A 72,089-nucleotide genomic window follows, 5' to 3' on the forward strand; every position below is an offset into this window, starting at 1 on the left:
CTACTATATGATTCACGTTCGACCTTTCGGTCTCTAGTGTTCCGAGGCCATGTATGTACATGCTAGGCTCGTCAAGTTTAACCCAAGTATTCCGCACGTGCAAAACTGTCTTGCACCCATTGTATGTGAACGTAGAGCTTTTCACACCCGATCATCACGTGGTGTCTCGGCACGACGAACTGTCGCAACAGTGCATACTCAGGGAGAACACTTATACCTTGAAATTTTTAGTGAGGGATCATCTTATAATGCTACCGCCGCACTAAGCAAAATAAGATGCATAAAAGATAATATCTCATGCAATCAAAAATGTGACATGATATGGTCATCGTCATCTTGTGCCTTTGATCTCCATCTCCAAAGCACGGTCATGATCTCCATCGACACCGGCTTGAAACCTTGATCTTTATCGTAGCGTTGTTGTCGTCTTGCCAACTATTGCTTCTACGACTATCGGTGACGCATAGTGATAAATCAAAGCAATTACATGGCGATTGCATTTCATACAATAAAGCGACAACCATAAGGCTCCTGCCAGTTGTCGATAACTTTTACAAAACATGATCATCTCATACAATAACGTATATCACATCATGTCTTGACCATATCACATCACAACATGCCCTACAAAAACAAGTTAGACGTCCTCTACTTTGTAGTTGGAAGTATTACGTGGCTGCTATGGGATTTTTCGTCAAGTGTGCTGTTTTAACCTTCAACAAGGACTGGTCGTAGTCAAATTTGATTCAACTAAAGTTGGAGAAATAGACACCCGCCAGCCACCTTTATGCAAAACAAGTTGCACTCCTATCGGTGGAACCGGTCTCATGAACGTGGTCATGTAAGGTTGGTCCGGGCCGCTTCATCCGACAATACCGCCGAATCAAAATAAGACGTTGGTGGTAAGCAGTATGACTATGATCGCCCACAACTCTTTGTGTTCAACTCGTGCATATCATCTACGCATAGACCTGGCTTAGATGCCACTGTTGGGGAACGTAGCACGCAATTTCAAAAAAATTCCTACGATCACGCAAGATCTATATAGGAGATGCATAGCAACAAGAGGGGGAGAGTGTGTCCACGTACCCTCGTAGACCGAAAGCAGAAGCGTTAGGTTAACGCGGTTGATGTAGTCGAACTTCTTCGCGGTCCAACCGATGAAGTACCGAACGCATGGCACCTCCGAGTTCAGCACACGTCCAACTCGATGACGTCCCTCGAACTCTTGATCTAGCAAAGTGTCGAGGGAGAGTTTTGTCAGCACGACGGCGTGGTGATGGTGATGTGATCCGCGCAGGGCTTCGCCTAAGCACTACGACAATATGACCGAAGGAGTAAACTGTGGAGGGAGGCACCGCACACGGCTAAGAAACAAATGTTGTGCTTTGGGGTGCCCCTACCCCCGTATATAAAGGAGGAGTGGAGGAGGTCGGCCCTAGGGACGCGCCCAAGTGGGGGGAAACCGACTAGGACTCCCAATCCTAGTCGACCCCCCTTTCCTTTCTTTCGGAGAGGGAAAAGGGAAGGAGAGGGACAGGGAGAGGGAGAAGGAAAGGGAGAAGGAAAGGGGGTCGCGCCCCCTCCCCCTTGTCCAATTCGGACTCCCATGGGGGGCACCCCTTGCGGGCTCCCCTCTCTCTCCCCTATGGCCCATGAAGGCCCATTACTTCTTCGGGGGGGTCCGGTAACCTCCCGGTACTCCGAAAAATACCCGAACCACTCTGAAACCATTCCGGTGTCCGAATACCATCGTCCAATATATCAATCTTTACCTCTCGACCATTTCGAGACTCCTCGTCATGTCCGTGACCTCATCCGGGACTCTGAACAATCTTAGGTCACCAAAACACATAACTCATAATACAAATCGTCATCGAACGTTAAGCGTGCGGACCCTACGGGTTCGAGAACAATGTAGACATGACCGAGACACATCTCCAGTCAATAATCAACAATGGAACCTGGATGCTCATATTGGTTCCTACATATTCTACGAATATCTTTATCGGTCAAACCGCAATAACAACATACGTGATTCCCTTTGTCATCGGTATGTTACTTGCTCGAGATGTGGAGGATCTATGTAGACCTGATTGTACCCCTGATTTATGAGTAATACAATAGTTTTTGCAAAAAATATTGTTGAAATTGTTACTCCGTTTAACCTTAAAAGGTTACATATGTACCCCACAAATAAAAAGTTTACATACTCCCTCCCTCCCAAAATAAATGTTGCTGATTTAGTACAAAGTTGTACTAAATCAATGACACTTAATTTTGGACCAAGGGAGTATTTGGTTTATAAGATACTTGCATACTGCCTTCTTTTTTTAGTAATAAGATACCACTTCTCTATGTTTCTGCATTCAGCAACTCCTTTTGAGCCTAGCTCGGTTGTTGTCTTTGTTGTTGTTATTTATTTATTGTTGATGGTTATTGTCTTCATTATCATTGGTGTACTACTTTATCTCCTTGATAATTTGGGTGGTGCTAAGCAGTGTGGCGAACCTAATAGTTACCGCATATAGATTTGTATGAAAACATAACAAAAAACAAGCCCAATTTCATAGTTTATCTCAATTTAGGAAAATGAATTGTCCGATTTGCTTTGTATTATTCGTAATTTGACATCATATGGCGTACATATATGCGAGACATGGGTCATCAGTGGATCCCGTTGGGGGTGGCATGACACCTCTCCCCCCAAATAAAAAGGACCCTGTTAACTGGTGAAGGTTCGCCAGGGAGGGTGGCCTTTGCGAACGTTTTAGATGGTATTTTTAGTTGTGAGGGGATGGCAGTTGCTTCAGAGCGACATGACAATTTCTTCAAAGAGTGCATGTTTCTTAATTGTCGTCGTTTGATCTTTCCTCACAACTAAGACTGCCATCAAATAGCGTTTGCTTGCCAACCCTCTCCCAGCCGACGACGTTCGCTGGGTAACATTACCGAATAAAAACATATTTGCTAAAAATGCACTTAATGACATATCATTTATGATAATGGCCAAACATTACCCAAGTGCGTAGCTAGACCACAAAGTCAAGAGCCAATCGTTCTAAACTCTGAGCCCACTAGGCACTGTCCTTGTTAGGAATTGATCGAGATCAACTCATGTGGTTGGACGAAAGCGAACCACACCACAAATCAACACCCTATGCGCCCTCACTCACAAAGCCAAACTCACAACAGCTCGTCTAGTGTGTGCCGATGACACTTATTTTGTTAAAAATGCACCAAAATTCCTGTGATATAGGTATCTCAAAGTTTCATAGTAGAACTAAGCTTATTCTTTTTTTATCAAAAAGTCTGAAACAATATCAAAATTAGTACCAAATTTTGGTCATTTTACGAGCACCAGACTTTCTGTTATATTTGGAAATGTAAAACTATATATTCTAATATTAGCAAGTTTATTAACTTATGTTTTCATATTCAGGGTGCGCGTGTGGTACATGACAATTAATTTGTGAGTGTAAAACCAACGGCTGAACCCTACAGGGCCAGTGATGCGAGACATAAGTGTGAACATGATAACATTTACCTTGTAGCTCCTTTTGGAAGTAACCACAAGTTATTTTACATGAGAGTCCATTTTGTAAAAAAGAACTAAGGTTAGTGAAAAGACAACGCAGCCGCCTCCTCCTCCTCCACCAAAAAAGCTAGGGTTTGTGCCTCTCGCCGGCTCCGCTGCAGGTCTGCCTCATCTCCGGTGGCCCTAGGGCCATGGAGGCGAGGTCGATCCTAGCAAGGGCCGGCGAGAGGGCTCCGTTGTTAGTCGTTCCTTTCAGATTTGTAAGGGTTTGTGTCCTGCTCAGGAAGACGAGACGGCGGCGGCTCCCTAAAGATGGAATAAAGGTCTCCCCGCCTAGCCCCCGTTCCAGTGGTGCGACTAGCATCGTTGGTGGGCGTGTGGAGGTGTGTCTCTGGCGGATCTATCCTCGGTGGATTTGCTTGGATCTGGTTGTTTTTCGTCTATGATCGTGTGTCTTCGGATTGGATCATTTCGATCTACGTTATCCTTCATCGGCGGCGGTTGCTGTTCTGGTGCGCTGGTCCTATGGGACCTTAGCACGACGACTTTCCGACTGTCTATTACAACAAGTTGTGCCCGACTCCGGCGAGGGAGGGGCGATGACAGCGGCGCGCCTTCAGCCCGCTTCAGTGCTTGTAGTCATAGCTAGGTGGTCTACGGATCTGGATGTAATTTTTATTATTTTTAATGTTCGTTGTACTGCTATGATTGAAGATGAATAGATCGGAAGTTTTTCGAAAAAAAAGAGTTCATTTTGTAAGGAGCTAATGAGTTGGAAGTAACCACAAGTTATTTTACACGAGAGCTCCATTTGCTATATCTCTGAGCTTTCAAATTTTGTATTGACAGGTTTTGAGATAGCTTAGAGCAACTTCAATCGGTCGACCCAAACGGATGACGCTTTTGTCCGCTTTTGTCCGTTTGAGTCGGTCAGACGGACACGAACGTTCACTTCTGCGTTTGGGTCGGCGCGTGCGCCCAACGCTGGCCCGACCCATTTTTGACGTAGCGAGAAAAAAAACAAGCGATAATTATACATTAAAGCCGGCCACGAAGGCTGGCGAGAGTCCACGCGTCCACATTAGCATTAATAAAAACTTAAAGTAAACTAAACTATGAGGTGGCGCACTGCCCTAGGCGTCGTCGTCGTCCTCGGGGTCCGTGATGTCGATGAGCGTCGGCGCAGGGTCGGCCCAGGAGAACGTCGAGTTCCAGAGGGCGTTCATGTCGGGTGCGGGTTGTGCCGGCGCCGGCGCGGGCTCTGCTGCCGCCTGTGCCGCTGCGGCCTGGCGCGCCTCCTCCTCGGCGTCGCGCTCGAGCATCTCGAGGTACTCGCCATCGCGACGCTCCTCGGGCAGCCAGATGTGGCGCCGGTGCTCGAGGTACGCCGCCTCCTGCGCCGGCGTGGCCCTCACCCAGACCGGCGGTGCGTGGACGCACTCGCGCACTACTCCCGTCCAGGAGTAGCGCTCTATGGGGGACGGCTCCGGCTCCGGCTCTGCTTTCACATAGGACGGCGGGGATGGCGGGATCACCAGCGGCAGGACGCAGTCGCCCGCCGCGGAGAGGGCCATGGCCTGCGCCATGGCCGCGTCGTACGTCGCCTCCTCTTCCTTTGCCGCCGTCGCCCTATGCCGCTCGTCCTCCTCGCTCTCCCGGTGGACCGCCGCAAGGGCAGCCTGGTAGGCGGCCTCCGCCGCCTGGTCCTTCTCGCGGACGATGAGCGGGGGCGGTGGCACGGTGCGGTCGACCTCGCGGACGCTGCGTGGCCTCGCCTCCTCGTGCTCGAAGGCGAACCAGCGCGCCCAGTTGGGCGAGTCGGAGGCGTAGGCGGCGTCGCGGCGTTGCTCCGGTGTCAGGAGCGCCCGCCGGCGCCGCACCTCCTCCACGTTGCCCTGGCCGACCGTGGGGCCGCTGGCACCGGGATCCTCTCCGGATCTAGATGCCAATCATGCGGCAGGGTGGCATCGGGGTACGGGAGAGGCACGCGGTGCTGCCAGTAACACTCCGCCTGGTGCACCGGCACGTTGACGCGATGCCTCGGCCGGCGAGCTGGCGCCAGCGGCGGAGGCAGGAGAAACTCCGGGGGAAAGGGGATGGCGGGCGACTTGCCCTTGGCCTTGTTGCTGCTGCCGGCGCCGGAGAAGAGCCCCATTTGGCACGGCCGGGGTGGCTAGGGTTTGCCGGCGACGAGGGAGCGAGTGTGGCTAGATGAGGATGTGGGCTGGCTGGATGAGGACGGACCCGCCGCACAGTCGGCTTAAAAAAGGACAACTGCCATCGATGACGTGTGGGCCTCAGGTCATAAATTAAGCTGACCAGGTAGGTGACGGGCGGTTGAACGACCGCCAGGTGGGGCCGCGGCGGACACCGAGAAGACGCGCGTGGCGTCCGTGCCACGTCCGTGCCGACACATTTGGGACGTAAATTTGGGTCGCAAATGCGTCAGTGCGGACGCGAAGCGGACTTCATTTGGGTTTGGGTCGCCGTGTTGGGGCTCTTTTTTGTCCGCGCCGACCCAAACTGACGGCGGCGGACGAAATGGATCGCCCCATTGAAGTTGCTCTTAGTGCTCGTGCCGTATCATAATTTGTGCCAAACATTCGTCATATCTGCCCTTCTTTCTTCATGTATCGTCATCATTCCAAATGAACTCAAAAAACATGGCCATGTACATCGAGATTTATTCAATTCTGCGTGCCTGATTTACAAACTATACAAACAAAACTGTCCTACAATAATTAATCCAACTACGAGAATCAAATCCTGAAAAAAAAAGTTAACCAATGGCTACCTCACAACCAGGGGCGGAGCTGGAGCAAATGTTACCCGATGCACCACTTTAACAAGGAGTAAAATTTTCAGGCAGCGATGTATTGAATAAGGGTTTGTTTCACAGATTCTAGCACATTTTGTCGGATGTAATAGAAGGCAGTGAGTAAAAACAGAATGTAGCCATCAAAATGTTTACTATAATGCTAAAAAAAGGGGGCAAAATTACTTGAAAAGGTTGTCTTGCATTTTGAAATTCCAGAATACATCATCCGACAGCAGGGCACATAATGTACAAGATAAAAATGGAATTAAACTTTCTAGTAAAACATAATAAAATGTCCATGAAAGTATTTAAATGGCTAAAAAATTGGAAATTACCTTTAGTACGTTTGATCAATTTTCTCTTGCCCGGATGATATTGAATCTCCTCTTCCCTATTTATGTGTTCCGGAACATCCTGTGATGATGCTTTTCTTTTGAGAATAAATGAAATATAACCTAATTAGAAGTTATAGTATTTGTATCTGACAATGAATGAAATATAACCTAATTAGAATTTAGAAGTTATAACCCTAGAAAATGTCTCATGCTTTGCCAAAACATAGTGGTTTATTCTATTTGTTACTAGTTTATACATAATTGACTAATCATTGCAGTTTGTAAACAAAATTAGGAACGGCAAGACAAAGGCGTTACCATTGTGGCCTTTGATACGCATGGAAACGAGGACTCAAGATTGGAAAGGTTGCCAAATTACGGAGCGCTGGACCGGCCGACGGCGTGCGGCGTCGCTCGCGTGCATCGCGTCATCACCAAAGGACTCGGGGTTCGTGGCCTGCGGCGTCCGGCGGCCGGTGCCCTGCCGCCGCCGCCGCCGCCGCCGCCGCCTGTGTACGCGAGGGCGAGGCGTATGGAGGGACCGGATCTGTACGCGTCTAGTCTACACAGACCTGATCGATGGATGGATTTTTTTAGTTTTTTAAGTGGAGGAAGTTGGATCGATTAGGCTACGGGAGGGGAGGTGCGTATGCTCGCGTTTTCCGCACTGGCCCAACACGGTAACGCAGCAGGCCGGAGGAGTGGCCGAATAGGGCCGACCCTGATGCACTGCTCTTGGCCCAACCTGATGCACTGGGCCTTTTTAGTTGATAAATACTACTAGCAAATATTTGGACCCGTATTCCTGTGCATACGGGACGGCCCAATGGGCTCCGCCCATGCTCACAACGCACAGAGCGATCACAAAAACGCCGAAAGAATGAATCACTGGAGGGAGGACACGGCGCGGGCGAGCCTGCAGGCGCCGATCGCCGGCCCCGCGGCCCTCCACGGCGCGCCCTCCTCCGCCTTCCACAGCCCGTCGTCGAAGTTGCGCGCGTAGCCCTCGGAGTCGTACCCGCACCCGGCCGCCACCCTCCTGCGGCCGCGCCAGCTCCTCCCCCGCGCCCGCACCAGCATGCCCCTCGCCGGCGCCCACCGCCCGCGCCGCGCGGCGCACAGCCGCGCCAGCCCGCGCCTCAGCGCCGCCCACGCCCCGAGCCCTCCCCCTCCGCGCCCGCTCCCGGCGGCGTGGCTCGACAGCCTCTCGTACGACGTGGCGCCCATGTCAACCGACCGACAGGACAGGAAGCCTTCCTCTCCGCGGCTCGTGCGATGGATGATGATGTGTGGTGGTGGCGTTGGACTAGCGGTCGCGGGCGGTTTTATAGACGTGGCGGCAACGGCGACGGAGGACGGACGCGCGTTTCCTGCGGGGGTGTGTCGTTCGAGGGAGCGTTTCCATGGTGCTTTCGCCCGAGCTGGGCCGTGGGGCCCGTAATTGGCCCGGAGGACGACGACCGTTTCTCCGCTCGCTTGCCCAGCTGCCAGATGGGCCAGCCGTTGATGGCGCTCCAAGCCTAAACAAATGGCCGTTCCCAAAGCTGGAATTTTTTGGTGCCATCTCAAGAAGACGTGTGTACGTTTGTATAAATAAAGTGGCGTAAAGTGCTCTGGTACACAGGCTGTTGGTCACATTCTGTGGACTAAACCGAGCAATGTGCTGCACCACACTTTGTTTACAAGGAAATTTCCAGGAGTAGCCGGGAAGATTGCTAGTTTTCGTAGCTGTTAAGAACGGGGAGCTTAGTTAATTGATTGAGCTGAGATATATATAAGTTGGCAGGAATATCGAGAGGCTGTCATGGCCGCTGACAGTTTCTTAGCGCCCAATTAGCTGGAACACCGACATAGCCTGATATGCTAATGCTGGTCTAGAAAGTAAGGGAAAGAAATATTGGAGAATTAATACCGGAACATTCGTACCGCCAGCACTGAGCTGGTCTAGTGGTTAACGACTTGCTAGCATAGGTGCATAGCTGGGCCTGGTATGGTGTACCAGACAAGACAATGACAACTGACAGGCGAGCTTACATCAGCTGAGTTCCATTTGCAGCTGCTGCACTTGCACACCACCCGCCACCTAAAAGAAAAAACTTGCACAACATCCATAATGCACACAATGAAAAACTGAAAATCCTTAGCTCGGCATGAGCTGCTATGCATTTTATTGCGCACATCTTCAGAATTCCCTGTACAGAAAGAATTCAATTTGAATCGGAATCAGGCCCAACGCTGGTGATTTGGTGGTACACAGATCTATGCCTAGTTCAGTACACGGAGGCCTCCTCAGCGCCTCATTCGTCCATCACTTCTTTGCCTTGGAGAAACGAAGGCACCTGTACTTCTCGCCGCTGACGGTGATCTCGAGGGCTCCGTCTTGGTTGTCTTGATTGGAGGCGGTTCCCATGAGGACGCTCTTTTCCTTCTCCAGGTTCTCCTTCTCCATCTTCAGCCTCGCCTCTTGCCGCGCGATCTCAGCCTGTCAAAGATGAGTAGCCTGTCAATCAAGCCATGATAAGAAGACGCTGCTGGTGTTATCGTTTCATTTGGGAAGGAATGGATACGTTTAGAGTTATCGATCAAGAACTCTTCACTTTTGTCTATCGAAAAATCTTTTTAAAAATTATAAGAAGCTGATGTTTAAGTCTGGTTCTAAGTTCAAATAAATGTCTTAAGGTCTGAGAGAACAAAATGTGCACTTAACTTATCCTGCTCCTAATATGACAAAACATAGTCATCGCAGCAGGGCTCGCTACACTAATATAAAGCCCAAAATCACTCGTAATGAACAACAGAGCATAAATGATAAAGCACATCATTTTCTCTATTAGATACCTTGTTACAATCAGAAAGATAATTATTTACGAATTACATTCTCCCTGGACAAGTTTTGTGTGCAGGTTCAGATACTGGACATCCACAATTTTTGTTTTAAGATGGACATGACACTCTGAAATCATGCGTGCCAACCACACAAGCCACAACATTTTACCCAATTAACTGAATAGTGCTCAGAATATGACAAGACACCACCACATCTTTCTGATATCACAGCACAAAATATGCTTGCAATCTACAAACACTATTCAGTATTTCCTCGAGTGCTGGCCAGCCCAGAATCCATAGACACGAGCACAACGTGCCGAGATATAACCAAATTAGCAACAAAAAAAGAAAAACATGCAGGAAAACAAGTCAAAGGGTGCATTCAACTTCAGTAGTCAATTTCCCGCAAAGAAAAAAAAACTTAAGCAGACAATCAATAAGAGAAGCAGGTATCTTTGGCTGGTGGCCTCGTGCTAGTCATGCAAGAAAGCAGATAAGAGCACTTTGGTCAGAAGGAATCCCAAATATGGACTGAGCCACAGGCTTCAAGAAATCTACTGCTCTCTCACAACAACATAGTTGTGATTATACTAATAATAAATTAAAGCGTGGTTTTACTCCTATATTAAGATAATCCTATGCATAGGCTCACAATTTGACATTCGCACCACATCACTAAGGATCTATCTGTTCAGCAACAGAAAAACATGACATTTTTCGAACAAGATAAAATCCCCCCTTCACATTACTTGGAACTGAAAACTATGACATGAGCAGGAGTAATCCCACTCACATCACTACGGTATAGTACTATGGTAATCATGACACCAATTTTCATCCATGTGCAAGAACCTGGCTAGCTCATATCTAATCACTGAATACTCAGAATTGATAACTATGATAAGAGCAGTAGTAGTCCCACTCACATCACTAGTGTATATCACCACAAATTTTCATGCCTGTGCAAGAACCTGGCTAGTTTACATCCAGTCACTGACTACCACAGCGTAACCAGTGCACCTGAACCCCAGACCTCAAAGATGCTCATAGTAACCGTAGATGTGAAATTTGCTCCCAAAGCGCAGCGATTACTGATTAATCAACACCTAACATAGCAAACACCTTCTACCAAATTCGACCACGCCACTTAAACTTCAGAATTACTTCCGGATATCGAGCAACTACAGGAGATCACTGATAAATCTGAAATGCACCAGCATTCAGCAGCAACCGATATCTGAACTACTCTGAAGGCATCATGCCATGGACACCACCACCAACTGACTCAGCACTAGGGCATACGCAGGCAGATGAATCAGAATGGTGGGGAAGGAGACAGAGATTACTGGGTGTTGGATTACTACCTCGCGGCGGGAGAGCTCGGCCTTCCAGGCGGCCTCCCTCTCGGCGACCTCGCGCTCGCGCTCCTGGATGTAGCTCTGCATCTCCCGCTCCTTCATGATGCGGTCCTGGATGTCCGCGTCCAGCGCCTCCTGCAGCTCCTTCACGAACCTGTCCACCACCGCCTTGATCCGCACAGACATCTCGCCCCCTCCTCCCCTCCTAATCTACACCGCGCGGGTTCCGCTTCCGCTCTCCTTCTCCCCCTCTCGTCTCCCGCTACTGGCGCCGCCCTCCGGCGATACCCAGGCTGGCTGGCTGGCTGGCTAGGGTTCCGGCGTGGCGAGGTTGGTGGGCGCCGCGAGTCTCGTGCGCCGATGGTGTCTTCTCTTCTCTTGGCCGTCTTCTCGTTTGGGCTGTAGCGCCCTGTGCTGTGTGGAAGAGAAGATGTGGGACCCAGCAGCAGCGAGCCGACCCAGCATCCGGACGCCTCCCGTGATCTCTGAACCGTCGCCTTCTCCTGAAGACGGAGTCTCCAAAGCCAGTCAACTTCAGCTGAAGACGTACTCCAGCAACCCAGTAACATCAACATACGGATCAACACCAGCAGCAGGAAAAATTGCGCAAAAAAAAAAACATCCAAACAGAAAAACCATCAGCACCACGGGAGCTACAGCAGAAAGATTAGCAATACCACAGGAAAACTTGCAAAAAACAAAAACCAAAAGGAAAACCATCAGCATCACAGACATACACACAGCAGAGAACAACCAAATGTCAAAGGTTCATAAATTTATGATAACCACCGGTTAAACTCGACGACGACGACGACACGACGATAATCCGACACATTAATCCACGACATCCATCCGGGCTAACAATAATCCACGACTGAGACACATTAAACAGTTCAACGCCTAAACAAACAGTCTCGACCACGAAATTACGCTAAGACGACGGTGACATCTAGTTCAGGTTTTTTTTTCTTCTTCTTCTGCTTCAGAGTTCTACGTCAAGCTGGTCACTGACGACGATGGCATGCAGAGCTCACTTCCAGGGCATGCTGGACAGGCCGCTGTTGCTGGGGGTGGCCGCCGCCGGGACTCCCTGGTTCATGGGGCTGCCGGAGGACTCGCTCAGCGTGCCCCTGGACGGCGGGCTGTTCTGGGCCATCCCCACGCTGATGGGAGCGGGCGCAAGCGGCGGCACGGCGATCGGCGCCGGCACGAAGCTCGGCGTCATCCTCGGTGGCGCGGATGCGGGCTCATGTGCAGCAGCAGCAGCTTGGTGCTTCGGTGCCTTCTTCTTCTCGGCCACGGTGTTGAAGGTACCCACCACAACCTGCGGGTGCAAGGATAGCACTGGTTAGTCATTTCTCTAGTGTGTAATGACTTACTAATACAAGTGGATGCCAATGATGTGGAGAGTCTAGGAAAGTAGTTGGACATAACAGTCTGGCTAGTGAGAAATAAAATCATGAAGCTACATTCAGGTTTCAACAGTGTCCCCAGAATTTCAGTCAGAGAGGCATGCCCTTTTCAAAACATCATGAAACGAAAATCCAGAAGACAGATCATTGTGCTAACATCCTTGGTTATGAAGCAGTGAAGAAACTGAAGAATTCTGCTAATATACTGAATTCATTTCACTTTGGGCTAGGAAAGATGAGCAATTATCATGCACAAGCTACACATGTACAGCTATGCATCAAACGATTGCTGCAGTAAAGAAGAATCAGAGGAATGCTAATGCACTCAAAACGAAATTATGCAAAGAATTTTTCTTGCTAATAGAGAACTGATCTAGTAGGTGGATGCCAATGATGTGGAAACTCTAGGGAACTAACTGTAAATAGCAGTCGGACTACTGAGGAATAGAATCATGAAGCAGCATTCAATTTTCAGCAGTGTGCACAGAATATCCGTCGGAGAGGCATATGGCCTTTACATACACATCATAAACCAAAACCCAGGAGACAGACAGCTGTGCTAGAATGCTAACACGATGAAACCGAATTATGCACAGAATTTTACTTTTCGCTAGTATATGAGATAGAAAAGATTGGCAATTGTAATTTACAAAGTAACATAAGTAAAGCTATTATTCTCAGTTTGAAACGGTAAAGAAACTGAAGAATGCTAACACACTGGGACGAAAATATGCAAAGAATTTTACTTTTGGCTGTATTTTGGCATATGCAATGTAGAAAGTTTCATTAGGAATGCTATGCATGAAAGTGAAACTATGGCTGCACATATATGATTTACTGAGATTTGAGGTTGGTGTGAAAGAACAGACCTGAATAGGTGTGCAGGCAATCAGAAGTCCAGCAATTCCGCCACCCAAGACGCGGCCATCAGGACTTGCAAGTGAAACACTCAGCCCACCGGTTCGGCTACGATGGCCTCCAGTCTCTTGCACGGTGAACGATCCGGACAGCGACAGTATCTCAAATCGGCCCTGTGGCAGAAAACAAGAAGAACCATCAGTTACAAACCTGTCGTAGACAAGCCGTCCACAGTGATTCCAACACAACTACCATTTCAGTTTTTTGAACTTTTGTATATTGGCAATTGCCATTTCATCGAAAGAGATGCATTATCTCGAATAAGAAGTGCATACCTCGTATGTGACCGTCCCACCTGAAGTGGCAGATTGCCGAAGGGTAACGTTTGAAATGGCGCCATTTGCTGAAAGAACCACAACTGCACGAACTCCATGCTGCGCAAATGACAGGATCTTTGCAGCCACATCCTGCAATGCAGCACTCAAGTTATTCACAAGTGCTGTGGACAATTTGTTATTTGTAGTTACAATGTGAAAATGCACAGCTTTTTGGTATGTGCTCAGGATGACATGCGAAAATACATATTATAACAGGCACTGCTACAATGTGAATGTGGGATTGAGGAGGAATTTTTACTACCTCTCCAGCTTGAACAGCAATGACATGTGGAGTAAAGCCAGCTCCTGCAGTCCCTGCAGAAATACAAATTTCACCAAGAGCATGATCAAACACACCCGTATAGAGATCTCAACAGAAGCAGTGCGACACATTTTAAACTTCAGTCAAACAGACATGTAAAGCTTCAGTTAAAAAGTTAAATTTCAGCTGGGTGATGAAACTGTCAGGCAATAGGGATCCCTAGCTAGTAGCTACACATTATTTCAAATATCACAGCAATTATTCAATTAAGCTTGCCTGTACGACAGTTACAGTAAAGAGGCTACAGTTTGAAAAGCAAGAAGGGTACAGCAGTAATTTCCACCTGCAGTCTGCACGCAGTACAACACCCCAGATCTAGTCAAAGCTAATCAGTATGTCCAGAGGCTAGGCAGTAAATTTCGAATTTCTCAACAGGAAATTAAATTAAATAAATAAAGGGCAGGTAAATAATTCCTCTAATTGCTTCACAAAAGTAATTAAACCGTAATAACAGAGAAATGGAGAAGGTTAGAGAGAGATTTACCGATGAAAGCAAGCGCAGACATGACCTTGTCCTGCTTCTTCACCTTGTTGGTGGAGCCCTTGGGGCGACCCCGCTTCTTCATCCCCGCCGGCGGCACCGCCAGCACGCCGCCCGCCGCCGGTTTGACGGCAGGCTGCGGGAAAGCCCCGGAACCACAGGGCGCCACAGCAGTGGGCTCCTCGGGCATGGGCACGGGCACCAATGCCAGCGACGTGTTGCCGTCGTCGCCGTACTTCATTGCGCGGCCGCGCTTCTTGGCGGCCTCCTCCTCCATGTTGAGCTCGAACGCCGGCCCGCCATTGCCCCCCGCAGCAGCCGCGTCGGGGCCAGCTGGCATGTCGAGGCCAGCGCCTCCCCCTGGCTGGTACGCCTCCGCCGGCGGCGGAGCTGAGCCCGGCTTAAGGAAGTAGGCGTTGCCGTCCTCGCCGTAGGTCATGCGCATGTTGGGCACGGGGCCGGAGGACTGCGGCGTGGGCGGGCTGCTGGGCAGTCCGAACGGCTCTCTCCCGGCCATCCCTCCCTGCTGCTCCTGCGACGCCCTCACCTCCATCATTCCTCAGAAAAAGCAGAAGCGAAGCTCCTACCCAGAAGCAGAACAAGCAAGCTCGGCAGCAGCTATAAGAAAACCATAAACCCTACGCCGCGCGCACAGAGCTCGAAATCTTTGACGACGAACAGAGCTCACACACAGTATCTTGGGACGAGTGGGACGAGGCCGCAAATGACGGGAAAAAATGAGGAGAAAACGAAAAGAAAACGGGAGCAAGAAACGGTAAACCGGAGCGAAATGGAAAAATAATGCGGGGTGGTTGGTAATCCAAGCCCCGGCGAGAGGATTCGGCAGACCAGGCGCAGAAATTACAGATCCCCCGCCCGAGCGAGGGCGCGGCAAAATCACCGAGAAATCACCGCAAATCAGGATAATACCGGGAAAATACGGACAAAAGACAAAGAAAATAATCAGCCAGGAAACACAAAAGCAGCAACAAAGCCAAGCCCTCGGCGTCGGCTGCACGCTCGCACTGCGCGCGGGGAAGACGGAGCTCGGGGGCGCTCGCTCGCTCGCTCGCTCGCAGGCCACTCGAACGACTGCGGACGGGGAGGGGAGGGGGCGAGAAATTTGGGGATTTCGCTTATCTCCTACGTAATTTGGGAGCCCTCACGAGCTCTCCTCCCAATTTCGTTTCTTTTTTCTTCTTCTTCTTCTTCTTCTTTTGCTTTTCTTTCTAAACTCCCCCGCTGTCACGTAATCTTTTAGGAAAAGAAAGGGATTAAATTTGTGCCGGGGGGGTTAAAAACGGGCAGGTAAGTGAGGCGCGTCAGGGCTGCATTGGTAAGGGTCTACATTATTTGACCCCCCCAGGGCACTTATTATATTTACTTTGTGACCTCCTCTGCTTTTGGCTTTATCCGACCCTGTGTATATATTTTTTTTCCCTTTTGCTGTTGTCTGTTTTTCACTGTGCACATGGACCTAACCCAAAGCCGTTCCCCTCCCTACCACCACATGCCAACTGGCTAGCAAAGCCAATAATAAATTATACATAGCATGCATTGCTTTGACCAGACTAGTATGTGTTTCAAAAAACTTAGCAGATTCATATGCTAGCCAAAGGATTTCGCCTGGTTGGTATGTCTGTGGAAGGGTTTCACCACATCAATAAGTTTTTAAAAAGGTTATAACGGTTATAACTAATTTAATGTTTTAATGAGATTTGACCAAATGTAGTTGTCCTAAAAATGTTTTGGCCGGAATTGGACTTTTGAGACGGCGTATTGACAAGATTAACATGTTTCAAAGGAATTTCACTAAATGGCGTTTGTTTTGAGAAAAAAACTATGATTTGACGATATTCTTATATGCTCAAAAAGGATTTGATCATATTTATATGTTTCCCAAAAAAATTGACCAGATCTATACTTTTGAACGGTTTTGACTAAATTATCATGTTTTCAATGGATCTTTTTCCACATGCAGACATTTTGAAAGGGTTTGGCCAAATCAAGATGAAGGATTTGACAAGATCCTTGTTCTAAAATGGGATTTCACTAGATCCCTGTGTTTTGAAAACACTTTGACCACATTGTATGCTTTTTAAGTATGACAATAACCATAACATTTCAGAGTGGCTGGACCGGATCCCTATGTTTTCAGAAAATATTTGACTAAGTTATACGAGAATTAACATCTATCACATATATTGTCGTGGCGGCAATTGTTTAGATCATGCTAGATGTGAATACGTATTGTCATCTATGTTATTCATGACAATATTGTATAAAGATAGTACGAATAAATGATCATGATTTATCACTGCAGTCAAGGTAAACATCATTGTGTAAAATCTGATAACTATGGAAAAGAGTTGAACTATATACCTTTTATGATTCGTGGGGATACATAAATGAACAGTAAAAACATTACAGTCAGGAAACAATACAATCATATATGTCACTCATGGCTCATTCGGATCTGATCAAAGTAATCACTAAATAAATGGCCATGTCAATAAACAAACAACCTATGCATGAAGAGTTGAATGGTTGGGATGAAGATGGAGCAATGACATACCGAGATGTGACAAGGTTAATATGGCGAGGTGAGATGGTTGTAACTCGAATGGTAGGGTGGAGTTGGAAGAATCGAGGCTTAGAAAAAATAGGTGACAATGGAAACTATTAATGATATGAGAATAAAACTTAAGACATTTCATGGTGAACAAGATCATTGAATATGAATTGAATGGGTATTCTATTACATACATCCAAAATGAGCTGAAGAGTTGCTAGTCCTAGTCAATAAGATACGACCAACTGTGTTCTACAGTACATATTTCGGTTACCAAAGCCATAAATTAGCTAGTATGCTTTTCTTTGACCAGACTAGCGTGTATTTCACAAATAAATACCATACTAATATGTTTTTTGCGAGTACCACACTAATATGTTAACAAATATATTTCACCATGCTTGTATGTATATGGAAAAAAAATTCATCGATCAATATGCTTCCAACATATTTCTTAACAAACAGATTTCACCATGTTTATTTTAGTGGAATTTGACTAGATCCAATTGTACTTGGAAAGATCTGACTAGGATCATATGTTTTCGATAGGTTTTGACAAGTTAAACATGCTTTCATACGGTTTTCACTATATTCGATTCTTTACTAAAGATCATGATTTGTCATATTAAAAAAGGATGTGTGCAGATCTACTATTTAATTATTATTTTGTAATATATTAACATGTTTAAAAAATATATGGTTTAAAAGGTGGCAAATCTAGATAAAGGATTTGACAAGATTCTTGTTCTCAAATGGATTTGACCAGGTCCATGTGTTTCAAAAACAATTTGACCACATCACATGTTCTAGAAATCTTATGACCAGATCCAAATGTTTCAAAATGACTTAACTGGATGCATATGTTTTCAAAAGTATTTGACTCATTCATATGAAAATTCACCTTTATCACATGTATTTAGTTCATCGTGTAAATCTAATAATTAAGAGAAATGTTTAAAATACTTTTTTATGTTCGTTGTGATAGACAAATCAACAACAACAACAATAATAAACTAGGAAACATATGCGAGTAAACATACTCATGGTTCATTCGGATCTAAACAATGTAGTGACCAAAAAAGTGGTGGAGCCAATCAATGAACTACATGGAAATAAACAATGGCATGGCTAGGAAGAAGATGGAGTGAGGGCATACCGAGCTCTAACAAGATTGTGATAGCAAGGCGTTAGATTGACGGGGTGGTTGTATTCCGAATGCCAATGTGGAGCAAGAAGAACCGATGGTGATGTATTAATATGATATCTGAAATACATGATAATGAGAGAGCGAGTAATTATGTGAGGAAAATAGTTAGTACACTGAATGATGATCAAGGTCATAAAATATGAATCGAACATGTATTTTATTCCATATGCCCATAAAAAGATCTAGAGAGATGTTAGTCTCAGCCAACTGGATGCAACCAACTGTGTTCTACAATACACATTTCTATTTCAACTCTTTGATTCATTTTTAGTAAAAAAACACTTCGATTCCGTTTCCTTGAATTTCCATGTTTGTATGAATGTGGAAGGAAGTCAACAGATAAATATGTTTCCAAAGAAGTTCAACTAGTTTAACTATTTTAATGGGATTTGACTAGATGCAATTGTCCTCGAAAAGGTCTTACCAGAATTAGCTCCGCTTGATAGGTATTGACAAGATAAACATGCTTTAAATGGAAATTCACTAGACTATGTTGTTTTTGAAAGAAAAACACTATGCTCTGGCAAGGTTCTCTCAAAACGGTTTGAAAAGATCACATGTCTGTGAAAAACATTGAGAATATATATATTTATTTGGAAAAAAATTGACTGCATTACCATGTTTCCAAAGTTTTTTTATATGCAGCTAGTTTAAAAAGGATTTGACAAGATCTAGACGAAGATTAGACCAGACCCATGTGCTTTGAAAACAATTTCACTACATCGCATGTTCCTGAAAGAGTATGACCAGATCCCAAACATTTCAAAATGACTTGGCCGTATCCATATATGTTCAAAGATGATTTACTCATTTATATGAAAATTGACATCTATAACATATACTGAATTCCTCATGTAAATTTCATAATTATGAGATTTTTAACTATTTTTTTGTTTCGGTTAGATGTGGAAATCAACAATGAGCATAAACATGAAGAGCATGAACATAACTCATGGTTCATTCAGATCTGAGCAGAGAAATTGCCAAACAACTGGTGGCACCGATCAACAAACTAAATGGCCATGAACAGTGGCATGGTTGGGAAGAAGATGGAGCAAGGACCTACCAAGATTTTCTAAAAGAATAGGACCTACCAAGATGTGACAAGGTTGCGATGGTGAGGTGATAGATTGACTGTATGGTTGTATCTCAAATGGGAGTGTGGAGTAGGAAGAACCGAGGGTGTTGTATTTATAGGAGAACTGAAATACATGGTAGTGGAGGGTATGAGTAATTATATGAAGAAACGAGTTAATACATGGTGATCAAGATCATTAAAGCTAAATCGAATGGGCATTTATTTCATGCATAAAATACTAGCCAAAGAGTTGCTAGTCTTGGTCAACTAGATAAAGCAACCGGGTTCTACGGTACATATTTCAGTTTTAACTTGTTGCTTCAATTTCCTTCTAAAATTGGACATAGTTTGATACCTATCGTTTCCGCAAAAGACGGTCATAAATATAATGTTTAGTGTATTGTGCAAAAGGGGCTTGATCAAACTATTATGATTTTCTTATTTTAGGCCTGAAACGCCTTTTGCAATTATTGTTCTTCATACGTTACCTTATCATATTAGCGTGCTTCTTAGTTTTCTTCACCCTTTTCACATATCTTCTAGACTTTTAGGAGTGACATGGAGAAGTAGGGGGTAACCTCCTCTATGATGTAGATATATACTCCCCATGGTGTTTTTTCATGTATTTTTTACAAGGCAAAACACTTTATTTCACTAAGAAGTGTTATAGATGAGCACATTATGTAGCCATCACTTTCAAAGTCTATTGATATTCTTAAGATGATATGTTGGATTATCCCCTTCATTGCCTATTAATCACTACTCCCCTCCCTTTGCCTACCACATTCTAGTTTTTAAGGTCATTCCCCCCTCCGGCAGGGTGCCGGAATGGGTCTAGATTGGCTTTCGGTGGCTACAGAGCCCTGCGGCGGCGGAACTTTTGATCTAGGTTAACCCTGAGGGGTTTCTGAAATTTGGGAATGTATAGTGCAAAGAAGGGGTACGGGAGGCCACCGAGGTGGGCACAACCCACCTGGGCGCGCCAGGGGGCCCTGGCGCGCCCTGGTGGGTTGTGCCCCCTCGGGGCACCCCCAGGTGCTGCTATGGCCCATCAGGAGTCTTCTGGTCCATAAAAATCCACAAAAAGTTTCACGGTGTTTGTACTGTGTTTAATATTGATTTTCTGCGATGTAAAAACAAGGAAAAAACATCAACTGGCACTAGGTCAATAGGTTAGTCCCAAAAAATGATATAAAGTTGCTATAAAATAATTGTTAAACATCCAAGAATGATAATATATTGGCATGAATATTTCATATATTATAGATATGTTGGAGACGTATCACCCATGTGTAGTTCGAGAATCAAGAGCGACCATCAATTGCCAGCGAATGTGGGTTATGTGCCACCAAAATCATACCACTAAATTTATATTCAAGCAAAGTTTCTAATAGTATAACCTTTAATCACATGAATTATATTTTTTGTCTATTTGGTGACCAAAGTTAATTTTTAAATGTGTGCACATCTTATGTACTATAGTTTGGGGGTAAATTTGGATGTGCAAATCCCCTTGTGTTTGTTATTTTGGTGCAAAAATGGGGGAATGAGGGGGGTAACTGTGGGTTAGCAGGAGTAACTGGTCGGGCAAGGACAGTATGTGGCTGCCTTGACTTAGATATATGTTGGTGCTTAAAGTTTTCTGAGGAAACAAACCATCGAAGATGGGTCCAAGGTGGCCCATGGGGCCCCCACACTACCAAGCTATATGGCCACCTGGGGAGGCCGTGTGGTACTCCAATTTTTTACAGACGACGTCCTCACTACAACGATTTAGTATTTAAGACCAACCCATATTGTCACCTAATATCAAAATTTGTCACTAATTTTGATGTTGGTGATGGTTTTGGACCATTGCTAAGACCGTCATAGAAGTTATGTCATAGATTGCTCTCGGTGACAATATTTGGGGAGATATCATTGAATATCATTCATTTTGTGGAATCCTCATGCCATTGTTGAACAGGTGTATATATGTGAACAAAATATTCCCTAGAGGAAATAATAAAGTTGTTATTTATATTTCCTTATATTATGATAAATGTTTATTATTCATGCCAGAATTGTATTAACCGGAAACTTTGTACATGTGTGAATCCATAGACAAACAGAATGTCCCTAGTATGCCTCTACTTGACTAGCTCGTTAATCAAAGATGGTTAAGTTTCCTGACCATAGACATGTGTTATCATTTGATGAACAGGGTCACATCATTAGAGAATGATGTGATGGACAAGACCCATCCGTTAGCTTAGCATTATGATCGTTTAGTTTTATTGCTATTGCTTTCTTCATGACTTATACATATTCCTCTGACTATGAGATTATGCAACTCCCGAATACCGGAGGAACACTTTGTGTGCTATCAAATGTCACAACGTAACTAGGTGATTATAAAGATGCTCTACGGGTGTCTCCGAAGGTGTTTGTTGAGTTGGCATAGATCAAGATTAGGATTTGTCACTCAGTGTATCGGAGAGGTATCTTTGGACCCTCTCGGTAATGCACATCACTATAAGCCTTTCAAGAAATGTGACTAATGAGTTAGTTACGGGATGATGCATTACGGAACGAGTAAAGAGACTTGCCGGTAATGAGATTAAACTAGGTATGATGATACCGACGATCGAATCTCAGGCAAGTAACATTTCGATGACAAAGGGAATGACGTATTGATACGTCTCCAACGTATCTATAATTTTTTATTGTCATGCTATATTATATCCTGTTTGGACATTATTGGGCTTTATTATACACTTTTATATTATTTTTGGGACTAACCTATTAACCGAAGGCCTAGCCCAGAATTGCTATTTTTTGCCTATTTTAGAGTTTCACAGAAAAAGAATATCAAACGGAGTCCAAACGGAATGAAACCTTTGGGAACGTGATTTTCGGAACGAACATGATCCAGAGGACTTGGACCCTATGTCAAGCAATCAACCAGGAAAGCACAAGGTAGGGGGCGGGCCACCCCCCCCCCCCCCCCCGCGCGCCCTCCACCCTGGTGGGGCCCATGTTGCTTCACCGACGTACTCCTTCCTCCTATATATACCTACGTACCCCCAAACTACCAGATACAGAGCCAAAACCCTAATTCCACCGCCGTAACTTTCTGTATCCACGAGATCCCATCTTGGGGCCTTTTTCGGAGCTCTGCCAGAGGGGGTATCGATCATGGAGGGCTTCTACATCAACACCATAGCCTCTCCGATGAAGTGTGAGTAGTTTACTTCAGACCTACGGGTCCATAGTTATTAGCTAGATGGCTTCTTCTCTCTTTTTGGATCTCAATACAAAGTTCTCCCCCTCTCTTGTGGAGATCTATTCGATGTAATCTTCTTTTGCGGTGTGTTTGTTGAGACCGATGAATTGTGGGTTTATGATCAAGTTTATTTATGAACAATATTTGAATCTTCTCTAAATTCTTTTATGTATGATTGGTTATCTTTGCAAGTCTCTTTGAATTATCAGTTTGGTTTGGCCTACTAGATTGATCTTTCTTGTAATGGGAGAAGTGCTTAGCTTTGGGTTCAATCTTGCGGTGTCCTTTCCCAGTGACAGTAGGGGCAGCAAGGCACGTATTGTATTGTTTCCATCGAGGATAACAAGATGGGGTTTATATCATATTGAATGAGTTTATCCCTCTACATCATGACATCTTGCTTAAAGCGTTACTCTTTCTCTTGAAGTTAATACTCTAGATGCATGCTGGATAGCGATCGATGTGTGGAATAATAGTAGTAGATGCAGGCAGGAGTCGGTCAACTTGTCTCGGGCGTGATGCCTATATACATGATCATACCTAGATATTCTCATAACTATGCTCAATTCTGTCAATTGCTCAACAGTGACTTGTTCACCCACCGTAATACTTATGCTCTCGAGAGAAGCCTCTAGTGAAACCTATGGCCCCCGGGTCTATTTTCCATCATATTAATCTTCCAATACTTAGTTATTTTTTTGCCATTTATTTTACTTGCATCTTTATTTCTCTTTATCATAAAAATACCAAAAATATTATCTTATCCTATCTATCAGATCTCACTCTCATAGGTTACCGTGAAGGGATTGACAATCCCTTTATCGTGTTGGTTGCGAGGAATTTATTTGTTTGTGTAGGTGCGAGGGACTCATGTGTGGCCTCCTACTGGATTGATACCTTGGTTCTCAAAAACTGAGGGAAATACTTGCGCTGCTCTGTTGCATCACCCTTTCCTCTTCAAGGGAAATCCAACGCAGTGCTCAAGAGGTAGCACGTATGTTGTTATGCGGTTTGACCGATAAAGATCTTCGTAGAATATGTAGGATCCAATATGAGCATCCAGGTTCCGCTATTGGTTATTGACCAGAGATGTGTCTCGGTCATGTCTACATAGTTCTCGAACCCGTAGGGTCCGCACGCTTAATGTTCGATGACGATTTGTATTATGAGTTATGTGTTTTGGTGACCGATGTTTGTTCGGAGTCCCGGATGAGATCACAGACATGACAAGGAGTCTCGAAATGGTCGAGAGGTAAAGATTGATATATTGGAAGGTTATATACGGACACCGGAATGGTTCCGAAGAAGATCGGGGATTTTTTTTGGAGTACCGGGAGGTTACTGGACCCCCCCCCCCCCGGGAAAGTTATTGGGCCTAATGGGCCATAGTGGAGGAGAGGAGGTAGGCAACAGGAGGTGGGGCGCGCCCCCCTTGCCCCAATCTGAATTGGAGAAGGGGAGGGGGGCGGCCCCCCTCTTTCCTTATCCCTCTCCCTCATTTCCCCTTCCCCCCTCTTCGTTGGAAGGAAAAGGGGGGGGGGGCGAATCCTACTAGGTTTGGAGTCCTAGTAGGACTCCCCCTTGGCGCGCCTCCCCCTTTGCCGGCCTCCTCCCCCCTCCTTTATATACGTGGGCAAGGGGCACCCCAAAGGCACAACAGTTGTTTCTTAGCCGTGTGCGGTGCCCCCCTCCATAGTTTACCACCTCGGTCATATTTGTCATAGTGCTTAGGCGAAGCCCTGCGCGGATCACATCACCAACACTGTCGCCATGCCATTGTGCTCACGGAACTGTCCCTCGACCCTCTACTGGATCAAGAGATCGAGGGACGTCATCGTGCTGAACGTGTGCTGAACACGGAAGTGTTGTACGTTCGATACTTGGATCGGTTGGATCGTGAAGACATTCGACTACATCAACCGCGTTAACTAAACACTTCCGCTTTCGGTCTACAAGGGTACGTGGACACACTCTCCCGTCTCATTGCTATGCTTCTCCTAGATAGATCTTGCGTGATCTTAGGAATTTTTCTGAATTACTATGTTCCCCAACAGTGGTATCAGAGGCAGGTCTATGCGTAGATGATATATGCACAAGTCGAACACAAAGAGTTGTGGGCGATAATAGTCATACTGCTTACCACCAACGTCTTACTTTGATTCAGCAGTATTGTTGGATGAAGCGGCCCGGACCGACATTACATGACCACGTTCATGAGACTAGTTCCACCGACGTGCTTCGCACACAGGTGGTTGGCGAATGTCTGTCTCTCCAACTTTAGTTGAATCGAGTTTGACTACGGCCAGTCCTTATTGAAGGTTAAAACAACACACTTGACAAAAACTGTAGCGACCCGGCCTCAGGCGGTCAAGTCTTTGTGTTCAGTGTCATCCCTGGATCGGTAATGCTGACACACACAGTACTCGAAGGATTTATAACAGAGTAGCAATCACACACTTATTACATCGAATGTCTCAAATGAGAACTTATTGCAATAAATATGGCTTAAGGCCATCTAAAGCAATAACAGCGGAAGGCTTGGAAGATAAAGTGAGTCCATCAACTCCAACGGCATAGCTGAGTGCATGACAAACGACCTACCTCATCTTACTCCTCGTCTAAAAAGTCTGCAACATGATATGTTACAGCCCGAAAACGGGTCAGCGCATGGAATATGCTGGCAATATAACACAGTAGAACAATGAACAGGTAAATGCTATCACTACATGCATATTTGGCTGGTGGAGGCTCTATGGTTATAATGTTTTTGCGAAAAGCCAATTTTCCCCTACAACAAAGGAATATACTTTAGTTAACTATCATGGTGGTTGAAACATTGAGAATGGTACCCCCATATCAATACCAATTAAAAGTAATTATCAACCCAACAAATTAATTTAGAGTGATGAGATCCATATGATAATCCAAGAACTAGATACTCAAGTTGTCCATAACTGGGGACACGGCTAACCATGCTTAGTTTGTACACTCTATAGAGGTTTGCGCACTTTTCCCCAGAAGACTCGATCTCCTCCGTTGGATTTCTTGCACTACATGGTGTTTGAGAAACAGATGACCGAGACATAGTCTTTCAGAAGCATTAACTCTAACCCCGGGTAGACCGTACCAACCTACATCCCCTACATCTGCTAGCCTACCACTGGAAGAGGTCATGCAACATACTCAACTATGCTAGAGCCCATAATAGCTTGTGCCTGCACACGGAAGTTTCTAGCATGAATAATCTTATGATCCCTTTGAGCCTGGGTGGCGGACCATAGGAGGATCACACGGTATAACCCCGGGATCTCCTAGGACAACACTGGTATAACCCCAGGTGCCCAAAACCAACAATCCACCCAGATGTGTATTAAAGTTGCCACCTTAGAATTGAACCATTAATTAAACACTCACATCTGTCATGGATACACTCAAACTCAATCCACGTCTACTAGCATAGCATAGCAATATAAGCATAACATAGAAGTAACCCCCAGGGGTTTGATAATGAAACAGGTAATAGGTTCTACCTCATCAACTACTTCCCAATACCCACATGTTAATCACATCCTAATCATGCAGTGTTTGAGGATTGTAACTAATGCAAAAAAACTGGGTATGAAAGAGTATGATCAATGTGTTACTTGCCTTGCTAACGATCTGCAAAACCTAGTGACTCGTAGTAGCACGCTTCGCACTCCAGGTGTTCTATCGCAAACAAACAATAGCATACATAAGCAATCAAGCAAAGATGCACGGGGAAACTCAAATAAGAAGATCTAACCAGAAAGTTCAACTGAAGAACTCCGGTTTGCAAAAAGAATCAAATCAAATGGAGCAACGAAACACAAACTATGAAAGAAACAAGATCCGATTACTAATCTGGACTAAAGCCAATTTTTACAGCACCAAAATCTTGTTTTAGTTGGTTAAACAGAAAGAGGACTTCGAGACGAAGATCGAGGCACTTGTTTCACCCGATTTGGATAAACGAGCGAAAAGATATACTAGATCGAAGATTATGGCAGAAATCGCGATCGGAAATAATCGCGGAAAACCCTGGAAAAGGAAAAACTGACGAACAGGATAATGAACGAACGTTCGCTATCTGCGACTAACCAACGAACACGTTCGTTAAAACGAATGTACGGACGGACGCCCACTAAATAAATAAACCAACGGAAAACCGAACAAACCGATCTATTTAAAAAAAAACTAAATCTAGGGTTTTCTGAAAAAAAACAACGGTTTTCTCAAGAAAACTGAACGGTGGCGGCTACCTCGGCGTCGGCAGGATTGACAGCGGCGGGCGGCTCCGGCGGGATCACCGGCGGTGGGAGGCGCTGGCAGCGGCGGGCAGTGCTAGGGTTCGGGCGGGCTGGCGGCTTCACAGGCCTCGGGCCTCGCCTTAAAAAGCCGGCCGGGCGGTGTCCTAGTCGGGCACGTCCCGTTAGGTCGGTGCTCTCTCTCTTTTTTAAAAAAAACCTGACACGGAAAAACAAATAAAAGAAATACTAAACGGACTCCAAAAATCATGAAATAAATTTTCACGGTCCTCTAATAATATTCCGGACAAAGTGAACATTTATTTGGGCCTCTAGTGCAATTTTGAAAATGCATGTTTTTTCCTAATTCAAATAAAATTGCAATAAAATCCAAATAAAATTTATCATTTGATTTTAATATTTTTCCTCGAATATTTCACTTATTTTTTTGGAGAAGTCATATTATCTGCTCTCATATATTTTAATATGAAATATTTTCGGAGAGAAAAATTATTAAAACCAAAATGATCCTTGCCTCAATATTTGATAAAATTCAAATATGAAGAACGTGAAATCCCCAACTCTCTCCGTGGGTCCTTGAGTTGCTTTGGATTTTCGAGGATCACGAAACGAAATGCAATAAAATATGATATGCATGAATGACCTATGTATAACATTCCAAATTGAAAATTTGGGATGTTACAAACCTACCCCCCCTTAAGATGAATCTCGTCCTCGAGATTCGGGTTGGCTAGAAAATAGGTGTGGGTGCTCCTTACGTAGATCATCCCCTCTTTCCCAGGTGGCTTCCTCCTTGGTATGGTGGCTCCACTGAACTTTGCAAAACTTGATAACCTTGTTGTGAGTAACTCGGCTAGCAAACTCGAGAATTTTGACAGGTTTCTCCTCATATGTCAAATCACTATCCAACTGAATTGCTTCCAGGGGTACTATATCTCTCAGATGAATATCGGCCATCTCTGCATGGCACTTCTTCAACTGGGAAACATGAAACACATCATGAACTCCTGACAGTCCTTCGGGTAACTCCAACTTGTAGGCAACCTCTCCCATGCGTTCCAAAAGACGGTACGGTCCTACAAGGGGCTAACTTTCCCTTGACTTCAAAATGTTTAACTCCTTGTAGGGGTGACACTCGCAGATATGCTCTATCTTCGATTCCATAGGCTACCTCCTTGCGTTTCGAGTCTGCGTAACTCTTCTGTCGGGACTAAGCTACCTTCAGTCTATCTCGAATCAGCTTAACCTTCTCTTCAAACTCCTTAATCAAATCCGGTCCAAACAACTGGCGGTCTCCAACTTCATCCCACATCAACGATGTTCGACATCTTCTTCCATACAGGGCTTCAAACGGTGCTATCTTCAAACTGGCTTGGTAGCTATTGTTGTATGAGAACTCCGCGTAGGGCAGGTTGTCATCCCAACTAGATCCATAATCTAGCGCACAAGCTCTCAACATGTCCTCCAGAATCTGATTGACTCTCTCAGTCTGTCCATATGTCTGCAGATGAAAAGTTGTACTGAACTCTAGCCTGGTACCCAAAGTCTAGTGCAGCTGGTGCCAAAACTTTGAAGTAAATTGTGTTCCTCTATCTGATACGATGGTCCTCGGGACTCCATGCAGACATACGATCCTGGTCATATATATCTTGGCTAACTTCACACTTGTATAGGTGGTCTTCACTGGGATAAAGTGAGCAACTTTGGTCAAATGATCCACTACTACCCAGATAGAATCATATCCCGATCGGGTCCTGGGTAATCCGGTGATAAAATCCATGCCAAGTTTGTCCCACTTCCATTCGGGTATCGGCATAGGCTGCAGTAGTCCTGCTGGCTTCTGATGTTCTGCCTTCACTCTCTGACATACATCACATGCGGCTACATACTCGGCAATATCCTTCTTCATTCCAGTCCACCAGAAACGCTCCTTCAAATCCAAATACATCTTGGTGTTTCCGGGGTGTGTCGAGTATGGCGAGTCATGGGCTTCCCGAAGTATCAACTTCTTAATCTCTGCATTATTGGGCACATAAACACGGTCCTCGAACCACAAGGTGTCGTGCTCGTCCTCCTGTTACTTCGGTATTGGCATAACCCTTTCGACTCAAAGCGTCTGCTACGACATTGGCCTTGCCTGGATGATAGTGCAACTTCATATCATAATCCTTTATGAGCTCCAACCATCTCCTTTGCCCGAGGTTCAGCTCCTTCTGGGTAAAAATGTACTTCAAACTCTTGTGATCCGTGTACACATCACAATGGTTTCCAATAAGAAAATGTCTCCAGGTCTTGAGCGCATGCACTACGGCTGCTAACTCCAAATCATGCGTAGCATAATTTAACTCATGTGGCCGAAGTTGTCTTGAAGCATATGAAACAACTCTTCTGTCTTGCATAAGTACTCCTCCAAGTCCTAAGCATGAGGCGTCACAATACACTTGGAAATCTTTGCGTATATCCGGCAGGATTAGCACTGGGGCTATAGTCAAACGTTTCTTCAACTCCTGGAAACTTGCTTCACATTCCTCTGTCCAATGGAACTTGTTTTCTTTCTTCAACAATGCCGTCATAGGCTCCGCAATCTTGGAGAAATTCTCAATAAATCTCCAGTAGTATCCCGCAAGTCCAAGAAAACTGCGGATCTCTCCAACTGAGGTGGGTGCCAACCACTCGATGACTGACTGAACCTTGGTAGGATCCACTACTATAACTTCTCCTGATATAACATGTCCAAGAAATCCAACTTCCTTCAACCAGAACTCACATTTGCTGAACTTGACATATAATTGATGTTCCCTGAGCTTCTCGAGAACCAAACGCAAATGCTCCTTGTGTTCCTCTTCATTCTTCGAGTATACTAAAATATCACAATAAACACCACGACAAACTTATCCAAGAACTCCATGAACACCTTGTTCATCATACTCATGAAATAGGCAGGGGCGTTAATCAGTCCAAATGACATAGCCGTATACTCATATAACCCGTACCTTGTGGCGAATGCTGTTTTTGGTATATCCTTTTCTCGAATCTTCAGCTGGTGATATCCTGATCACAAATCGATCTTCGAAAACACTTTAGCTCCTTGCAGCTAGTCAAACAAATCACTGATCATCGGCAGTGGGTACTTGTTCTTGATCGTCACTTCATTCAACGCACGATAATCAACAACCATTCTCAATGATCCATCCTTCTTCTCAACCAAGAGCACTGGTGCTCCCCATGGTGATGAACTTCGTCGGATGTAACCATTCTCCAATAACTCCTTAATCTGTTTCTTGATCTCTTCCAGATCATTTGCGGGCATCCGGTACGGTCTCTTTGGTATTGGTCCGGGGCCTGGCATTAGCTCTATCAAAAACTCAATATCTCGATCTGGCGGCATGCCTGGTAAATCCTCTGGAAATACATCAGGGTAATCCTTCACTACTGGCACTTCCTCCTGAACAACTCCCGAGAGAGAATTTACTTGAGTCCTCCTAGGCGCATGCCTAGGTACATACTTGATCCTTTTTCCCTCCGAGGTGGTGAGTAGAATTGATCTGCTAGCACAGTCAATGTTCCCTCCATACTTTGATAATCAATCCATTCCTAGTATCACATCCAATCCTTGTGACTCCAAAAATACTAGGTCTAAGGGGAAAACATGGCTACCAATGGTTATGGGTATCCGATCGCACCATCGGTGGCCATATACTCTGCACCGGGTGAGCTCACTAGCAAGGGTGTCCTAAGGGCTAAGGTGGGTAACTTAAACTTGTCCACAAATCCCCTTGAAATGTATGAATGCGATGCACTAGTATCAAATAAAACAAGGGCGGTAAATGACTTAACCAAAAACTTATCGATAACTGCATCAGGCTGCTCTTCAACCTCCTCCACGTTCACGTGGTTCACTTGTCCCCTGTTGAAAGGGTTGGGCTTCTTCACAGCGCTTCCATTTCCATTTCCATTCTTCAATTCCAGACAATCATTGGCATAGTCCCAGTCTTCCCACACTTGAAATAGGTAATGTGACTTTGATGCTTCTTGGCGGGTGTGGCTGGGTTAGAGCGGTTCTAGTTATTTCCTGCTCCATTCCCGTTTCCATTCTTGGGGCCACTATGGTTATGCGAACTACCACCATTGTGAGTGTGGCCTCCATGGTTATGGGTCAATCCTCCAGAGTTCGGGGTGAAACGAGGCTTCTGCTGAGCTCCAGAATTGTACTTTCCTTGTCCATACTTTCTCTTGCGACTCTCAATCTGCTGCTGCTTCCCTTCAATCATAAGAGCCTTGTCTACCAGCTCCTGGTAGTTGTTAAATGTTGCCGCCATCAAATGCATGCTCATCTCATCATTAAGCCCTTCCATAAACTTCTCTTGCTTCGCGACATCTATGGCCACATCATCAGGGGCATAATGAGATAGCTTACTAAACTCATCTACATACTGGGCCACAATACGATTTCCCTGGCACAAGTTGCAAAACTCACGTTTCTTCATGCTCATAGCTCCAGTTGAGACATGGGCTGTGCGGAAAGCTTGCTGAAACTGCTCCCAAGTAACATTGGCTATGGGAAAAGTGGTTGTGTAATTGTCCCACCATGCGGCTGCGGGTCCATCCAATTGGTGTGCGGCAAAATGCACCTTCTCAGTATCTGTGCAACCGGTCGTGGTTAACTCCCTTCCAATCAGCCAATCATCCGCAACTACGGCCTCAGTGCTACTGGAAAACACCGGCGACTGTAACCTCAGAAAGCGGTCTAAGTTGTCAACTGGAGGTGGCGGCGGTGGGTTGTTGTTATTGTTGTTGTTGTTGCCCTAATTCTAAACTAGCAACTTCATCAATGTATTCTGCTGCTGGATCAACTGAGTGAGCTCCGGTGGGAAAGCAAAACATGGGTCACGTCTCGGAGGCATCTAATGGGTTTTAGAGGGGAGAGATTAGAATAGAATGAGGTCTAAGGAGAAAGCACTACCCATATGCACATGAGACAAATACAATCATATCATATCACTCAATCAATCAAGAAAGGGCATACAATCGATCTAACTATCGTTACAGTGCCCGGACTATTCTATATACATGGGGAAACACTACTGGTCATATGGTGGTCTACCAGAAATTTTGATCGGCGGAAGACTCCATGATATCTGCTCCAGCTTCATCTTCATAATCATCATTAGTATCGTCGGTGTCGTCAATGATGATGTAGTCTTCAGAACAAATTTCCTTGGGTTCATCGTCTTCTCCTCCTGGCGCGGGGTCTCCCATGAAAACTCCTAGCTTCCTTGTCATGTTGTCATTCTTCTCCACAAGTATCATCATTTCCTCCTCATATCCATCGCATGTAGACTTAAGCTCCTCTTCTAGCTCTGTGATCCTGGTCATCGCCTTCTTCAAATCTATCATGCTTGCACACATCTGGTTCTCCTGGCGACGAATATGATGGTTTAACTCCTGGATTAATGCTGCAATGGACCTGTCCTTCCTGGTGCTGATCATCTCCCATTGCTCATCTGGGCACCCACATATCTGGTAGATAGTGTCCTTAAGCTCCTTGTGGTAAAATTCTCCGATGCGTCCTATGGTGATGTGGGCTTCCATGCTCTTGCCTAGACTCCAGGTTGGTGCGTCAAAGGAAAGCTCTCTGGGTTTAGTGACTGGCGTGAATGTCCTTCCTGAAACTTGAACTCGAATCAAACAACGCTCCTCTTCTGGTAAAGTGGCGGTGTAGGTCCGGGTGAAGCTTGGTATTCCGATGTTCAGGTACCTAGTGACTTCCTTCAGATGTCGTCCAAAGGGTGTGTCTTCATCCGGTTGTGCAAACTTGTTCCTCGAGTCTGCCATCCTAAAGAGTAGAAAATGGAGAGGAGTCAGAAATGAGTAGAGAAGAGTGTCATATGGCTCATCTTAGTGGTCGTGTCCTACATTCAGCGTGTGCTCTAATACCATCTTGTAGCGACCCAACCTCAGGCGGTCAAGTCTCTGTGTTCAGTGTCATTGCTGGATCGGTAATGCTGACACACACAATACTTGAAGGATTTATAACAAAGTAGCAATCACACACTTATTACATCAAATGTCCCAAAAGAGAACTTATTATAATAAATATGGCTTAAGGCCATTTAAAAGCAATAACAGCGGAAGGCTTGGAAGATAAAGTGAGTCCATCAACTCCTACGACATAGCCGAGTGCATGACAAAGGACCTACCGCATCTTACTCCTCGTTTGAAAAGTCTGCAACATGATATGTTGCAGCCCAAAAACGGGTCAGCACATGGAATATGCTGGCAATATAACACAGTAGAGCAATGAAGAGGTAAATGCTATCACTACATGCATATTTGGCCGGTGGAGGCTCTATGGTTATAATGTTTTTGCGAAAAGCCAATTTTTCCCTACAACAAAGGAATATACTTTGTTTAACTATCATGGTGGTTGAAACATTGAGAATGGTACCCCCATCTCAATCCCAATTAAAAGTAATTATCAACCCAACAAATTAATTTAGAGTGATGAGATCCATATGATAATCCAAGAACCAGATACTCAAGTTGTCCATAACCGGGGCACGACTAACCATGATTAGTTTGTACACTCTCCAGAGGTTTGCGCACTTTTACCCACAAGACTCAATCTCCTTCGTCGGATTTCTCGCACTACATGGTGTTTGAGAAACGGATGACCGAGACACAGTCTTTCAGAAGCATTAACTCTAACCCCGGGTAGACCGTACCAACCTACATCCCCTGCATCTACTAGTCTACCACTGGAAGAGGTCATGCAACCTACTCAACCATGCTAGAGCCCATAATAGCTTATGGCGGCACACGGAAGTTTCTAGCATGAATAATCTTATGATCCCTTTGAGCCTGGGTGGCAGACCATAGGAGGATCACACGGTATAACCCCAAGATCTCCTAGGACAACACTGGTATAACCCCAGGTGCCCAAAACCAACAATCCACCCAGATGTGTATTAAAGTTGCCACCTTAGAATTGAACCGTTAATTAAACACTCACATCTGTCATGGATACACTCAAACCCAATTCACGTCTACTAGCATAGCATAGCAATATAAGCATAATGTAGAAGTAACTCCCAAGGGTTTGATAATGAAACAGGTAATAGGTTCTACCTCATCAACTACTTCCCAATACCCACATGTTAATCACATCCTAATCATGCAGTGTTTGAGGATTGTAACTAATGCATAAAAAGTATGTATGAAAGAGTATGATCAATGTGTTACTCGCCTTGCTTACGATCTACAAAACCTAGTGACTCGTAGTAGCACGCTTCGCACTCCGGGTGTTCTATCGCAAACAAAAAATATCATATATAAGCAATCAAGCAAAGATGCACGGGGAAAACTCAAATAAGAAGATCTAACCAGAAAGTTCAACTGAAGAACTCCGGTTTGCCAAAAGAATCAAATCAAACAGAGCAACGAAACACAAACTACGGAAGAAACAAGATCCGATTAATAATCTGGACTAAAGCCAATATTTACAGTACCAAAATCTTGTTCAAGTTGGTTAAACAGAAAGAGGACTTCGAGATGAAGATCTAGGCGCTTGTTTCACCTGATTTGGATAAACGAGCGAAAAGATATACTAGATCGAAAATTAGGGCAGAAATCGCGATCGGAAATAATCGCGGAAAAACCCTCGAAAAAAAACTGACGAACAAACTAACGAACGAACGGTCGCTGTCTGCGACTAACTAACGAACACGTTCGTTAAAACGAACGTACGGACAGACGTCCGCTAAATAAATAAACCGACGGAAAACCGAACGAACCGATCTATTTTAAAAAAAAGTAGATCTAGGGTTTTCTTAAAAAGAAACAACGGTTTTCCCGAGAAAACTGGACGGCGGCGGCTACCTCGGCGTCGGCGGGATCGGCGGAGGCGGACGGCTCCAGCGGTGGGGTCTCCGGCGGCAGCCGGCGGGGTCGGCGACGGCTGGAAGCGGCACGGCGGTCAGCGGCTTCGCGGCGCGGCGGCGTCGTGGCGGGCGGCGCTGGCGGCGGCGGGCGGCGCTAGGGTTCGGGCGGGCTGGCGGCTTCACGGGCCTAGGGCCTCGCCTTAAAAAGCCGGTCGGGCAGTGTCCTAGTCGGGCACGGCCCGTTAGGTCGGTGCTCTATCTTTTTTTTGAAAAAAACTGACGCGGAAAAACAAATAAAAGAAATACTAAACGGACTCCAAAAATCCTGAAATAAATTTTCACGGTCCTCTAATAATATTCCGGACAAATGAACATTTATTTGGGCCTCTAATGCAAATTTGAAAAATGCATATTTTTTCCTACTTCAAATAAAATTGCAATAAAATCCAAATAAAATTTATCATTTGATTTTTATATTTTTCCTCCAATATTTCACTTATTTTTTTGGAGAAGTCATATTATCTCCTCTAATATATTTTGATATGAAATATTTTCGAAGAGAAAAATTATTAAAACCAAAATGATCCTTGCCTCAATATTTGATAAAATTCAAATATGAAGAACGTGAAATCCCGAACTCTCTCCGTGGGTCCTTGAGTTGCTTAGGATTTTCGAGGATCGCGAAACAAAATGCAATAAAATATGAGATGCATGAATGACCTATGTATAACATTCCAAATTGAAAATTTGGGATGTTACAAAAAATCGTTGTGGTTTTGATGCGTAGGTAAGAACGGTTCTTGCTAGAAGCCCGTAGCAGCCACGTAAAACTGGCAACAACAAAGTAGAGGACGTCTAACTTATTTTTGCAGGGCATGTTGTGATGTGATATGGTCAAGACGTGATGAGATATAAATTGTTGTATGAGATGATCATGTTTTGTAGAAGTTATCAGCAACTGGCAGGAGCCTTATGGTTGTCGCTTTATTGTATAGAATGCAATCGCCATGTAATTTCTTTACTTTATCACTAGGCGGTAGCGATAGCCGTGGAAGCAACAGTTGGCGAGACGACAATGAAGCTACGATGGAGATCAAGGTGTCAAGCCGGTGACGATGGAGATTATGACGATGCTTTGGAGATGGAGATGAAAGGCACAAGATGATGATGGCCATATCATGTCACATATTTTGATTGCATGTGATGTTTATCCTTTATGCATCTTATTTTGCTTAGTACGACAGTAGCATTATAAGATGACCCCTCACTAAATTTCAAGGTACAAGTGTTCTCCCTGAGTATGCACCGTTGCTACAGTTCGTCGTGCCGAGACACCACGTGATGATCGGGTGTGATAATCTCTACGTTCACATACAACGGGTACAATCCAGTTTTGCACGTGCAGAATACTCGGGTTAAACTTGACGAGCCTAGCATATGCAGATATGGCCTCGACCGGAAGGTCGAACGTGAATCATATAGTAGATATGATCAACATAGATATGTTCACCATTGAAAACTACTCCATCTCACGTGATGATCGGACATGGTTTAGTTGATATGGATGACATGATCATTTAGATGACTAGAGGGATGTCTATCTAAGTGGGAGTTCTTAAGTAATATGATTAATTAAACTTTAATTTATCATGAACTTAGTACCTGATAGTTTTTGCATGTCTATGTTGTTGTAGATCAATGGCCCGTGCTACCGTTCCCTTGAATTTTAATGCATTCCTAGAGAAAGCTAAGTTGAAAGATGATGGTAGCAATTACACGGACTGGGTCCGTAACTTGAGGATTATTGTCATTGCTGCACAGAAGAATTAAATCCTAGAAGCACCGCTAGGTGCAAGACCTGCTGCAGGAGGAACTCCGGACGTTGTGAACGTTTCGCAAAGCAAAGCTGATGACTACTCGATAGTTCAGTGTGCCATGCTTTACGGCTTAGAATCAGGACTTCAAAGACGTTTTAAATGTCATGGAGCACATGAGATGTTCCAGGAGTTGAAGTTAATATTTCAAGCAAATGCCCGAATTGAGAGATATGAAGTCTCCAATAAGTTCTATAGCTGCAAAATGGAGGAGAATAGTTCTGTCAGTGAAATATACTCAAAATGTCTGGGTACCACAACCACTTGACTCAACTAGGAGTTAATCTTCCTGATGATAGTGTCATTGATAGAGTTCTTCAATCACTGCCACCAAGCTATAAAAGCTTCATGATGAACTATAATATGCAAGGGATGGATAAGACAATTCCCGAGCTCTTCGCGATGCTAAAGGCCGCGGAGGTAGAAATCAAGAAGGAGCATCAAGTGTTGACGGTCAACAAGACCACTAGTTTCAAGAAAAAGGGCAAAGGGAAGAAGGGGAACTTCAAGAAGAACGTCAAGCAAGTTGCTGCTCAAGTGAAGAAGCCCAAGTCTAGACCTACACTACTGCAGGATGGTCCGAACGCGACACTACGATCAGAGACCCTTCGACGAAACTGTGTGCGATGCCATAATCTCAAATGGTGGTGTAAAACCATCAAAAAAGGTGCAAAATGTTTGCGATGACGGATGCATCAAACACGGTTCAGATTTTAGTTGCGTGTGTTATGAAGGGCATACGGTTCAGTTCAATTAACTATTTGGGATGAGGAGGAATAAAAGAAACGGGCAGCCAGATGAAGGCATGTGCGATATACAACATATGGTTCACTAGGATGAACTGTGTGTGATTAGGCAACACAATGGAAATGGTTCAACTCAACAAGATGTGTGTGATACACGGCAAACAGGTCCGTAATCAGAAATGTGTGCGAAGACCAATAATAACAGAGACAATTGCTACTAATAAGCCATGTGATTTGCTCTGTCTATAGTAGAATAACATGTATATATATATATATATATATATCTGAAATAAGCATCCAATTACATAAGTGACTATACTGATCATTCACACACACCTCAATAAACAATTGCATGCATTCTAAAGTAGGAGAAACGACCGTCTAGTCATCTACTTGTGACGCTCCCGCCACTGCTATGTGGCTCGATCCCTCGTTTGGGGCAGGAAGAAGACGGTTCCTCATGTCAATGATCCGCCTGTACATCTCGTAGCTTGTGCACGCGTCCATGGCCGCGTACCAGTCTCTCATGCCACACACTGTGCCAGGCGTTCTTGTCCTTATTGCTCTCATTCTTCATCTTCATGTAGTAGGGGTCGATGATGGCAGAGATGAGGTCAACCAGGGAGTTCAGTTTGTTTTTGTCGCTGCCCCAGACCTTGTAGTGGTGCTGGATGTTGACAAGATTCGGGCATTTCAAGCCCAAAACCTTGAGCGCTTTTAGATCATTGGTGGTGTCCATCGTAGCAAAACTATAGTCGGAGCTGTTGATAAACCTGGAGAAACGCTCGCAAGGCCTTGTGACCAGGTGGTAGTGGTAGACGAGGACGTCATGTTGCACGCACAACTGGGCGACGACAACCTTCTGATCGTGCCCGGCACGACCCATGGTGTACTTGAGGTCGAAGCCGACCACTTGGTACTTAATTGTCCTCGGCAAGGAACTGCTCCATAGTTTGGATGGAGCTCTCCATCGAGACCGGATCGTTCGTGTACACCACCAAGAGAGCCTTCCCCCTCACATGGGTGTCCACGACATGTTGCATGGTGAACTGCCCGCCGTTGTCGTCGTCGGCTGCTGGGAGCGCCATTGGAGCCACGAGGAGCACCATTGGAACCGCTGGATGTCCTCTCTGTATGTGTCCTCGTGGGTGTGCTTATTGTGTCGTGTGAGATGTGAGATGAAGGTAAATGGCCGCAGGAATAAAAGGGGGCTGGGCGGCATGGATTTTCGGCGCATCCGCATGGCAGTTTTTGCAGCGGGTAACTGCATCGTCACGCTGCGCTCGGTGCAACCGCATACAGAAGAACGTGCATGATCGTGCGCCGGCCCCAAACCCTGGCAGCGCGCGTGGAGGGACGATGGTAGAGAACACAGAGGCACGCGAGAGTAGAGCGCGCCGCGGCCGCCTGAACCGCAAGCAACCACACACATAGAGCAGTTGAACACGCAGGAAATGGTCGCCTACAAAGCAGCCGACAGTTGCTTCGCTGCGTAGAGAGCGGCAGTGTGCTACCACCTCCGCCTAGTCTATAGTCCCCTTTATATTCTGTGCCATACTTTTCCCTCAAATTTAACCAACAAAATGTTAATGCATGTTATAAAAATTATATAATTGGAAACTATGTTCAAATATGAATCCAACTATATAATCTTTGGCGACATGCATTCATATTTTATTAGTTAAATCATACTTATAAACTAGGACGGGGTATAGTAGGTAATTAAATCACAAATGTTTTTTATTAACCGTATGTGTACGTGGCCTTTTGTCCTCCTCTCACATGCCTTGTCATCCCGCTGCCGTAGATGGTATACATCGCAAGCTTGCGGAGCGCGCGGGGGTGTTCTTTTGCCCAAACGGTGGCGCCAATGAATCGTCGGTGAGCCCATTCCCGTGCAACCTTGCAGGTTCCCACGCAAGCTTCCTGCCCGACTCGGTGAAATCCCCCAAAATCTCAGTGCTTACCGGCCTGCTATAAAAACCCTCACGGCCGGCGAGTCGTGCGTTGCATTTCCCCTCCCTCCCTGTAGCTTATCTCGCCTGCTTCTCCCACAATCGCCAATGGCACCGGTCTGTCATCGTCGCTCAGCCGCTCCGCCATCATCAGAGGACAACTCCAGCTGGGAGGCTACCCCGTGGCGGCGGTGCAATCCTCGGCGTAGTGTAGTGCGCGTGGCATCCCTGTTGGGTGTGCGCGGAACACCCACCACACGCTCCGTCACCGGTGCCCATCGACAGCTGTTGCCGGCCACCGTTGCCACCACACCACCGTCGAAAGCCAAGGCCATCGCCTTCTCCGCCGCCGTGGCCCGAAGGCGGGAGGTGGCCATCGTGGCCGCCACCCCACTGCCGACCACCGTGGCCATCACCCGCTCCACCGCCGCGGCCCGAGGGCGGGAGGTGGTGGTCATGGCCGCCACCCCATCATCGGCCACCATGGCCGCTAGCCCACCGTCGACCGCCGGGGTCATCACCCGCTCCGCCACCGCCGCTCGAAGGCAGGAAGCGGAGGTGGATGCCCGCACGTGCGTCAGCGACCTTGTGCGCTACACCGAGTTCCTGCGGGAGGAGGAGCGCCTCGTCAAGCAAGCAAAGAGCCTTACCGCCGCCGTGGCCGCGGCACACGCCGCCTCAGAGGCGAGGAATTAGGAGATCTACGAGGAGAACCACCGCTTCGAGAGGGGTTGTCTGGAGCGGCAGAGGGCGTTCGAGGTGAGCGTCGCTGAAGCTGCAACAGCGGCAGGCACCGTATTGCGGCTGCCCAACTCGTCGATAGGCTCCTCCTCCTCCTCCGCCTCTTACTGAGCACGCTTGGCAGAGGAGAGGCAGCCGGAAGTAGTACAAAGCCCCTCTGCAGTAGTAGTAGTATTTAGGGGCTATTTTGTTCAGTTCATCTGACTATAGATGTGGTGGAACTGTACAATGTACTTAAAATTAGCTAGTATATACAGTTTAACTAGCTATTTCAGTACGTGGTTGGCAACAATTGGGGAAATTTTGGTCGGTTCAGCTGTCGAGTTGAACTGTTTGTATAAATTAAGAACGACTGCTTAATCTATGAATGAAATCTATGCATAATTACTAAATTTTAGTTGCAAAAATTAGATACTGCTAGTGATTCTTAACTTCATATTTTGTCAAATCGCAGTGTTACAAGGTTAACAAATGGCAATGTTACTAGATCAACAAATGTCAATCTTTTCAGTTTGACAAATGACAACATACCCAATATAACAGATGCAAATCTTACCAAATTGTTTGTAACTGGTGGCACACGGGTCATCCAAAAGAACCGTTTGCGTTGAAGAGATGCACAAATCCTGTTCTCACTTTGCATACGGTGTTCTATCTAAAATGTTTGCGATCAAGAGCCGCAAAAATCCTACTCGACACATTTTCCCTAGGCTTCCTGGGGAAGCTCCCGGTTTGCATAAGGGTGTTGTAACTAAAACGTTTGCGATGAGTGTTTTATATTTAAAAACCATTGATGTTTTTTTCAAAATAAAATCATTTGATAAGTCTGTACATTAAGAGAGAAAAATGCAAATTTGCTCAAACCATATCTTTCATTCAGTCATACTGCGAATTTATATTCATATGATCGAGATACAGTATTAAACCCAAGAAAAAAAACTATTTCTGGTGACGGCGGAGGCGGCGTGCCGCGCCGTCATTGTCGTTGTCGTCCTCCGGGACATTGTTGTCCACGGTGGCATCCCATGCCACTGAGGGGGGCGCACGTACGGAGAGGAAGGTGGGTGGCCATGGAAGTCAAAGGGCTTGCTTCCAAGTGAGCCCGCGCAGCGTACAACTCGCATACTTCCCAGTGAGCCTGCGCATTCGAGGACAGCTTGCATGCCTCTCGGTCAGCCCACACACTGGACTGCGCTCGCACGCCTCCCGTTCAGTCAAGGTCAAGCAGTTGTCCGCACGTCACCTCCTACAACCATTAAAACCAAGACACGAGGCGTCACGTGAATGGTTAACAGAATGCACACGGTTTGAATTATACAAACGTTTGAGATATTAAAATGGCAGCTATTTTTTCAAAATACCTTTGTTGGCTGTGATTATTCGAGTGCGCCTTCTCTCAAAATGGACACGAAAAATACCACAACATGTCGGGTTCCATTCCATGATAGCATGCCAAGTTTCATGAATTTAATACGAGTTTTGGATTTACTAGAATTTAAAAATAAAGTATCTCAACATTTTGCCGGCAATCAATGGTGCTCTGGTGTTTGAAATTCATTCCCATTTCGTGCATGTGACCTAAGCATGCACCCAAGGACACGGATTTGATTTTTCAACCAATTTATATGCACTGGAGCATGTGCACATAGTTCAAATTTGAATTATGCACATAAATGCATTGAAAACTCAGTTAATGCACAAAAATGTCCAAACGAAACCAGAAAAATCACAAAAATTGACACAACACTCCTGTTGTTCTATGTTGACATGAGAAAAAAATTTGAAAGCAATAAGAGGCAATGCATATCATTTCGTCCCCAAAGGTGGGACGTTCCCTACCGAAACCATCATGCTTGTTATGAGAAGATCTGTTTTGTGAGAAGCATATACCCAAACCTGCCCCAAATGGGACAAAAATTTTACCACGACATGTTTATGCCGCTCCATGATAGCATTCCAAGTTTCATGAATTTCAGACGAGTTTTGGATTTACTAGAATTTAAAAACCAGGTATCTCAACGTTTTGCCGGCAATCAACGGTGCCTTGATGTTTGAAATTCATTCCCATTTCTTGCATGGGACCTAAGCATGCACCCAAGGACACATATTTGATTTTTCAACCAATTTATATGCACTGGAGCTTGTGCATGTAGTTCAAATTTGAATTATGCACATAAATGCATTGAAAACTCAGTTAATGCATAAAAATGTCCAAACGAATCCCGAAAAATCACAGAAATTGACACAACAATCCTGTTGTTCTATGTTGACACGAGGAAAAATTTGAAAGCAATAAGAGGCAATGGATATCGTTTCGTCCCCAAAGGTGGGACGTTCCCTACCGAAACCATCATCCTTGTTGTGAGAAGCTCTGGTTTGTTAAAAACATATACCCAAACCTGCCCCAAATGGGACAAAAAATTTACCACGGCATGTTGACGCTGCTTGCTACCTCTTGAGCATGTGTTGGTTTTCCCTTGAAGAGGAAAGGGTGATGCAACAAAGCAGCGTAAGTATTTCTCTCGGTTTTTGATAACCAAGGTATCAATCCAGTAGGAGACCACACACCAGTCACCTCGTACCTACACAAACAAATACGAACCTCGCAACCAACGCGATAAAGGGGTTGTCAATCCCTTCATGGCCACTTGCAAGAGTGAGATCTGATAGAGATAATAATAATAAGATAAATATTTTTGGTATTTTTATGATAATATTGAAAGTAAAGATTGCAAATAAAATAGATTGGAAACTTGTATGATGGAGAAAAGACCCGGGGGCCATAGGTTTCACTAGTGGCTTCTCTCAAGATAGCATAAGTATTACGGTGGGTGAACAAATTACTGTCGAGCAATTGATAGAAAAGCGAATAATTATGAGAATATCTAGGTATGATCATGTATATAGGCATCACGTCTGTGACAAGTAGACCGACTCCTGCACTACAAAAAAAAGACACATCCATGACATTTTGGGCCGAACGAAATTTTTTTTCTGTCATACATATGACACTTCTATGACGATAATTGTGACAAAACCCGGTATCATCATAGATGTGGTGGGCTCCTACTTCTATGACAAAAAATCATGATAGAAAATGGGCTTTTTGTCCTGGGCGGGCCGGAGACGCAGCTGCATGACATTCTTTGGACCGTCCATGATGGAAAAAACTATGGTAGAAGCAAGGGGGAGGAAAATTTCGGGGAGTTCCCGGTTACGGTGGGATGTCGGGGGCCGAGCGATGCGCGTTTATCTCATACACGTACGCGCGTGTGTGCGAGGCATTGGCTCTAACTGAACCCGAGCGAGGCTTTGGGCTCTAACTGAACCCGAAATATTGCATTGCAGGCTACGCGTTACTGAACCCGAGCGATTGCACTGCAGGCTAGGTGTTACTGAACCCGAGTGATCGATCGATGGCTATTAACTGAACCCGATCGAGCGATTCCTTCGCTACTGCTGCTAACTGAAGCCGATCGATGCTGCCTCTGGATGAACAGTGAGTGTTGCGAGGGGGGGGGGGTTGGATGAACAGTTCCCGGTGGGGTGGATGAACAGGACCCCGTGGTGTTGCCTCTGGATGAACAGGACCCCGATCGATCGAACCGGTTGGGGCTGGATGAACAGGACCCCGTGGAGGGCTGGATGAATAGGACCACCCCGTGGAGGGCAGGATGAACAATAGATGGTGGAGGGCAGGATGAACAGTAGCCCGTGGATGGGTGGTTGAACAGGAGCCCGTGGAGAGGGCTGGTTGAACAGTAGCCGGTGGAGTAGCGCATGGTGGAGGCTGGATGAACAGGAGCCCGTGGATGAACAGTCGCAGGTGGAGGCTGGAGGAGGTCGACGGTGGATGAACAGTAGCTCGTGGAGGCCGGAGGGGGTCGACGGTGGAGATGAACAGTATCCCGTGGAGTCCCATTTTATGGTACGCCACACCCCTCCCGATGAACAGAACCCCCGATTCGACCGTAGCGCTCCAACACAAGTCTGTTTCCTCCGTTTTGCGGTATGCCACACCCTTCCTGATGAATAGGACCCCCGTTTCGACCGTAGGAGGTTCGTTTCCTCCGTTTTGCGGTACGCCAGACCCCTCCCGATCAACAGGATCCCGTTTCGAACATGGCCAGTCGAACACAAGGCCGTTTCCTCCGTTCTGCGGTACGCCAGGCCTCGTTTCCATCGACTGTTCCGTCCAAGCCCTCCCGATGAACACGACGCATTCCGTTGCCTCCCCATGAACACTACGCATTCCGTTGCCTCCCCATGAACACGACGACAATGTTGTTTCTCCGTTCTGACCTAGCCATGTACACGAGCCCTGGACGTACGTATGCACGAGTAGGCGTTTGAGACCCCGCCTGTATGTACACATACGTGGCCGTATTTTCTTTCTTGCACCATGGCCGTTGTACGTATGTGTACATGCTACGTGCGCGCCTCTATATCGACCAGTATATATGTACGTACACGTTTGCGACCAGAATGACAACGCTACGTACGCTTCGACCAGGTGGGTCCCGACTGTCAGGCACTTCCTTGCATGCGAAGATGTAGCTGGTGGGTCCCATTAGTCAGGGGCAAACATTTTTTTCGCGAAATACGATGGCCCGTCCGGTGGGTCCCCGCTGTCAGGTGGAGGAATAATTATTTTCCGCGTAATAAGGAGGCACTTCCTTGCTGCGGCTGTGGACCCAGCTGTCAGCATCTCCATGCACAGTACTCTTCCGATGGAAGTCGGCCGTTGACCACATTGACCACGCCGCGCCGAGAGCACCACGGCGGTGGACAACGGCGAGGCCGAGGAAGGGGACAACACGGAGCCGGGGAAGACGCGGCAGTGGAAGCCCGCACGGAGAGGAGTACGAGGGTTCACTGGTTCGGCTGCGGTGTGAGGCTGCCATCGCCGCAGGGCCTGGATAGCGGTGCGAAGAGTAGGGGGCGGTGAGGCCTCCGCGGCAGCACAGCCGGCCATGGGAGGCAGGAGCATGCGGCACGACCGACGCTACTTTGGGCGGCTGGAGCAAGAAGACTAGAGGTTGAAGAAGCACTACGGCCGTTGGATGGACATCGTACGGTCACTGGAGCTAGAATCGTTCATATTGACTAAGTTGACAAAGCCCTTCGTCCCCGTCAACTTAGTAGGCCCACAAGTCAGCCTCCCACAAAGGTGGGTCCCAGCTAGTCGGGGGAGTATTCATTTTTTTGTGCGTAATAAGGAGGCACTTCCGGTGGGTTCGAGCTGATAGTGGGGGGAACGTTTTTTTGCGAAATACGGTGGCCCGTACGGTGGGTCCCAGCAGTCAGGGGAAACGATTTTTTTTGCAAAATACCGGTGGCCCATTCGGTGGGTCCCTGCTGTTAGGTGGAGGGATAATTATTTTCCACGTAATAAGGAGGCACTTCCTTGCGGCTGTCGTGGACCCAGCTGTCAGCCTCCCCACGTACAGTACTCTTCCGATGGAAGTCGGTCATTGACCACATTGACCACGCCGCGCCGAGAGCACCACGACGGTGGACGACGGCGAGGCATAGGAAGGGGATGCTGCGGAACCAGGGAAGACGCGGCAGTGGATGCCCATGCGGAGAGGAGTACGAGTGTTCACCGGTTCGGCTGCGGTGTGAGGCTGCCGTCGCCGCAGAATAACAGGGGGTGTGGGTGAGTAGAGGGATGCCCTGGCCAGCGGTGGGAGTAGTAGGGGGCGCTGAGGCCTGCGCGGCAGCACAGCCGGCCACGGGAGGCGGGAGTAGGCGGTCCCGCCGGCGCTGCTTTGGCGGCTGGAGCAAGAAGATCAGAGATTGAAGAAACACGACGGCCGTTGGATTGACATCCAATGGTTACGTCTGCTAGAATCGTTTGTTGACGTATATAATAACTAAAAAAATCTTGCATACGCGTCAACTAAACAGGCCCACAAGTCAGACCACTCCCTCTTTTTTTTAATAATTTATATATAGCTCATGGCAACTTCTTATGCAATTTATTGCAGTCGTTTTTTGGTCGGCCAGGGCCAATTTCGCATATTTCTGTGGGTTCCAAACTATTTTTAATACCGAAATGTCCAGCCAGATTTAAAGTACTTTGAAGATATATTTATATTAGGTTAATGCCCAGTGAAATAGGAATCTGAAAATGTAATAAAATTCAGAAATTATAAAGTAATTGCCAATTTGTCATCCATTTTTATATTTACAACCCATTTCATATTACTTTCAAGATTTGTAGGCGTCTTGAAAGAGTTGCAGCCCATCAGGGCGTAGAAAAATAAGTAGGCCTGGATTGGGTATTCTTTAGAAAAAATAAACTGGGCTCATTTTCACAAAGAAAAAATAGCTGGGCTGGTCACATGGTGAACATAAAATATAAGCCTGGGCTAGACGGGCCACGGCCTAGTTCAAACCCTGCTCCATCTCAACAATACCAAACAAAAAAAATACTGCTCGAGTAGCTACGTCCCAGGTGTCAGCCGATCTTGTGTTGTTCTCTTGTCTATTGACTATATACGCTCACAATGTCGTGGGTCCCAGATGTCAGGAAAACACTAGGAGGAAGCATTTTATTTTTCCATACGCTGACGTGGTGGGCCCCTGCTGTCATCCTCTCCACGTACTTCTGCCGATTCCTGTTGTTTGTTGACCATGTTGACAACGTGAGAGGGCGGCACCGCGGCGAGCGCACCAAAGCGCGCGGAGGACGTCGGTGTTAATGATTTAGGAGACGGTGGGGCGGCGATGCGTGCGCTGAGGCGCAGCCAGCCATGGGAGGCGGAAGCAGGCGGCCCCGCCGATGCTGGTTTGGTTTTGGCGGCTGGAGGAAGATAGGACTGAAGAAACATGACAGACTGTAAAAGCAGCAGGAGTACTTAACAACTTAACTGAAACCAGCAGGGGCACTTAACAACCAAAGTTGAAAGCGGTATGAGTACTTATACAGGTTCAACCATACAAAGCACACCTCGAACAGTGGTACTTTGCCTACAGTTAACCAAGGGTGAGGCTGCCAAGCCCCAGGACAAGGCCCAGGCGCCACCCCGCGCATCCACAACCTTCTGAAAGCCGCTTCATCTCGCAACATGGTCAATAAACAGGATATTCGCTTTAGAGCCATGGAAAAGCATGAACATAATCTTTTGTCCTATTCTCCAAGATGGACGGGCCTTCATTATTTGAGACCACCCATGAATAAGTATCTTTTCACCTCCAAGGGGAATTGAGTAGGTCGACATAAACATCATGTTGTGGCCAAGCGCAAGTCTAACCCGACCATGGTCAGGCATCTATATAGGAACAATAGAACTCGGCAGTTCCTGTTTCAAGAATATCACAACTGTAAAATTGTGTATAAGCAATAGTGTAGCGACCAGACCTCAAACAGTCTGATCTCTGTGCTCCGGTGTCATCCCTGGATCAGTAATGCTGACACCACACAGTACTCGGAGGATTTATAGCAGAGTAGCAATCACACACTTATTACATCGAGTGTCTAAAAAGAGAACTTATTACAATAAATATGGCTTAAGGCCATCTAATTACGATAACAGCGGAAGGCTTGGAAGATAAGTGAGTCCATCAACTCCAACGGCATCACTGAGTATAGAACCACGACCTAAAAAACTCCTTAATCGTCGTCTGAAAAGTCTGCAACATTAATGTTGCAGCCCGAAAACGGGTCAGCACATGGAATATGCTGGCAAGGTAACACATAGAGAGTAATGGAATGAAACAGCTATACTATATGCATATTTGGCTGGTGGAAAGCTCTATGGTTACAGTTTTTGCATAAAGCCAATTTTTCCCTACTTCAAAAGGAATAAAATTTAATTACTATCATGGTGGTTGTTAAACATTGAGAATGGTTGACAGCATTCTCAATCCCAATTAAGCATCATCATTAACCCAACAACATTTATTTTAGAGTAACATGTTGAGATTCACATGATAATCCAGATACTAGATACTCAAGATGTCCATAACCGGGGACACGGCTAATCATGATTAGTTTGTTACACTCTGCAGAGGTTTGTGCACTTTTCCCCACAAGACTCGATCGCCTCCGTTGGATTTCTCGCACTACATGGTGTTTGAGAAACGGATGACCGAGACACAGTCTTTCAGAAGCGCTAGCACCTTACGATGGATAGACCGGTACACCTACTTTCCCCTACATCTGCTAGTCTACCCTATAAGAGTTGGCACGACTTAATCAACTATGCCAGAGCCCATAATGGCTTGTGGCTGCACATGGAAGTTTCTAGTTTGAAAAATCTCATGATCCCTTTGAGCCTGGGTGGCGGTCCAAAAGAAAACAGGCAGGTCCTGGAATACCCAGGTGCCTCAATCCACCCAGATGTGTGTTTAAGTTGCCACCTTAGATAAACCATTAATTATCAATCTCACATCTATCATGGATTTCACTCACCCAATCCACGTCTACTAGCATAGCATGGCATAATAAGCAAACGTAGAAGTAACTCCCAAAGGTTTGATAATAAACAGGTAATAGGTACTACCTCATCTACTTCCCACCCCACAGTTTAATTAGATCCTAATCATGCAATGTGTGAAGATTTATCTAATGCAAAAAAAACTGGGTTGTAGAAAAGGTATGATCAAAGTGTTACTTGCCTTGCTGATGATCCGTGAAACCTAACGATTCGAAGTAACAGGCGGCGCACTCCGGGTACTCTATCGCAGGCAAACAAACAAGCATACAATAAGTACTCATCTAATGTATAGGTAAAACTCAAATAAGAGATCTAACTAGAAGGTTCAACTTAAGAACTCCGGTTGGCAAAAAGAATCAAATCGAACGAAGCAAAGAAAGTCAAACGGCGAAAGAAAACAACTTCGTTCTAGTAATCTGAACCTAAGTCAAATTTTATAGTAGCAAAAACTTGTTTAAGTTGATTATTCGGATAGAGGGTTTCGAGACGAAACTCCAGGCGCTTGAATCGCCTGATTCCGATAAACGAGCGAAAACAAAAACTAAAACGAAAATCGGATCAGAAATCGCGATCAGAAAATAACCGCGGAAAAATCCGAGGAAAAAGAAAAACGACGAGCGGATTTTTTTTAACGGCACGGATTTCGAGGTGCGGCGAACCTCGGGCGACGCGTGGCTCCGGCGGATCGGCGGCGGCGGGGCTGGGGCTGGGCGCGGCTAGGGTTTCGGGGCGGCTGGGCCTTCGGGCTGGCTTGCCCCGGCTTATAAAGGCCCCGGCCAGGCGGAGTCCTGGCCGAGTATGGCCCATAGTCGGTTCCGCTTTTTTTTCGCTCGGAAGAAAAAAAATAAAAAGAAATACTAAACGGACTCCAAAAATCCCGAAATAAATTTTCCCGGGCTTCTAAAATCAAGCCCGACGAAGTGAACATTTATTTGGGCCCTAAATGCAATTTTGAAAAACGCGCATTTTTCCTAATTCAAATAAAAACAACAAGAAAACTCCAAAATAAAACTATTTGATTTTTTTATTAAATCCTCAATATTTCTATATTTTGGGAAAGTCATTTTATTCCTTCTCTCATATTTTTGTAATAGAAATAATTGATGATAAAATAAATAAAATCAAATGATCCTATTCTCAAAATTTGAAAAAAAAACTCAAATATGAAAATAACGAAATCCCCAACTCTCTCCATGGGTCCTTGAGTTGCTTAGAATTTTCTAGGATCAAAACCAAAAGCAAATAAAATATGATATGCATGATGATCTAATGTATAACATTCCAAATTGAAAATTTGGGATGTTACAAACCTACCCCCTTAAGATGAATCTCGCCCTCGAGATTCGGGTTGGCTAGAAAATAGGTGAGGGTGGTCTTTGAGCAAATCTTCCTCTCGTTCCCAGGTGGCTTCATCCTCCGTGTGGTGGCTCCACTGAACCTTGCAAAACTTGATAACTTTGCTGCGAGTAACTCGGCTGGCAAACTTGAGGATCTTAACTGATTTCTCCTCGTAGGTCAAATTGTTATCCAACTGAATAGTTTCCAAAGGCACTGTGTCTCTCAATGGTATGTCAGCCATCTCCGCGTGACACTTCTTTAACTGAGAAATGTGGAACATATCATGAATTCCTGACAATCCTTCGAGCAATTTCAACTTGTAGGCCACTTCTCCCATACGCTCCAAAATTCGATATGGTCCTACAAATCATGGCGCTAACTTCCCTTTAACTCCAAAACGCTTTGTTCCCCGAAGTGGAGATACTCGAAGATAAGCTCTGTCTCCAACTTCGTAAACTATCTCCTTGCGTTTAGAATCTGCATAACTCTTCTGTCTGTACTGGGCTACCTTGAGCCTATCGCGAATCAACTTCACTTTCTGTTCAGACTCCTTAATCAAGTCAGGTCCAAACAACTGACGGTCTCCAACTTCGTCCCACGACAACGGTGTCCTGCACCTCCTTCCGTACAAAGCTTCGAAAGGGGCCATCTTCAAACTGGTTTGGTAACTGTTGTTGTAAGAGAACTCTGCATATGGCAAATGATCGTCCCAACTAGATCCATAATCTAGCGCACAAGCTCACAACATATCCTCCAAAATCTGATTGACTCTCTCTGTCTGTCCATCTGTCTGCGGATGAAAAGCTGTACTGAATTCTAGCCTGGTTCCCAAAGTTTCATGTAACTGCTTCCAGAACTTTGAGGTAAATTGGGTTCCTCTCTCTGATACGATACTCCTCGGAACTCCATGCGGACATACTATTCTGGTCATGTATATTTTTGCCAACTTAGCACTGGTATAAGTGGTCTTTACTGGGATGAAATGAGCTACTTTTGTCAATCGATCGACTATAACCCAAATCGAGTCATAGCCTGAACGAGTCCTGGGCAATCCCGTGATAAAATCCATGCCTAACTTATCCCACTTCCATTCGGGTATCGGCAATGGTTGTAACAATCCTGCTGGCTTCTGATGCTCTGCCTTTACTCTCTGGCATACATCACAAACTGTTACATACTCTGCTATTTCTTTCTTCATTCCGGTCCACCAGAAAATATCCTTCAAATCTAGATACATCTTGGTATTCCCTGGGTGAATTGAATAGGGTGAATCATGGGCCTCTTGCAGAATTAACTTCCTGATCTCCGGGTCATTGGGCACATAGACACGGTCTTCAAACCATAGGGTATCGTGCTCATCCTCACGAAATCCTTTAGCTTTTCCTTCTTTCATTTTCTCCTTTATGGAAGCAATCTCCTTGTCAGTCTTCTGAGCTTCCCTGATTCTGTCCATCAAAGTTGACTGAATTTCCAACGTTGCTACATAGCCTCTCGGAACTATTTCCAAACATAATTCACGAAGATTTTCTGCTAACTCCTTGGGTATTTCTCCCGTCATTAACGTATTGACATGGCTCTTGCGGCTTAATGCATCAGCTACTACATTAGCCTTCCCGGGATGATAATGCAATTTCATATCATAATCCTTGATGAGCTCCAACCATCTCCTTTGTCTGAGGTTCAACTCCTTCTATGTGAAAATGTACTTCAAACTCTTATGATCCGTGTACACCTCACAATGATTTCCGATGAGGAAATGTCTCCATGTCTTCAAGGCATGCACTACGGCTGCTAACTCCAAATCATGTGTAGCGTAATTCAACTCATGGGGCTTTAGTTGTCTTGAGGCATATGAAACAACTCTCCCTTCCTGCATAAGCACTGCTCCAAGTCCTCGACGTGAAGCATCGCAATACACCTCATAATCCTTGGTCTGATCTGGCAAAATCAACACTGGTGAGGTAACCAAGCATTTCTTCAACTCCTAGAAACTAGCCTCACACTGCTCAGTCCATTTGAACTTGGTATCTTTCTTCAACAACTCCGTCATAGGCTTCGAAATCTTTGAAAAAATTTCAATAAACCTCCGGTAGTATCCTGCGAGTCCAAGAAAACTTCGGATCTCTCCAACGGTAGTTGGGGCTTCCCACTTGGTCACGGTATCAACTTTAGTGGGATCAACAGCTATACCTTCTCCAGATATAACGTGTCGGAGGAATCCTACTTCCTTCAACCAAAACTCACATTTGCTGAACTTGGCATATAATTGATGTTCTCTGAGCTTTCCAAGTACCAAACACAAATGCTCCTTATGTTCCTCTTCATTCTTTGAATAAACCAGGATATCATCAATGAACACTACGACGAACTTATCCAAAAACTCCATAAACACTTTGTTCATCATGTTCATAAAATAGGCAGGCGCGTTAGTCAGACCAAATGACATAACGGTATACTCATATAGCCCATACCTGGTGGTAAAAGCTGTCTTCGGAATATCCTGTTCTCGAATCTTCAACTGGTGGTACCCTGATCACAAATCGATCTTGGAAAACAATTTAGCTCCTTGCAATCGATCAAACAGATCATTGATCATTGGTAGCGGGTACTTGTTCTTGATTGTTACTTCATTCAATCCTCGATAATCAACAACCATCCTTAACGATCCATCCTTCTTCTCTACTAATAGTACTGGTGATCCCCCAAGGTGAAGAACTTGGGCGAATGTAACCTTTATCCAGTAACTCCTTAATTTGTTTCTTAATTTCCACCAAATCCTTTGCTGGCATCCTATATGGTCTCTTTGATTTTGGCCCTGTGCCTGGCAATAGCTCAATCAAGAACTCAATATCTCTATCCGGTGGCATGCCTGGCAACTCCTCTGGAAATACATCAGGGAATTCCCTTACCACTGGTACTTCCTCCTGCACAACTCCTGTTAATGAATTTACTTGTGTCTTGTTTGGCGCATGCCGGGATACATACTTGATCCTTCTCCCTTCTGGGGTGGTAAGCAAAATTGACTTACTAGCACAATCGATGTTTCCTCCATACATCGACAACCAATCCATACCAAGAATCACATCCAGACCTTGAGATTCCAGAATAATTAAATCTGTTGGGAAAACATGCCGTCCTATACTTAATGGCACTTGAAAACATCCTTGACAGGCCATGTACTCTGCTCCTGGTGAGCTTACTAGCATAGGTGTTTTGAGAACCCTAGTGGGTAGGCTATACTTTTTCACAAATCCCCTTGATATGTATGAATGCGATGCACCAGTATCAAAAAGAACGAGTGCAGTAAATGACTTAACCAAAAACTTACCTATTACTACATCGGGCTGAGCTTCAACCTCCTCCACATTAACGTGGTTCACCTATCCCCTGTTGAAAGGGTTCGGCTTCTTTCCAGAACTTCCATTGCCGTTTTGGCCTTCAGGACATTCATTGGCATAATGTCCGGTCTTGGAACACTTGAAACAGGTGACTTGACTCAGATCTCTCTTGGCCGGGGTTGATGGGGTGCTGCAGTTCTGGCCATTGCTTCCTCCATTCCCATTACCATTCTTGGTGCCATTGTGATTGTGCGAGCTACCTACTCCATGGGTATGCTGAAAATGTCCTCCCGGTCTAGGGGTAAAACGTGGCTTCTGCTGAGCTCCTGAATTATACTTTCCTTGTCCATACTTCCTCTTGCGGTTCTCAATTTGCTGCTGCTTCCCTTCAATCATAAGAGCACGGTCTACCAACTCCTGGTAGTTGTTGAAGGTGGCTACCATCAACTGCATACTCAACTCATCATTCAGTCCTTCCAGGAACTTCTCCTGCTTAGCTGCATCCGTAGCAACGTCGTCTGGGGCATAACGTGCTAGCTTACTAAACTCCTCCACATACTGGCCAACTGTCCGTCCTCCTTGGCGCAAGTTACGAAACTCACGCTTCTTCATGGCCATAGCTCCAGCTGAAACATGGGTAGTATGGAAAGCCTGCTGAAATGATCCCATGTGACAGTGTCGACTGGAAAGGTGGCTGTGAAATTCTCCCACCATGATGCTGCGGGTCCTTCTAACTGATGTGCGGCAAACTTAACCTTCTCCGCATCTGTGCATCCTGCTGTGGTCAACTCCCTAGTTGTCTTGCGGAGCCAATCATCTACTACTATCGGCTCGGTGCTACTGGAAAACACCAGCGGATTCAGCCTAAGAAAGCGGGCTAAGTGGTCAACAGGTGGTGGTGGGTTGTTGTTGTTGTTCCCCTGATTCTGATTCTGGACTAGCAACTGCATCAAGGTGTTCTGCTGCTGGATCAACTGGGTGAGCTCCAGCGGAAAGGCAAATCCGGGGTCACGTCTCGGAGGCATCTGAGGGTTTAGAAAATATGAGATATAAGAATAGAGGGGGTCTAAAGAGAAAACACTACCCATATGCACATGAGGCAAAAGCAAACAATTCACTTCATTCAAACAAACAAAGGCATACAATCGATCTAACTATCGCAAAGTGCTCGGACTACTATATTTACATGGTGGACAACTACTACTGATGAGCTGGTCTACTAGAAATATTCTACGGATGTAGACTCCATGATATCTGCTCCTGCTTCATCAACATAGTCATCATCGCTACTATCTGCTTCCGAGTCGGTGCCTTCGATGATGATGTAGCCTTCCAGGCTAATCTCCTTGGGTTCTTCGTCTTCATCTACTGGTGTCGGGCCTCCCATAAATATTCCAATCTTCTTGATCAGGTCGTCATTCTTCTCCACCAATACTTCAATTTCTTCTTCATAGTCTTCGCGTGTAGCCTTGAGTTCTTCCTCCAGTTCCTTGATTCTAGTCTTAGCCTTCTTCAGATCTATCATGTCGGCGCACATCTGATTCTCCTGTCGTCGAATGTGCTGATTTAACTCCTGAATAAAAGCTGCAATTGATCTATCTTTCCTGGTGTTAATCATCTCCCAGTGTTCATCTCGGCACATGCAAATCTGGTAGAGAGTATCCTTGAGATCCTTGCGGTAGACTTCTCCAATGCGTCCCATGTCGATGTGAGCTTCCATGCTCTTTCCTAGACTCCAAGTTGGTGCATCAAAAGAAAACTCTATGGGCTCAGTGACTGGCATGAACGTCCTTCCTGGGATTTTAACTTGAAAGCACTCTTCTTCAGGTAAAGTGGCGTTGTAGGTTCCCGTGAAGCTTGGTACTCCTATGTTCAAGTATCTAGTGACTTCCTTCAAGTGGCGTCCAAAGGGTGTATCTTCATCCGGTTGGGTGAACTTGTTCCTTGCATCCGCCATCCTAAAGAGTAGAAAAGATGAGAGGTCAGAAGAGAAGAGAGTGAGTAGTGATCTAGGTCTTTAGCTTAGTGGTCGTGTCCTACAGTCAGCGTGTGCTCTGATACCATCTCTGTAGCGACCAGACCTCAAATAGTCTGATCTTTGTGCTCCGGTGTCATCCCTGGATCAGTAATGCTGACACCACACAGTACTCGGAGGATTTATAGCAGAGTAGCAATCACACACTTATTACATCGAGTGTCTCAAAAGAGAACTTATTACAATAAATATGGCTTAAGGCCATCTAATTACGATAACAACGGAAGGCTTGGAAGATAAGTGAGTCCATCAACTCCAACAACATCACTGAGTATAGAACCACGACCTAAAAAACTCCTTAATCGTCGTCTGAAAAGTCTGCAACATTAACGTTGCAGCCCGAAAACGGGTCAGCACATGGAATATGCTGGCAAGGTAACACATAGAGAGTAATGGAATGAAACAGCTATACTATATGCATATTTGCCTGGTGGAAAGCTCTATGGTTACAGTTTTTGCATAAAGCCAATTTTTCCCTACTTCAAAAGGAATAAAATTTAATTACTATCATGGTGGTTGTTAAACATTGAGAATGGTTGACAGCATTCTCAATCCCAATTAAGCATCATCATTAACCCAACAACATTTATTTTAGAGTAACATGTTGAGATTCACATGATAATCCAGATACTAGATACTCAAGATGTCCATAACCGGGGACACGGCTAATCATGATTAGTTTGTTACACTCTGCAGAGGTTTGCGCACTTTTCCCCACAAGACTCGATCGCCTCCGTTGGATTTCTCGCACTACATGGTGTTTGAGAAACGGATGACCGAGACACAGTCTTTCAGAAGCGCTAGCACCTTACGATGGATAGACCGGTACACCTACTTTCCCCTACATCTGCTTGTCTACCCTGTAAGAGTTCGACTTAATCAACTATGCCAGAGCCCATAATGGCTTGTGGCCGCACACGGAAGTTTCTAGTTTGAAAAATCTCATGACCCCTTTGAGCCTGGGTGGCGGTCCAAAAGAAAACAGGCAGGTCCTGGAATACCCAGGTGCCTCAATCCACCCATATGTGTGTTTAAGTTGCCACCTTAGATAAACCATTAATTATCAATCTCACATCTATCATGGATTTCACTCACCCAATCCACGTCTACTAGCATAGCATGGCATAATAAGCAAACGTAGAAGTAACTCCCAAAGGTTTGATAATAAATAGGTAATAGGTATTACCTCATCTACTTCCCATCCTACAGTTTAATTAGATCCTAATCATGCAATGTGTGAAGATTGATCTAATGCAAAAAAAACTGGGTTGTAGAAAAGGTATGATCAAAGTGTTACTTGCCTTGCTGATGATCTGTGAAACCTAACGATTCGAAGTAACAGGCGGCGCACTCCGGGTACTCTATCGCAGGCAAACAAACAAGCATACAATAAGTACTCATCTAATGCACAGGTAAAACTCAAATAAGAGATCTAACTAGAAGGTTCAACTTAAGAACTCCGGTTGGCAAAAAGAATCAAATCGAACGAAGCAAAGAAAGTCAAACGGCGAAAGAAAACAACTTCGTTCTAGTAATCTGAACCTAAGTCAAATTTTACAGTAGCAAAAACTTGTTTAAGTTTATTATTCGGATAGAGGGTTTCGAGACGAAACTCCAGGCGCTTGAATCACCTGATTTCGATAAACGAGCGAAAAGAAAAACTAAAACGAAAATCGGATCAGAAATCGCGATCAGAAAATAACCGCGGAAAAATCCGACGAAAAAGAAAAACGACGAACGGAATTTTTTTAAACGGCACGGATTTCGAGGTTCGGCGAACCTCGGGCGACGCGCGGCTCCGGCAGATCGGCGGCGGGGCGGCGGCGGCGGCGGGGCTGGGGCTGAGCGCGGCTAGGGTTTTGGGGCGGTTGGGCCTTCGGGCTGGCTTGGCCTGGCTTATAAAGGCCCCGGCCAGGCGGAGTCTTGGCCGAGTACGGCCCATAGTCGGTTCCACTTTTTTTCGCTCGGAAGAAAAAAAATAAAAAGAAATACTAAACGGACTCCAAAAATCCCAAAATAAATTTTCCCGGGCTTCTAAAATCAAGCCCGACAAAGTGAACATTTATTTGGGCCCTATATGCAATTTTGAAAAATGCACATTTTTCCTAATTCAAATAAAAACAACAAGAAAACTCTGAAATAAAACTATTTGATTTTTTATTAAATCCTCAATATTTCTATATTTTGGGAAAGTCATTTTATTCCCTCTCTCATATTTTTGTAATAGAAATAATTGATGATAAAATAAATAAAATCAAATGATCCTATTCTCAAAATTTGAGAAAAAACTCAAATATGAAAATAACGAAATCCCCAACTCTCTCCGTGGGTCCTTGAGTTGCTTAGAATTTTCTAGGATCAAAACCCAAAGCAAATAAAATATGATATGCATGATGATCTAATGTATAACATTCCAAATTGAAAATTTGGGATGTTACAAATAGTTTATGAACAACATATATAACAGAAAACAACTCGTACCATAAGTTTCTCGACACAGTTGGACCTGTTCAATGAGTGCAGCAGTGGCACACATATCCCACGTGGCCTTCCACCATTGAAACGCCCCACAAGGACCTCAAGATGATCAATAAAGTGTAGGAACTTGTGGATGTCGATCCAGTCAACTTCAGTGCCATTAGTAACAGCCGAGTTATTACAGAGTAACAAACGAGCAGACTGCTTAACTCTGAAAAAACCTACACATGCCACCAATTATAAGAATATATTAGTTAGAAGTAGCATCTTCGTGAGAGATTCGTTGCTACTTCTAAAGTTAAATTGTGATTTGTTAGACAGAATAGGTGGATTAAGAAGTAATCGAGGCAACAAGCAAGAAACAGATTCAAAACTAACATGGATGAACAATTGGAATGACGTCGGGGTGGAAGATCGCAGTGAAGATGAGACCAGGTTATGCTATTTCCATCAACATTCGTGCGCCAACTTTCAGTCCGTAACACTTGAGAAAGTTTATCCAAGTTCGGCCATAAAAAAGCAGCGATCTTCTTGGTTCACGAACCCAACTCGGAACTTATATCCATGGCTCATCTTCACTGTGACCATTAAACTAGTGTATTCAGTTATGGCAAGGCCGAGCATCTTGAGTACATGTGTTCTGGCAGAGCAAATAATACACTGCAGGAAAAATAATATGAGAACACAACATGTTCAAAAAAACCCCACCCTCCTGGATAGAAAAGAGGATTCTAGGAACATATTGTGCGCGTTTCAAAATGCTGTGTTAGGATGAGAAGGAACAAGTGTGGCGTCTCGCCGAGGGCGCAGAAACCTGTAGGGTACTCGCACTTCGGGCACTGCAAATGAAACACACTAGATTCAGTAGGAAGAAAAATGCATCAACGGCGGCGGCTGCCATCCTAGGATTACCTGCGACCAAGGGACTTGGGTTTATCGGGGATGGATGAAGAATTCGTACCTGGTTCTCCATGAGAAAACCCTATGCAATCGCCGAGAGGGGGTTTTCTCTGAACAAGCAAACAAGGGAGAAGGGGATTCAGGTCCAGTGAAATATTGCCGCTTCGTCCGTCCAGCTTACTGCTAAAGCTGGAAAGGGGGGGTTGTGATTTGACGGCTCATTGGGCATTACTGCGGCGCTACGACCGGGGTGTGTCTACCGTGAAGTTGTGCACTCTAATTTGTGCATATGGCACGTGGACCCCGTTGCCGGTTGCCCCACATATCAGCGAAAGGAAGTAGAAAGACAGGAGTAACTAGTTACACATAAATATATATTTTGACAGATTGATAATCCCTCTGTAAAGAAATATACAAATCTTTTATATCACAGGCTCACCTTGCCGAGAAATATACTCCCTCTACAACGCACGGGCATTATGGGGGTTCAGCTGAGAATATAATACTCATATTTTTTTGAGGGATAAAAGCTGCTTTATTGAAGATTAACAGTCATAGGTATACAAATAATTTATGGGGTTCCTGTGAGCCAAAGATGGCATCCATAGGGCAAAGAAGTAGCAGCTTTTGCGAGCACATGCGCTTCAACATTACACTCGCGTTTTTCATGTATGATCTCCATGGTTTGGAACATATTCTTCTTCATCTTGATCTCGTCCATAATAACTTTGCTGGGCCCCAAGTATGCCTCTCCGATATGCTTGACTGTTGCTGAACAATTGGTGCTAATATGAACTTGTTGCAGGTTTAAGTTAAGAGCCAGAGATAGCCCCTCGCAACATGCCATCGCCTCTAGGATCTCTGGATCAGTAACACTTTCGCACACCAGTGCCAATGCTCCAAGGAAGAAGCCTGTATGATCCCGTCTCACAACTACCTGGGATTCCCTTTCACCATTGCGAGATAACGCAACATCAACATTCATCTTCGCCCAACCCACAGCAGGAGGAGGACGCCACTTCTGCACTGCGCTAGTGCTTCTCGAAACCAGGTTCTGGACTTTGGGCCGCAGGCCGACCCTGCATGTTTGGGGGCCCATGTGTTCTACCTCAGCGCTTTTCATATTGCAAGCGATCGGTACGATGCTGGTTTTAGATGCTGTCGCAAGGCGAATACACAAAATTGAATAAAGCATGGCAACTGTTGGAATGAAATCGAACGACAGTTCCTAACCAGCAAACAGAGTTGCAATTCTATCAACGATATACCATGTGATAAATAATACTATCGTACTACTTATACACACAAGACACTTGTTTCACCATGCCAGATTATTACATCAAAATCTCTCGGAGGATAGATCAGTTAGGCAGTGCATGCTACTACTGAAGAATCTCAAAGTTGATTTGTACCAGCTCTCCTTGCCGAGAAATTTCGATTTTGACATCATCCCCTACTGCAAGATATGATTTAGATTTGAACCTTGACCATCCTTTAGCATCAATCATCATGCGACCATCCTTTGGACTTACGATATATTGAGTAGGTTCATTCACACCAAGGCTGCGCATGGTAAGAGAAACTTGGCCGCGGTCGCCCGGATTGTTGAACGACTCCCTCGTTGCTCTAGGAATTCTCTGTTTGCAAACAAGAAGACATACCCAAATAGTTAGATCAACACAGTGAATCATGTGAAACAACATGGAAAGAAAAAAGAATGAAGCACTTGGGCGGCCAATGCTTACCAAGAAGGTGGACATGTCGGTTTTTGTAAGGACTTTGGTATATGAAGTGCGAACTTGTCGGATTTCAGGTTCCGGCAGACCCTTGAGGTTCGAACACTGGGGTGCGCGCAGAAATTTCGCCTTCTACCTACCTGCACCCCTCCGCCTCGCTAAGATCTAAGCTATGGAAAGAATAGCACAAGAGACACAGGGTTTATACTGGTTCGGGCCACCGTTGTGGTGTAATACCCTACTCCAGTGTGTGGTGTGGTGGATTGCCTCTTAGGCTGATGAGTGCAACTCGAGCCTCCATGGGTGCACGAAGCGCGCGGGACGAAGAACCAGCTGGGGTGAGCGAGGGAGTAGCGGTGCGGCCGTCTTGCCGCACGGACGGATGCTGAGATGACGCTTGCTGCTCGTTCCCCACCGGGCTGGTGGCGGCGTTGACGGCAGGTGATGGGGAACAACGAGGACGCCCGGCAACAGGAGCCGTCTGGGCGACGCGGGAAGCGAGAGCGGCCCGGCTCTCAGCGCGGGCCCGACGAGCATCAGACATGGACGCAATGGTCGGAGGAGAACGGGGTGGTGGAAGACGAATTCCGGCGCACCCCTACCTGGCGCGCCAAATGTCGGATTTTAGGTTCCGGCAGACCCTTGAGGTTCGAACACTGGGTTCGCGTGCGGAGGTTTCGCCTTCTACCTACCTGCACCCCTCCACCTCGCTAAGATCTAAGCTATGGAAAGAACAGCACAAGAGACACAGGGTTTATACTGGTTCGGGCCACCATTGTGGTGTAATACCCTACTCCAGTGTGTGGTGTGGTGGATTGCCTCTTGGGCTGATGATGATGAGCAATACAAGGAAGAACAGCCTCACGAGGGTCTGTTCTTGGCTGGGGGGATGAACTGCTAGGAGGAGTTCAGTCGCCCTTCTCTCTCTCTCTGTGTGTGTGTGATGCTACTCGATCTGATCCTAGCTAGTTTCTCTCTTGGCTTCTAGATTCTCCCTTCTTGATTGCCCCCTACCCCCGGGGTGGCTAGTCCTATTTATAGGCAAAGTCCCTAGGCCTCTTCCCAAATATTGAGCGGGAAGGGCGCCAACAATTGGCCATTTTGAAGGGGAACATCTGGTACACTTATCCTGACTAAAGTTGGTCCTCGCCTGCCAAAGGCTCTGGTGGTGATGCTGGCTTGGGTTCCACAATGACTTCCTCCCTGCCGTTGGACTAGTCTTGGTCTCGTTGCACCGAAACGGGTGCCCTTGCTTGATGCTCTCGCCTGCGCTTGCTCCCTTTGCACCAAAGAGGAAAGGAGGACACTGCGCGGCTGGCGCCCGCCTGGCGCCTTTGGTCGTCATGGGCACCTCGTGAGGTACCCCGCCTCGATCTCTCTGCCTCCTCACGAGCCAGCCTGATGAGGCCGTGCCTGAGGAAGCTCCGTGTCGTCCGCCCCATGAGGCTTGGCCCCTCGCGAGGGTCTTGGGTCTGTGTTGATGAAGATGGGCCGCGTTGGGCCCCCTTTTGAGCCACGCCGCAGGCCGCAGGCAGGCAAGTCTGGGGACCCCCATTCCTAGAACGCCGACAGTAGCCCCCGGGCCCAAGGCGCGCCCGGACTTGGCCGTGCAGGGAGGCGAAAGGGCAAGAGCGAAGCGCCGCGGGCCCTAACAGCCTGCGGCCTTGGGCGCCGCGTGGCGGTTGATTGGACGTGGGCGTCTCCACTTCCCCACGGCGCCTCGGCAACTACACGGATTGGACAAGTCCCTGCATGCAAAGCGGGTCATGATTACCTGCGATCATGGAGGTCGGCGGTTGGCCTTCGCCGGCCATAAGTATGGAACGGCGCGCGCCCTTCCAGTCCATCCCTTCTTGCTTCTCCTTCTTCCCGGTCCTTGCTCCGTCTTGCTGCGATGGCTCCGATCCGCCAGTTCTCGGCGGCAGAGAAGGGAAAGGCTCCCCGAGAGGAACCAGACCCGCTCCCGCCGAAGAAACGGCTCACCCTCCGCGGCCGGGACGAGGGGGCCCATCAGGTGGTGTCGAGGCCCTGGTGCGAGCGACCACCGCCGGGTTTCCCGCTTCCCTTGTACGCCCACATCAAGGACTCTGAAGGAGTCGATGCCGATCGCCACGGGCGGCGCCGCCGTCGGTGCCGACGGGTCACGAAGGTGTGGGTCGTCCCCCCTGGGGTCCACACCGAGGGCTCCTCCCAAGAGTTCATGCTCCATGCCGCCATGCCTCCTCAGACTTGGATTCGCCTTCCTCCCTTCTTCGCCTCCATCATCCCGCAGGGAGAACTCGTGGAGCTTTGGCTGCAGCACGCCGGCTGCAGCACCCTCGCGACCGAGGCAGAGGTCGCGGTCGTTGCCCCGGGCGAGGTCTTCATGACTCGAGGCTAGAGCGAAATCTCCCGGGTTGGCAGGACAAGAGGCGCCTTCGCGATCCACTTGGAGTACGACGGTGCTTCGGTGATGTTCTTCAAGGTCTTCGATGCGAATGGGCGCCGGCTGGAGTGCTGCCCCGGGAGAGGTGGTCAGGACCCTGCTATGGCGAGGACTGGGCCCGCCGGCCGCTCCCTTGGCGGCTGCTCAGGCGGCGGAGGCGTCGGAGGGTCCAGCGACTCCGGCGAGCTCTTCGCGACTCCGGAGACGAGCGACGACAACTATGAGCCCCCGAGCCAGCGCCGCTCCTGGAGCAGGGCGGGCTCGTCAGGCCGTCACCGACTCTGATCTGGATGGGGTTGGTGTCGGTGCTTGATGGCCCGCTGTTGACGATGGCGTCTTTTGCAGGGGCGCGTGTAGTTAGCGTCCTTGCTGTGAATCAAAGACGCGTCCCGTGGGGGCTTGTAAGGTGCCTGTGATCCTGTTTGTTAATATAACCCTTGTCGTAGAATTGTGCGAGTTGCTCATTCCGTCTTAGCTCAGTTCTCCCTTTCGAACCTCACGAGGGCTTGGTGCTCTGCGCTGACAGGTCCCAGTCCCAAGGCGGCTTCAGCCGTCGCTGGTATGCCAGGTCACGATGCCGTGGTCAAGGCTAGGAGGTGAGCGACCCGGGGTCCGGTAAGAGCCCCTGAGTCGCGATGCTCAGGAGGTCCCCTTTGGCGCTCAAGCAGCCGTCGTTCGGTGAGAAAGGAGAGCGGCGTCGCTAACACGGGATTGCATTAGGTGCGGGGATGGTGCCACGATAGCTGGTCCTTCCGGGTGGTGACTTATCTCGAGAATCAGGTACCGCTCTCTGGTGTGTCGCCGGGTCCATGCATCGGCAGGCGTGAGGTTGCTCGGCGAGGTCCTCGCGTGTCCCTCCCCTCTCGCCTTTGCTCCCCTTTCTGCTCTATGTCCTCGGGTCCCGGCCCTCGAGCGAGTCTCAGCCGTCGCTGGTATGCCAGGTTGCGATGCCGTGGACAAGGCCAGAGGGTGAGGGCTGGAGAGCCAGTAGGAGCCCTGAGTCGCGATGCTCAGGCACCCCCCCTTTAACATGCAAGCGGTTTGCGTGGATGAGAGTGAAGGAGACACCGCAAAGGGCCTCGCCTGACGCAGCTCCTTTAGGAGATCCTGTAGACCCATCATAGAAAGAACGAGGGGTTGCCATGACAATTGACAGTCAGCCGTTGGTTGCTTCCAAGGGGCGATGGGGCACTGAAGGCTTGACGAGGTGGCGCCATGCGGGGCTGCCGCGGCCATAGCTCAACCATTTAGGTTTGTCGGCGTTGCAGGGACAGACCCATGCGCAAGCGTCGTGCCATTTGGGAGCAGCTCCATCAGTTGGCGTCAGTTGAGCGGGCAACTAGGTCAAACACATTAGCCGTGAAGGAGTGGATTTATTCAAATAGATGTTGGGAAGGCGGACATCACTGGGTCAGGCCCGAGCGACTTGGGGATGATGCATCCTGAGGGGCGCCCCCAACAAGGTAAGCTAACAACATGAAATAAAAGGGATACATGCCGCAGGGATGGACCCACGCGGCCTGGGAATAATGCAGCCCTGGGGGGCGCTCCCAGCTGGAAATGAAACTTGAAAGATGTCACCTGATGATGTTGAGGACGAAGGAGTGTTGGTGTAGCAGACTCGGTGGGCTGCAGAAGCTGATCCTCACGAGCCCCCAGGCCCAGGGGGCTCGGGAGGCTCCGGAGGCGCTGGTGGCTCCTCGCGGACCATCTCCATCTCCGCCAGGGCTGCGGAACACCTGGCTTCTTGAGCCTCCATGATGCCCCTCATGAGGCGCTGGTACGTGGTAGCCGCGTTCGGCAAGCCGTAAGGCATGCGAACATAGCTGTGGGGTGGACCTTCACAGCGCCCCACTCGCGAGGGCCAGAGGCGCTCCAGAGAGGCGACTCGATTGAGCCCTGGTATGTCGATGCAGACGCGCAGCCCACCATCCTCGCCTGGATGGGGAGCCATAGCTGGTAGGTGGCGGCCACCTTTCATGACTCTTGACTCCTATAGCTCCTGAATGGCCTTGCTGACGAACTCCTGATGGTCTGCCTCTCCTTGCCTTACTCCTTCTTGAGGGAAACGTGCTTCAAAACACGCCTCCATGTGGTGCCCAAGCGCCTCCCTCGTGACCTTAGCCAGGTCGGTGGCCCTCCAGGGGAGAGCCCCCAAGCCCTGCCTGAGGAGGGCACCGGGTGCACTTTCCTATGCGATGGAAGGAGGTTCCCCCTGGGCAGGCGCGGGCCCTGAGGGGCCTGCCTCCTGAGGGGCCAGGCCGGACGATGTCTTCTTCTTCTTGGGGACGGTCTCGGGAAGCCTCCTGCTTCTGCGATCCACATCTTCCAGTGATGCAGCCTGAAAGGCTCGTTCCAGGGAACACACCGCTTCCTTCTCTTCACAGGGCACCGTGATGACTCCGCCACTTCCTGGCATCTTGAGGACGTTGTAGCCATGGTGAGTTACGACCATGAACTTGTCCAGCGCTGGGTACCCAAGGATGGCGTTGTACGGCAGGCAAATGTGAGCGACGTCGAAGTCGATGAGCTCGGTGCGGTAGTTGTCGCGTGCCCCAAAGGTGACAGGGAGGCGGACCTGCCCAATCGGGACCGTGGAGCCGTCGATGACTCCGGAGAAAGGCTTGGTTGGCTGAAGCTGGTTGTAGGGCACTTGGAGATTGTTGAATGTTTCCACGGACAGGATGTTGAGCCCTGCCCCGCCATCGATGAGGGTCCTGGTAACCACCACGTTGCTGATGATTGGGGAACAAAGCATCGGGAGGACTCCGGCTGTGGCCGCACACTTGAGATGATCTGCTGAGCTGAACGTGATGGCGCATGCCGACCACCTGAGAGGGCGCGTGGCTTCGAGCTTGGGGAGGGATGCATTCACTTCGCGGGCGAACTGCTTGAAGATGCGTTGAGAGGCTGGGGCTTGAGCCCCGCCCAAGATGCAGGCGATCGCGCACGGCTCCTGGAAGCCCCCAGCCCCCTCGTCCTGATGGCGATCCTCGTTTCTCCTTGGCTGCGGCGGCAGCGGAGGGAGGCCTGCGTTTCCTTGCGGGCGATCCTCGCAAGGCTGATGCCTCCAGTCTCCCTCGTGAGGCGGGTCTTGCCAGCGATCCTCGCGAGGTCGATCGCGGCACCCTTGGCGCGGGCAGCGGTCTTCCCAGTGTCCTGCGTTCCTTCCTCCTCCTCGACCGTAGCCCCGGTCACCGTGGTCGGGGCTACAGCCGATCCTTCCTTCTCGCACGGCTCGGAGCTCTTGACATTCGTTGGTGTTGTGGGTGTGGAGGTCGTGGTACACACAGTACCGACTGCCCTTGGAAGATTCGGGCTGATCTCTGCCCCGCTTGGTGTCTGGTTCTGTGCTTCACATCCTTGGCCTTGGGCTTCTTCTCTTCTGGGTCCGCAGCAGGCATCTCGAGGAGGGAGATACGCCCTTCCTCAGCCCTGGCGCACTTGGTTGCCAAGTTGAACAACTCCAAGGAAGTGCACAGGTCCTCATGCATCGCCAGCTCCTCCTTCATCTTGACATCGCGCATGCTGTCGGAGAAGGCTGAGATGATGGCCTCCTCGGTCACCTTGGGAATCTTGATGCGTGCGTTGTTGAAGCGCTGGATGTACTTTTGCAGGGTCTCTCCGGGTTGTTGCTTGATGCGGCGCATGTCGCTCACGGCGGGTGGCCGGTCGCGAGTACCTTGGAAGTTGGCGATGAAGCGAGTGCACACCTCGTCCCAGGAGGAGATCGTGCCTGGAGCCAGGTTCAGGAGCCAGGTGCGGGCCCCGTCCTTGAGCGCCATGGGAAACCAGTTCGCCATGACCTTCTCGTCTCCGTTGGCAGCTTCGATGCCCAGCTCATAGAGCTGGAGGAACTCCGCAGGGTCGGCCGTGCCGTCGTAACGAGGAGGCAGGCCTGGCTTGAACTTGCCGGGCCACGCGACGCTGCATAGCTCGGTGGTGAAGGCACGGCAGCCTGCTGTGGCCACGGGAGGCCTTGGGTGATGGAGAGCTTGGTCTTGCATGTCCCCACGCGCTGCAGCTGGGAGCAGCGCGGGGTCTTGATGTGCGGGAGCAGGAGCATGGTCGCGATGTGCTGGAGCAGGGAGCGCCCGGGCAGCTTCATGCGGGCGAGGGACTTCTTGGCAGCTCTGCTCTTGCCGCGCTGGCACCTGACGGAGCGGGTTCCGCCCAGGGGCCACGCGCCTTGGAGCCATCGCGCCTTCTTGAGGAGGAGGCGGCTGGGGCGCCCCCGAAGCTTCGTCGCCCGCGCGGGGCGGGGTGCGGTGCAGCGGAACGGACGGCGCAGGAGAGCCCCCTGCGGTGCGGACGAGCTCGGCGACGCGGTCGAGCCATTCTTCGTAGACATCGTCGACGGGACGGTAGCGCAGGAGCTCATTTGTCGCGATGAGTGCAACTCGAGCCTCCATGGGTGCACGAAGCGCGCGGGACGAAGAACCAGCTGGGGTGAGGAAGGGAGTAGTGGTGCGGCCGTCTTGCCGCACGGACGGATGCTGAGACAACGCTTGCTGCTCGTTCCCCACCGGGCTGGTGGCGGCGTTGACGGCAGGTGATGGGGAACAGCAAGGACGCCCGGCGACAGGAGCCGCTGGGCGACGCGGGAAGCGAGAGCGGCCCGGTGCTCAGCGCGGGCCCGACGAGCGTCAGACATGGACGCAATGGTCGGAGGAGAACGGGGTGGTGGAAGACGAATTCCGGCGCACCCCTACCTGGCGCGCCAAATGTCGGATTTTAGGTTCCGGCAGACCCTTGAGGTTCGAACACTGGGTTCGCGTGCGGAGGTTTCGCCTTCTACCTACCTGCACCCCTCCACCTCGCTAAGATCTAAGCTATGGAAAGAACAGCACAAGAGACACAGGGTTTATACTAGTTCGGGCCACCATTGTGGTGTAATACCCTACTCCAGTGTGTGGTGTGGTGGATTGCCTCTTGGGCTAATGATGATGAGCAATACAAGGAAGAACAGCCTCACGAGGGTCTGTTCTTGGCTGGGGGGATGAACTGCTAGGAGGAGTTCAGTCGCCCTTCTCTCTCTCTCTCTCTCTCTGTGTGTGTGTGTGTGTGTGATGCTACTCGATCCAATCCTAACTAGTTTCTCTCTTGGCTTCTAGATTCTCCCTTCTTGATTTCCCCCTACCCCCGGGGTGGCTAGTCCTATTTATAGGCAAAGTCCCTGGGCCTCTTCCCAAATATTGAGCGGGAAGGGCACCAACAATTGGCCATTTTTAAGGGGAACATCTGGTACACTTATCCTGACTAAAGGTGGTCCTCGCCTGCCAAAGGCTCTGGTGGTGACGCTGGCTTGGGCTCCACAATGACTTCCTCCCCGCCGTTGGACTAGTCTTGGTCTCGTTGCACCGAAATGGGTGCCTTTGCTTGATGCTCTTGCCTGCGCTTGCTCCCTTTGCACCAAAGAGGAAAGGAGGACACTGCGCGGCTGGCGCCCGCCTGGCGCCTTTGGTCGTCATGTCTTGCGTCACGGGCACCTCGTGAGGTACCCCGCCTCGATCTCTCCGCCTCCTCGCGAGCCAGCCTGATGAGGCCGTGCCTGAGGAAGCTCTGTGTCGTCCACCCCGCGAGGGTCTTGGGTCTGTGTTGATGAAGATGGGCCGCGCTGGGCCCCCTTTTGAGCCACGCCGCAGGCCACAGGCAGGCAATTCTGGGGACACCCGTTCCCAGAACGCCGATAGAACTACAACCCAGTCTGTTGCCTGTGCAACTGCATGGGACGGAGCAGATGCAAGTGCAAGTGTTGGTGCAGGTGCCGAAGCCGCTGCTGCTGCCGGAGATGGTGCTCATTGTAGAGCTGGTGCCGGTGTCGGAGCAGGTGCCGGTGTCGAAGCCCGATCCTCTGGTAGATCAGACTGATCCGCTGACGCGGTCTGTTCCCGATCCTCCGCTAGATCAGACTGAGCTGCTGCCGCTGTCAGTGCTAGAGCAACTGTCGGTGCTCGATCTATGCGAGACAGCGACCATCGTGTGTGGTCTGCTATGATCAGCATTCTAACTTGACTAGGATCCGTGACCGTGATCCAGTTTTTTCTTCATTTCTTTTAAACGTGAGAAGGACTAATTGTGGCGTTTTTGTTAAACCAAACTGCAGTTCATCATAGGGATTCAACTTGTACTCAGACAACAGACTGATCCAATTTTTTCCAGTAATATAAGTGATGGACAGTGCCTTCGTTACTGACACGACATAAGATGTGAAACCTACAAAAATAGCCATCATAGAGCAAACCAAACGGTTTATTCTGTGATGAATGTCACATGGCAAAACCTGCATCGTAAAATTGCAGGAAAAGAAAGAAAACATGACATTAAATCAATAAGATTTAGACAGTAAATCAATAAGATTTACTTGATGTGACACGAGTGAATCCTTACCAGGAAATCACTATGTTGAAGTACTAAACAGAAGATTGATCGTCCAACTATGCGTGGCATGCAGGGGCCCCGCCTACTCCCACAAGCAGGACAGTCCAAAGGTCGTGACAAATCGTATGGACCGAACATCCATGGGGCTGGAAATCCTAGTGGGTGCAATAAACCCCGCAATGCATATAGATATTGGAGTGTAACCATAATTGATAGACCGTCCTCACAAAAAATATGATATGGATACTTCAAAATATACAGACTGAATTGAGTGGGCAGACATTAACATAGACCGTTCTCAGGACTGACCACACACCAAAAGCGGCAGTACTAATAAACAATACAGGGTTCACAAACACAAATCAAGTACTGAACAATAGTACTTACTACAGACAAGCAAAGTTGCACTAACTAAACTCTGCAGACTATTTTTTGCCACCGACCTACGGGATGAACCCCACATAACTGACTAGGCCATGGACTTCGTGTGAGATGTCTACATGCACCATCACCATCTTGTCAACCTTCGAGAACCTAACAGAGTGGTCTTTCCACTCATAAACATGATGATGAAGACATGCCGCTTCAGATTTGTTGGGAAGCTTTACAAGAACCACACCCTTCATAATCGAAGGCACAACCAGGAAATTGTTGTGGTCAAGTACAACCTCAAGAACACGCCTGACAACAATGCTACAGGAAAACACTAGTTCAGGACACGTGGCGACAAGGACACAACAGCTGGATAGTTCAGCAGTGGAACTCATCATCAGGTCTTCCAGTTCACATGACATGACTTTGAGAACTTCATCTCCACCGCGGACCTGGTTCTAATTCAAACAGAAACCATATTTTATCACTACATCCGTTCAGAAATATAAGATGATTTTCGATATAATACTCCTCATATGACTACATATACGCACAGAAATGAGTGAACAAAGACACTAGAACATGTCTTCAAAGGCATGAGAGCAGAGGGATTACATGCAATATCCATAACACAAGTTACTGAGGAAAATATACCCTCTTAAAAGGTAGCATTGATGTTCATAAAGTACTCCCTCCGTCCCAAAATTCTTGTCTTAGATTTTTCTAGATACAAATGTATCAAGTCACATTTTAGTATTAGATACATCCGTATCTAGACAAATCTAAAACAAGAAATTTGGGACAGAGGGAGTAGTTGAAAGTAATCTATAAGAAATAAGTGTCAACCTATCGCATGTTTTGGTCAAAAGAGGAATTTAGAACCGTCATTTGGCACACAAAAATCACATGCAAGATCACCCAGAAAGTTGTACTACTAGTACTAATACTGCGTGTTACATGAAAAAGCACGATCAAGATCGAGAAAAAGATCGTCAAGAAGAGATATTACATGGACTTGCTTAATGAGGGATCCCGGAGAGGGGGACTTAGACATGGCGATGGCTTTGAGCTTGTCTGGGGTAGTCTCGATGGGGTGCTTGCGCTTCTTCATACCATGAGCCTCGACGGTTTTGGCCGGAGCCATAGACATCACTTCGGCCGGTGCTCCAGCGTCCATCAAGAAACTGTTAAATAGAAATAAAAGAAAAGAAACCATAATCACAAACCCAAAAGAAGAAAAGAGAGGGAGTTATAGGATCAGTCTCGGGGTTGCAAGACCGGGCCTTGGCCAGAATCAACACCATTGAGGCGCTCACCTTTCCTTCTTTGGGAGAGAAGAACAATGGCAGAAGCAGGTCGGGGTTTTCTTGAATAAATGAGGAACAAGATGAGGCAGAAGCGAGGGTTGGGTAGAGAGGAAGCTGAGAGAGAAGAGTGAAATGATGGTTGCTTCGTCCGTCCAACTTACTGCTGGAAAGGAGGGGGTTTTGTGATTTGATGGCTCATTGGGCATTACTCCGGTGCTTCGATCAGGGTAGTCTACCGTCAATCTACTACGGAGTAATTTAGTGCATGGCTGGTGGACCCCGATGCTGGCTGTCCCACACGTCGGCAAAAGTGAGTAATTTAGTGCATGGCTGGAGGAGGATCCGCACGGTAGAGCGTGTCCACTGTTTTTCAGAAGAAAAAAATGATTACAGCAAGCGTTTCCACTCTTACGATGAAGGAGTGCGAAACACGGCAGCCACTTGAACATACACAGTGCTCCTACTACTAGGCATGTGCAGTGGTTCATACGTCAGTACTACACAATCTTGTTGCTAGTGTAGTAAGATATGACGATAACAAATGATGTTGTGCGCATGTCAATTACTCCTATATGTAACATAGTACCGCTTTTTCGACTGTCCGGTCGAGAATGGACGGTGAGATCAATGTTAACAGAACTAGGTCCACAACGCACGGAGAGTACGGTGCTACAGTACTCCACGAAACATGAACCATATGAAGCACGAATAGTGTTAGGCAGGGTGTATGAAGGGTGCACGGGATGGGAGCAAAAGTTCCCTTCTCAACCCACTTTTGGGTGTTTGGCAGAGTGCATGAAGGGTGCATGAGTCCACACTAGTAGGTTGACAAAAATACACGAAGAGGAAACAACTATATTGAGATGAGAATGAAACCAAACACACCCACCCGCTTTGTGCTACAGTGACTGATCTGCACCGTATGAGTTTGATCCAACGGTCATGTTGCCCCGAGACATGGACATGCCCATGCAGAGGGTGCCTAAACACCACCGAAGTCCCTCTGATTCTCGAGGCGCACGATGTTGGTGATGCAGGGTGCAACCGCCTGCAGAGCCCGCTCCCCGTCGACGGGAGCCAGCTTGTCAAAGACGGCGTCCAATGGCACGAATGGATTCCGATGACGGAGCCCTGAAAGGATTCGCCCGACAATGGCGACGGAATCCCGCAACCCCTCCTTGTACAGCTCAGCCCCCACCATCGCGCGGAGACGGCTCAGCTCCACGGAGATATAGGTGAAGAAGGAGACCAGGTCAGGAAGCCGCAGTTTGTTGAAGTCGACCGGGTGGTCGAACGGGTTTAGCCCGACGGCCGACATCATCGCGCTGGCATGACGGTAGGCATCACGCAGCCGCAACACGTGTGTGGCAACTTGGTTCACCAAGTGGCTGAGGCGATCCTGG

At 47.2% G+C, this 72,089-nt stretch overlaps 3 protein-coding genes across 4 annotated transcripts; all 3 read right to left on the reverse strand.

Annotated features, from left to right (window-relative positions):
• Positions 1 to 6,535: 6,535 nt before the first annotated feature.
• LOC123107253 (uncharacterized) lies at positions 6,536 to 7,992 on the reverse strand. Of its 2 annotated transcripts, none has more exons than XM_044529249.1 (2): positions 7,010 to 7,992; positions 6,536 to 6,770 (listed from the first exon to the last, which is right to left on the reverse strand). In XM_044529249.1, the coding sequence occupies exon 1, from the start codon at positions 7,916 to 7,918 to the stop codon at positions 7,577 to 7,579; it is 342 nt and encodes a 113-aa protein (XP_044385184.1). In that variant the 5' UTR covers positions 7,919 to 7,992; the 3' UTR covers positions 6,536 to 6,770; positions 7,010 to 7,576. The 2 variants fall into 2 exon arrangements, with proteins under 2 accessions (XP_044385184.1, XP_044385183.1); XM_044529248.1 differs by having other exon boundaries at positions 6,536 to 6,786.
• Positions 7,993 to 8,805: 813 nt separating this feature from the next.
• On the reverse strand, positions 8,806 to 11,335 carry LOC123104180 (uncharacterized). The gene is made up of 2 exons (XM_044525947.1): positions 10,885 to 11,335; positions 8,806 to 9,173 (listed from the first exon to the last, which is right to left on the reverse strand). The coding sequence occupies exons 1-2, from the start codon at positions 11,062 to 11,064 to the stop codon at positions 9,000 to 9,002; spliced, it is 354 nt and encodes a 117-aa protein (XP_044381882.1). The 5' UTR covers positions 11,065 to 11,335; the 3' UTR covers positions 8,806 to 8,999.
• A 301-nt stretch (positions 11,336 to 11,636) lies between these two features.
• On the reverse strand, positions 11,637 to 15,653 carry LOC123104181 (AT-hook motif nuclear-localized protein 10). The gene is made up of 5 exons (XM_044525948.1): positions 14,332 to 15,653; positions 13,788 to 13,840; positions 13,484 to 13,615; positions 13,160 to 13,321; positions 11,637 to 12,202 (listed from the first exon to the last, which is right to left on the reverse strand). Exons 1-5 carry the CDS (start codon positions 14,882 to 14,884, stop codon positions 11,909 to 11,911), a joined length of 1,194 nt encoding a protein of 397 aa, XP_044381883.1. The 5' UTR covers positions 14,885 to 15,653; the 3' UTR covers positions 11,637 to 11,908.
• Between the last annotated feature and the right edge of the window lie 56,436 nt (positions 15,654 to 72,089).

Source organism: Triticum aestivum, chromosome 5A (genome assembly GCF_018294505.1).
Source record: "Triticum aestivum cultivar Chinese Spring chromosome 5A, IWGSC CS RefSeq v2.1, whole genome shotgun sequence".
Lineage (NCBI taxonomy): Eukaryota > Viridiplantae > Streptophyta > Magnoliopsida > Poales > Poaceae > Triticum > Triticum aestivum.

Excerpts from the sequence above, each read along its gene's own strand:
- LOC123107253 (XM_044529249.1), bottom strand. The coding sequence starts at position 7,918 with ATGGGCGCCACGTCGTACGAGAGGCTGTCGAGCCACGCCGCCGGGAGC.
- LOC123104180 (XM_044525947.1), bottom strand. The coding sequence starts at position 11,064 with ATGTCTGTGCGGATCAAGGCGGTGGTGGACAGGTTCGTGAAGGAGCTG. Across the intron at positions 9,174-10,884 it reads CCGAGCTCTCCCGCCGCGAG|GCTGAGATCGCGCGGCAAGA; the intron begins GTAGTAATCCAA and ends CATCTTTGACAG.
- LOC123104181 (XM_044525948.1), bottom strand. The coding sequence starts at position 14,884 with ATGATGGAGGTGAGGGCGTCGCAGGAGCAGCAGGGAGGGATGGCCGGG. Across the intron at positions 13,841-14,331 it reads GTCTGCGCTTGCTTTCATCG|GGACTGCAGGAGCTGGCTTT; the intron begins GTAAATCTCTCT and ends GTATTTCTGCAG. Across the intron at positions 13,322-13,483 it reads GTGGGACGGTCACATACGAG|GGCCGATTTGAGATACTGTC; the intron begins GTATGCACTTCT and ends TTTCTGCCACAG.